Genomic DNA, 57,379 nt, shown 5'->3' on the forward strand with positions numbered 1-57,379 from the left:
GTTCAGGCGTGGAGCCATACAGCAGGTGCTCTGTGGTGATTCCGTCTGCTCCTGGAGCAGAATTACGCCTAAGGCGCAATATAAATCGGGAAACATCCGATGCGGTAACAGTACGAGGTTCGTCACCATTGCACCCAGCCTCTAAACGAGCAGATACAGCATCGCGGATCCAGTGCTGGTTTGGTGACAATTCAGCTACATTGTCCTGATGAATACGAGAAAAATGGGATCTGAAGCTGTCTGCGTCTACGGAGCATTCAGCAACCGTCACACCTCTCCGAGCTCTACTAACATGCATGTCGCCAAAAGGAGCCTAAACTTTCCCCACGGCGAAGCTTGTGTAACAGCCGTGCCTCATGATCAATTTTCGATCGAGACGCATTCTCTGATTCCTTGTCACATTCTCTGAAAATATTAAGTCCTAATGACCCCAGGCCGGGTCACTAAAAAAGATAATGTTGAAAATATTCTTGAAAATCCTCTCTTGAAGCAATTTTGGGAAGTTGGAAGCTCTCATGCTTCCATATCCGACAAAAACAGAGACATAAATGGCGCGTTTAAGACAACTGAAATTCGCGCTCTATTCTTGCGGGCGCGTCACAAATGACAAAACACGTCGGCCTCATGTGTTTTGTTGTGGTGGTTTATATAGCCTTGGTTGTGGTGATGCATGTGTCTTCATTCTTGTGTAATTTCAGCGTGTATTCCGTGTCACTGCTATTAGGTTATTCACCTCAGTGGCTTTGAATTTTATTGAAGATGCCTGATATTAAAATAAGCCAAGTAATGGCTTTCAGCAGTGAAGATCCGGTAAGCACTTATGGTTTTGCAGTTCAAGTTCAAGTTCAAGTTCATGACATTGACATCAAAACGAACCTTAACTGCTAGCTGTCGCTAATTAGCCCACAAATTTTCATTTTCATTTCAGTTTTGTTTTTTATTTCGGTTTTTATTTCAAGTTAAATGGACCTTGTTTAAGTGTCTGCGGCTGCCATGGCTCCCGTATTAAAAAAGGTGGATTACCCGCATTATTTGTATGCTACTTGCTCTTTACTACATACCTGTCCAATAAATCTACATTTGCTGCCTTTTGTTGCATACATTTATGTTTCAGTTAATGTTTCAGCAGCCCATTAAGTTTTATATACTGGAGTTTGTTTTTGTTCCAGCAAACACACCAGTCGGGGGAGGTTTGGTCAATCGTTGTCATTTTTAGCAACTGCTATTTTTGTCACACGTGCTAAAAATGACAACGATTCTGCTATTTTTGACAACGATGAGGCCGATCTCACTCCTCAGCGAGGAAATCAAGATTTTGGAAAGATAAACACTGATTTTGGAAAAGAAATGCTGCCACCTGGTGCAAGACGAAGAAGCAAGCTTTAATATGCCCGTTATTTGTATGGTAGTTTGTTTTGTGGCCTGAAGTTGGAACTTAAAATTGAAGCATCCGAAAATGATCGATATTGATCGAAAACATGATGTTGATGAAAAAAATAATATTTTAAGTTGAGAGAGGAGGCCATTTTATCCAGATGCAGTAGTTTACTTCTTGAAATTATTTTTGCTAATGACGGCTGCTAATTATCCCTCATTACATGGCAGTCGTCGTAAGCAAAAATAATTTCAAGAAGTAAACCACCGCATCTGGATAAAATGGCCTCCTCTCTCAACTTAACATATTATTTATTTCATCAACATCATGATTTCGATCAATATCGATCATTTTCGGATGCTTCAATTTAAAGTTCCAACTTCGGGCCACAAAAAAGGGTATACTTCAACGTTGGACTACCATACAAACAACGGCCATATTAAAGCTGGTTTCTTCTTCTTGCACCAGGTGGTAGCACTTCTTTTCCAAAATCAGTGCTTGTATTTCCAAAATCGTGATTTCCTCGCTGAGGAGTGAAATCGGCTTCATCGTTGCTAAAAATAGCTGATAGCGTTGTCATTTTTAGCACATGGTTGCCAAAAATGGCATGTGCTAAAAATGACAACGATTGACCAAACCTCCCCCGACTGACACATTGATTTAATTGCTCTTTCAGATCTTCTTTTTCTTGACCTACCAGTTTCAATCATAACCTGCAGCAGTGCACAGCACTTGTTCCATCAATATTTATTATTCATATTTTTTCTGTGAAGCTCATTTAGCCTTGAAAGTTGAAGCTGCCCCTGTATGACCATTCATGATTCACCTAGAAATTGTTTGATTGCAGGGTTTCCCAGCAAATAATTTGCTATGCACTGAGAGCTACAAGAAGTGGAAGAGCAAAAGTGCTGGTGAAAAGGAAGTTTCAGTGCTGCTAAAATTTGAGAAGAGTTCTGAAATAGATGCTGTTCATATTGGAAATGAAGGCTCTGCTTTTGTTGAAATTTTGGTTGGAAAACTGGGAGAGGATGTCAGAGATTTTCAGGCGAGTCTTTTTATCGAATTTGTACTTCTGAAAAAAATAATATATGCAACTGATATCATCTTACCTAATGAATACATCAAACCAGAAAACTAATTAGAAAAGATATGCTTATTCATATAACCCTGAACAAAGCTGTTGATGCTCCTAGAATTTGGTGTAAAAATCAGTGATGGAATCAGTGCAGCCCTTCTCCCCACTAACCCTCTACCAAGTGCTGACCCCCTCCCCTCCCCTCAGGTGCTGCTACCCACCTCCTCGTTCATGAGCCCGGCCGAGTCGCGCGGCGGAACCAACCCGGGCCGGGTACGTCTGTTCGACCGCGACAAACTGTCGGCGGCGGCGCTGGGCCGACCGTGGGACTGCGCGCGCGTCGTCTGCACCCAGCCGTTCTGCCGCACGTCTCCCTACGGACTGGCGTTCGTGCGGTTCCGGAGCGCCGAGCAGCCGGAGAAGCAGCCGCAGCAGACGGAGAAACAGCCGGCGCAGCAGACGGTGCGGCTCGGGGCGTTCACTCTGAAGCCGGAGTCGGAGGATACGATCCGCACCGGGGGCCTGTTTAACCGGCGGGCAGAGCTGGGCGCGGCCGCCGGTGAGTCGCTCGACCAAAGGAGAAAAAGGGGAGGATGAGTGCAAAATGACTGGAGTAGTTAGTGCCGCTAGGGAGTGGCGCCGTCGGGAGAAGAAAGGAGGGCTGGATTCGAAATACAATGTGATGGTCTGGAGTCTGGAGGAAGTCGAGCTCATATGAAGTCTTCGTCGTTTATTGGTGCTTAGCCGTACAGTGACCTGTTCTTTTAGTTGCCATTAAGTGATGCTGTTTTTCCTTTTTATGCCATTCGGATAAGTTTTATTTTCTCAAGCGGTATGCTTCCGTACGGGCGCCGAATGACAATGACATTCCGAGTAGCCTCCGATGAACTCTAACATGAACGCACCTCCATATGCACAGACCAGAGATAGCTTTGTTACTTCTGGCCGCAACAATGATGGCCCTTGACTTGTGTGTCCTTTCGCAGGTGGCGGGACTCTGAAGCGGGACGACCGCTCTGACCGTGTGGTGCCTCCGCGCCGTCCGCCGGCCGACGCTGTCGCGAGCTCCTCCTCTGAGCAGGCGCCCGAGCCAACCGGTCACTACCAGCTGAAACCGGAGACCAAGCAGAGAGCACGCCCCGAGAATACCCCCGTCCGCAACGGCGGTAAGTGCTGGAATGACACACTATAGTTCGTTTTTCTTAAGTTTGCCCCTCACTGTAAACGTCTTTTTGAACATAGCACGAGAATTGCTAGCTGGATTACTGAGAAAACTGGTTGGCGCACATTGATTTCACCATATTTCACAGACGATTAATTTTGTCAAATTTGTTTACTATTTCACAGACTCATAGCTCGTATTTACCCATACCTATACAGCTCCACAGTGAAAGACGACTTCTCAGGAATTATGTCTGAACTAATTAATAAATTGCACGGCGTTTAACATTAACGTTACATCGTCTGTGTTCAAAATTTATTTGGAAAATATTATTCATATCTCCAATACAATGTGCGCCAACCAGTTTTCTCAGTAATTCAGCTAGCAATTCTCGTGCTGTGTTCAAAAAGACGTTTACAGTGAGGGGCAAACTTAAGAAAAACGAACTATAGTAAATCATGAGCGATAAAATCGATAGTGATTAGTGGTCTTCTCCCTAGTGTGAAGACCGCTTGTTTGAGGCCGAATTGCAAGACGTCATTGTTGCTGTTAAGATAATGCCCATATTTGACGTGTTCGCATAAGGATGGGGCTTACCTCGTCGCCAAAGCTTCGTTGAAAAGCTCAAAAATTTGGTGCAATGATGTTTGACATGCTAGAGCTCCAGCTGAACTTACTCTACCGTTTGTTCTCCATTTCAGCGAAAGCTGGCACGTCGTCCCCCTCCGTCCCGGCCGCCGCGGCTCGGCCAAACGCTGCTCAGAACAAGGCGGAAGGCATCCCAAAGAGGCCAGCTTCAACTCCAAAGGGGCCAGATACCGCCCCAAAGAAGCCAGATACTACCCAGAAGCGTGATCAGAAGCCGGCTGCTCGCGGCGCCGGGACCGGTTCGTCCGCACCAACCAGTAACGGCGCGGCGGCCGGCTCCGGCGACGCCAGCGCCGCGCCGCGGCCGCCCGCAAACGCCATCTACCGTCCGTACAAGAAACTGCTGTCGGGCGTGGTGTTCGCGATGAGCGGCTACCAGAACCCCCGGCGTGGAGATCTCCGAGAGCAGGGCATCAAGCTGGGCGCCACGTACCGGCCCGACTGGGGGCCCGGATGCACACATCTTATGTGAGTCTCGCCTCTTTCCAGCCTCTTCCTCACATCTTAATCTTCCTCACATCGTAAGGTAGATATTTTTAGGTCTGGGCAAGTTCGTATTGTCCTGTAATCTAAAATTTCCAGCCTGATGTTAATTAAAACATTTCCAAGCAGTGCTATTTCATGGCGAATATGTGATGTCTGTGTCTAGAGAGCGGAAATTGGACTATCTGAATTGTGGTTTCGCGTTAGGTATTTCAGCTATCTGTTATCATCTGCTAGAATTATGTCCATTTGTAAATAGAATATGCTGGCTTTCCTCCCCCAATATGAAGACGATTGGTTTTGGAATTTCGAATCCAGGCCAGAACATGTTGACCACTTACGTATCCGCTAGCTTGATTTGCTTGTTACTTTGCTAACACTCCACCTTTTTTGCCCGTTCATCAGCTGCGCGTTCCGGAACACGCCCAAGTTCACGGCGGTGCGCGGGAAGGGTAAGATAGTGCGCGGCGAGTGGCTGACCGAGTGCGCCAAGCAGCGTCGCCGGCTGGGCTGGAGGAAGTTCGCCACGGACCCGTCCGACAGCCGGCAGCCGGACAGCGGTGACGAGCTGTGGGCCGAGGACCTGCGACCAGCGCCGCCGCCAGGTGAGGGGAGGGGTGCACGACGGGCTGGTGAGGGGATGGAATGGAGAGAGCCTCGCTTCGGTGATAGGAGAGAGGGATGGTCCAGTTAGAAGAGGAAGCGCTTCGATCCTGGGAGGAGAGAGGATAGTGCGAATTCTGGGGAAAATGGAGGATTGCCGTGGAGACAGCTGTTGGTCAACATGCTATTTGTCAGTGTACTAGGACAATATAACTAATTACAAAACATTATACTTGTCACTACGGAGATGACGGCACTGTTTTTCGACATTCAGTGACTGTGGCATAATGACCTTACAAAGTACTTTCGAGACTGAATCCCTTTCGAATGACAGTTTTGAACTAGATGATCTGACATTGAACGCGGCCACTCTGACAGTAGATATTTTATATCTGACCGATCAACTTACACGCCATACGCCGCAGGTGCGCCGCAATCGTCAACTACCGCGCCGTCCGCCGCGGGTGCGTCACAGACGTCATCGGCTGCGGCGGATGACGACGAGTACGGCGGCAGCACCGATGACGACATCGACACCGATGACGAGATCAGAATGTGAGTGTTGTGTCGCACTGCTGAAGGTGGATGTGTCGCTAACCAATAGGTACCATTGGTTTACATCTTTTTGCTGCATGGCGAGAGTCAGCTGCCTTGATAGACCCTACAACGCAGTCTAAGGCACCGTAGGACCTAAACTTTCAGCGTGCATGATGCCTCAACTTTCTTCATCTCCATTGTAACTAGTAAATTATCTAATTATCAAGCAAAAGGCTTCGCTCGTGCGCAAATGACATCCATTGACGACGCGTCTTTTAGCATATCTCACATTTAACTCGAACCATCTTCTCCACAGGTTCCACGAATCCAAAGCCAAGGAGTCGTCGGACGGTGCTGCTAAGCCGACCCCGTCCACTACCTCAGCACCATCCCGACAAGCATCATCACCCTCAGTACCCCGCAGCACCAGTCCTCAGTCCACAGCCACCAAACGACCGCCGCCATCACCGGAGGCCCCTTCCAAACGGGCCGCGTCGGGAGCCTACCGCGCGCCGGTGCAGGTCGACTCCGATGACGTCTATGATGCCGATACCGATGAAGACGAACCGAAAATGGAGGAGGGGAACGGTCGGCCAGACACGAGCGCGCTGGAGGTTCCCGATCTGCCCGATTTCCTCCGCGGGAGGACTTTCCTCCTGTACGGGGACGCGATGTCGACAGAGGAGCGACGCCAGGCAGCTCGAGCGATCACCGCGTTTGGAGGCAAGCTGGAGCAGTATTTCGGTGATACTGTGCAGTACGTTATCACGAAGGATGCGTGGGATGAGAACTTTGACGAGGCGGCGTCTGATCATCCTGAGCTGATGTTTGTGAGGCCGGGCTGGCTGGAGGCGTGCGCGCGGAAGGGGAAATTTGTGCCGCTGCAGCCCTACCTGGTTACCGCCGCAGTGTGAGGGGAGAAGAATGGCAGCTTCTTACGACAGATAAAAGCGATCGTTTGTCGGTATCGAGGACCATTGTGCGGCTCCTGATTCCCAGGGATGGTTTTATGCGCCCCTGCATTGTTGGCGCAAAGTGCACGAGTTCAGCCGTCATTGCACAAGTGATCCTTGTGAGTTTGCTGTGAACGTGTGATATTTATTTTCGATGCTACGACAATGTCGGTGCCAGTAGCTGGGATGGGGACCGGGCGTGGGGGCCGAGGCCTTTTCACAGGGCTCGAAGGAAACTAGGCACGCGGTACAAAGCTGCTTACTGATTAAGTGTTGCTGTAGCCGCGTGGTATTGGTGCTCGGCGAACTGTAAGCAACATCACGCCTCTTGTTTCTGCTGTTTTGCATCTTGGATTGCCATCGCTACACTATAGCCTTGTTTGTGCCTGACGAGTGTTCACGGTGTGGTATGTATTCCTAGTCTCAACTAGCCTTAGAGGATTGCAATCGCAATTGTGTGACTCATGTTCGGATCTGACGTGTTTCTCTGCGCGTTGTTATTCGTGTGTGCGCCTCTGCCATAGTCAATACCAGACTCACGCCAATGTACAAAGGAGCGTGTGTATTGTGAGGATGATCGAATCACTCCGCATCTTTAAATACATTCCACTCACATTGACTAATTCGAAAAACATCACATAATTCGAGGTCTTACCATGTACCGTCGATAATTACCCTTATGCTTTTAGCTGGACCCCGCCCCACGCCGACACCGCCTAGCACATCACAACAGCTGCCGCAGCAGACGCAGCTACCCTACACGACGCACGACATCACCGAATGCTTGGCACAAAATACAGCGAAACCGACAAAAATGCATCACAAAGATATGGTTTTCCGTTTCGCTACGAGCTCAGGGGCTGGAATGTGACCTATCCGCAGTCTCACCAGCGCTCTGCCGTCTCTCCGGCGCTCTCTCCTCTCTCCTCTCTCCCGCTCTACCCGGCGGCGGCCAGCACGGTCTGTTCGGCGATGGTGGTGGTTCGCCGTCGCTCGGCTACCCGCGCTAGCAGCGACGCCACGTGCGGGTACGTCTTGGCCGACCGGACCGGGCGCGTCAGGTAGCGGCCGCCGGCCCGGCTGTACGCCCGAATGTGCCTGCGATCGAACACGGGGGCATATCAGCACGGGGCATAGCGACATTATAAACATTAAAATTGTGGATGCTTCGTTAGGAAATAGCATAGAGCTCAGCTGAATGCTTGTTGAAAGCAGCGAATGAGCCTGCAGAAACGGAACGGAGTCACTCGGCCTAGCTAAGAGCCGACCAGCGCAGTGCGTAATGAACTCTTAAAAGCGACTGGAAGTTTTCATTAAAAATGAATCAATTTACGGAGAAGGAAAAATTGCAGCTAAGCAAGTTTTAAGAAACCATCCATGAACTCGCCAAAACAGGTACATTCAACAGCACAATAAAATGATGCGGCGAGACATCATGCACGGGTGAACCAGATCAGAAGGGCGGGGCAGCGGGTCTAGGTCGGGGCGGACGCATATCAGGGGCGCCACCTGGCCGTTGACGCCGTTGTGGCCGTTCTCCTGCTTGGACCGCTTCGCCTCGTCGTCGGCTGACGCATCCGAGGGACGCCGGGTCCGCTGTCGCCGCCGCAGCCGGCACCCGGCGGCGGCCGTCCGTCGTGGACCATCGGCAGTGCGCCGGCCGTCCGGCTCTGCCGCTCCCGTCGGAAAACGGCGTTGACTCGTTCCACGGCAGCTCGCAGCGGGCCAGGCAGGGCGGCCAGCGCCGACAAGCCGCCCGCCGCCCCCGCCACCGCTGCATCGGTCAGCCGGTACAGCAGCGTGTAGGCTGCCTCGGTGGAGCGGTGCGGCCGGCCCAGCGCGGTGGCCGCCGGCACCGGCACCGCTGACGCATCGTCCAGCCGCCACCAGCCGGTATCGTCCATCCCATCAATACCACCGCCACCGGAGGCGCGACAGAATGAGAAATAGTGGCCAGCGTACAGCGAATGGCCCGCGTGGACTATCACTGCATACAGCCGGTACTGGGCGGGCGGGCCGGTGGCTAGCGGCACTGTCAGCCACTCGGTGAGCTCCACAGGGGTGAGAACCTTGCGGCGTGCACCGGTGCGCCGGTCAACCGCGAACCTCATCAAGGAGACGACCAGGTTGGCTGGCGGAGAGAGCAGTCGCAGCTGGCGCTCGGCGTCCCGCAGGCCGGTGCACTTGGTACAGTAATACTGGTTATCACCGCACAGTCGTTCCGGCGTCAGCTGGTAGTCGAGCAGCAGCTGCGATACGGTTAGCTCGATCTCTGTCTCGATCCATGAACTCCTCCAGCGTCTCAGGCGGGGCTGTAGTAACTATTGGCAGTCTTGTTAATTGGTCTGAAGCCGAGACCGCGCCACCCGCGATAGTACAATCTACTCGCGGAGTAACCGGTCTCACCTGACGCCGTTGTCTCCGTTCCTGGCGTACGGTCTGCCCAGGTGGGCGCAGTAGTCGAGCACGGCCGCCCGCTTCCGCGCCACCAGCCTGCTCAGGCTGGAACCGGTAACAGGGGATGAGTCAAAACAGCCCGCGGCAGGAGTAGGAGGGGCGATGGGTGGAGAGCCTCTGCAATTTTAAAAGTATACCGTAAAGTGGGGCTATTTGAGACAGTGGGGCTATTTGAGACAGCATTTAAAATCGCTATAAAATGAAGATCGCTTGATTTTTGTGTGGTATTTTTGCTCAGGGAGGTGTGGAATCAATCAGTAAATCGCCTGAGCAAAAAATTAAGCATGAATTCTAAGTGGTTTTTATTTTATAGCCATTTTAAATACTGTCTCAAATAGCCCCACTGTCTCAAATAGCCCCACTGTCTCAAATAGCCCCACTGTCTCAAATAGCCCCACCTTACGGTACCTGTATTACATGCCTATAACTAACAGCACGTTCTGTGAACGTTGAACAAAATTTCTGGGAGCTCTGTGGACAATATTTCCCAGCATCAGCATCTCAAACTCGATTTTGAATACCTACTTTCCTGATCATTTACCGCGCCGGTGTCGTATTCACAGTCACGGGTTAAGTGTCAGCCGTCAGGGTTTCGTTGAGAATCTTGCATTATTTTTGGGTTTCGCCTACTCTCCACTCGGAGTATTTATCCCGGGAAAAGAGTAACATTTAATTGTGATTACGGGCACGGAGATTGTCTGTTCGAAGGGCTGGGTATAACGTCTATGATTGCGTGGAACCGCTCAGTGAGTCCAGCCCGGGGTTCGTTATGATGTTAACTCACGTGCAAGGCTCCTGTTTGGGTGTGTACTGCCGGTCCACGGCGCGCAGAATCTCCAGCCGGCTCTCGTGTCTGAAAACGGCAGACAGTCGGCGAGGGCCTCAGTAAACACTAACGACACCGTACCGACGCATGTCAGCAATGTTTATAAGAATAAACGTAAACAAAACAAAAAATAATAATAATAATCCATTATACATTAATTCGAATTCAACAGGCAGTCAGCAGCGATAGAAAGCTAAACGGCAGCATGAGCCCAGAGCCACGAAAAAAGTTTTGAATTTCCCGATCACCTACACGACTCAAAACGAGCAATATGAAATATCATTAGCATGCCCAGACTGCCCAGCCGCTGCCAGTGTGTTAATCTTCATTCTGCTCCTTCCAGTGGCTCTCACCTGAACGCGATGGCGTGTCGCGCCACGCGCATGGTCCGGTCGTCGTGCACCACTCTAAGGACGGCGGCGTGCGCCGGCGACCCGGGCTCCAGCCACGGCCGGCCCTCCTCAGCGTCCTCCATAGGGCCGTGGCTGCAGCTGTTGCCGTCGTCCCGCCTACAGTGGACGCCCACCACATGGTGCGCCGCTATCGTCCACAGCCGCTGAGGGTGGAGAGGTGGACTGGTCAGCGGGGCGCCACTAGCCGCCTTTACACAGGGATTGTTGCAAGCTCATTAGCTCCGCCCGTGATGTTGCAATAGATGCCAATGGTGCTTTACAATTTACAAAATGATGCTTTCTAAATCTAACAAGAGCACTGCATCGAAATAATCGCAAAATAAATGAGCTGAAGCTTCGTCAAAAATGCTATGTAACCACTAACCAGGCATACTGTGTCGTGGACTGTAGGATTGACAGGGGACGGGGCGCCGGAGGCGACTGTGAACCGAAAGGTGGATCGATCGACAAGGAACCGACTCCAAGGTACAGTAGACTAGGAAGAGGATAGGAGGAGCGCCAGAGTTGAGAAGGCGAACACGGAGACACTGTGGACCCAGTGGCAGATAAAGGAACGCGACGACACCATGGATTGAAAGGTGCGTGCAGCGACAATGGATCAGTGGACCCGAGAAATCAAAAGACAAATGAAGCGTGAGCGGGACTTCGGACAACCACATAACATACCCATCATCCTGCAAAACGCATTCACAGTTCACATACAGCTAGAAGCTAGCTTACCTCGAAAAGCTCGAAGTTGCCGTTTGCCGCCTTGGCACACGACCAGAAGTGGTTCTTCAGGTAGCTTATCCAGCACTTCAGCGGCTTGTAGCCCGGCCGGGAGGCGAAAGCCTCTAGCCGTTTTTCCACGTCGACTGCGGCGTCTCTGATATCGTACGAGTACTTCGCCGCCGGCAGACATCGTGCTGAAAGTAGGAGCAAAGGCTATGATTTACTATAAACAACCGATGTTCGAACAATAAAGCATAGATAATGAGACAATCATAAACCGCTATTGAAAGTGTGTGAAAACTACACTACGCTTATCAGTTTTTCCTTTAGCAATCACTACAAAGGTCAGGCACCTATTGGCAGCCGCCATTTTCCACCTCCGAACAAACAGTAGACGCCACCGCTCATATGTTGTGTCACTGTGACGTGTTGCCCACTAGACCCCGTATTATAGACATAACGCTAGGTTAGTCAGTAGTTACTGTTCCCTGCCCTGCACTGGTCGCAGTCACTCACCAACCACCCGCTGGGCGCCGACGTGCCTGTCGGAGATGAACTCTGTGACGAGCACCTCTGCGCGCCGCAGGTCGGCCAGACACCGCCTGACGGTCTCCAACTCCTCCCGTCGCGTGGGCGCGCCCGGACCGCGGTGCGGCACCGTGCTCTGCAGACACGATTAGAGGGTGATTCTGATGACGATATCTTTCATATTTGGGTGTTTGGGCGCCCCGAAAGTAGTAGAATCGGCGCCCAAAGGTCAACTCCCCACAGCCCTAAATGTGTCTCTGATTACAACCAGTGCACATAATTTGGCAACAATAACACTGAGAGCATAATATCGACTTATGTATCAATAGTATATATGTAGTATTGCAACTGTCTAGACTACTATCCATGCTGTCTTGATAGGCATGACAGCATGAAAAAGCAGCACGGAGAGATGACGCGAAGTGAGGAGGCGGCACGCGGTTCGCGGCGCAGGAATGCAGCCTACCTACCTGTGCTACCACTAGTCCGGTGACATTGTCAACGAGCGTGTACGTGCCGAACGACACAGAAAAGTCCGGAGTGTCCACCTGGTAACTGCCTGCGGAAAACACGGAAAGTGTCACCGATACTGAGAACGACTGGGGGTTAAAGAGCATCAACGTACCAAAACGGATTGAATTCCATTAGTTCTGGCGGACTAGAAAACTCATCAGGGCGTGGAAAACAGCCGAAAGAATTTTGGATAATGAAAAGGTACGCCAGACATACTTACACTTTCCGAAATTGAAAACGACCACAGAGTACAAAAATAATAAGCGATTAAGATGAGACCAAAACGACATGAACATCGAACAGCAATCATTACCAGCCCAAGTAATCTCCTGGTTCTCCCCTTCTCTCGTCTCCAGCCAGCGCCGACCCCACTCACCAGCCACCACCAGCCCCTTTGGTGATGCCGCCAGCGCCGCCGCGCGGTTCGCCTCCATCGCGTCCGCGAACTTATCCGCGATAGCGGGCGACACCACTGCATCCGTGAGCCGATTGAATACGCCACAGTTGAGGCGACCCATGTTGACGAAGTTGAGGAGCCGCTGGACACCGGTGGGCGAGCAGCCGCTCAGGGTGACGGCGGCGGCAAACACGGCGTCAAACGTGGTCACCTGGCCGCTGCCAGAGGTCGAGTGCCACGGCGGGCGGGCCGGGATGCCGCACAGCGGACACACCTGCAACGGAGGGAAAGGGGGAGGGTGTTAGAACAGCAGCTGTGGAAATTGACACAACGAGCGTAGGGCACATGAGACAAACGTATATCGCGGAATCACCCAAAGGCAGCTTCCAAATGATAAAAAAGCAACAAAAAAAAAAAACGACGGCAAAACTGTGTTCATGGCTTAGTACGAAACACGTTTAAAGGGACAGTATCACCATTTTGATGAAATTTGACATTGCATAGGCCCCACCTTTCTGGTCCGGGAACTGAAGACCGATCCTCGAAGCTCCACACCGTTATCCCGCTATCGCCGCTCAAAGTACGAAATGTGTACTACACTTTGAATCGTGCTTCACTATCTTCACTGTTTAAATGTTTGCGCCGTTTTGAATTGACCGCCAGTAATAAAACTTTTACCCTGGTCATTTCATCAAATTTTATACAGCCAAAACGTTTTTCGCACTTATTCATCACCGTTAAATTCATTAAATAGTCGTAGGCAATTTCCGCTGTTTCCTTCGGATTCTAGCGGCTCAACAAAGGAATTCCTCCAGCTTGAATCACAATCTCCCTCCAATGTATGACGTTTATCACGTGATTGTCACGTGATATTGTCTCCCATTGTCAATTGTCACGTCCAATTGTCACTCCCTCCAATTGTCACGTGATATTTTTATAGGCAATACCTAAGGCTACCTCTCCCTAAGGACAACTCAATCAGAAGAACGACCGCGTAAGCGTAGCGTCAATAATGTATTATCTGCGCCAGTTCTGTAGTAATTTTGCATGCTTCCAAACTGGCGGCCATGCTTGTATAGTGGTGGTTCGCTCATGAAAATGAATCATGAAAATGAAATGTGGTTGCAATATTTTTCACCGAGTTCGGTCCTCAAACTATGTTTTTCTGATTCAGAAAAATAAGAAATGCTAGTAAAAAAAATCAGCCCCATACATTGATTTTTTTTTCGATGATACTGTCCCTTTAACTAGTCACTGCTGCGACAACGGTCACTCGACTCTAACGTAAGCGAAACCTTGGGAGTCATCCCCTCTCTCAACCCGGCACCAACACCCACAATCACCCGCCGACACCTCACACAAACGCTCCCCCGGCGGCGCTCGCCTGTCTCACCCAGTTGACGCAGTAGGAGAGGCTGATGCGGTTGGTGGCCGGCGCCACGGGCTGCATGCAGCTGGGACAGCGGACGGGCGCTTCGACCAGCAGCTGGTGCAGCTGCGGCTCTGAGATCACCGCGCTGGGAGTGGCCCAGTGCGGGGAGGGCGCGGCGCCGTCACACAGCACGCCGCAGCCGGGCCGGCCGGCGCCGATCGCCGCCGGGTCGTCCTCCGACTCCAGCTGCACGTCCCTGCAGCGGGTAGATGGAGGGACGTGAGGTATGTAGCGACTCTTAGCGAAAGTGACGCAACTCAACAGACGGTGAATGCCAGTGAGTATTGGTGAAAAATAATCAAAATGACATTGGTGGTTACTGACAAAACAACACAATATTCATTTCAACGGAACGAATAGTTATAATATAAAGTGAAGCCAGACAACTGCAGAGTTCACATTCTTATTTCATAACAAGAACAAACAGTACATTGAGAATCAAAAGTGAGCCACTGTATATCCAGGAATTCAGTGATAGCATCAACGCGATGGCATCAAAAGCTCATGAAATTCTAAGAAAATGGGACAGCTAGTTCAGTTACAGTTAGAGGTGGCAAAAGATGAAAATTTTGGGAACCAGACTCGAACCAGACCCGACTGAACATTTCTGGAACCAGTCAGAGACTCAGACCCGGTGTAAGTTGGAAATCGGAACCAGTCGGACCCGTTCCCTAAAAGTCAATTGATACTAACTATTTGTAGGTATCATTAGTTGCATCATATCAGTCGGTGACACACCAGGGAAATAAGCTAAAATTAGAGCACTCTATTTATTGCTCCCGCTACTTCACCGTCTCCCATAGGGTCCTGTGTTGAGCTGGTGTCGAGGCTCTAAAAATGACGCCGATTTTTGCACCCTTCTCACGAAAACCGCTCGGACCGCCTGGAAACCAATTGTTCCGCTCTAAAAATTTCATGATCGACGGGAAAATGAATGAGGAAAAGATTGGTCCTGAAATAATTCTGAACTCCCTGTAGAACATATCGAAATATGGCTGCAAACTAGGAGCATGTCAAAATCGACAAAACAATACAAATAAACTTATCGGGATTTTTTTATTTTCCATGCATCTGTGTATGAAATCAGTCGTTTTTTCGGAAAGATCATCTTCTGTTTAATAAATAATTCCACAATTGCAATCGAGAAAAAAAACATTTCCGCTGTGACAGCAGTTTTGGCATTGTGCCAGTAGTGTGGCGTGCGCGGTGCTGCGTGGTCGTCGGGACGGAGTTGTGAGTATTTTCGGTGTTTTAAATGGTTGATGGCCATTTGAACCAGCTTCATATTATTTCCTACAAATTTTTGCATCAAATTATTGCTTTGAAAGACCATTGAAACCCCTTATCTCTTCATGAAACACGATCATATTCATCGTCGACGAAAATGGCGCGGGACTCCATGTGCATTCCGTCGAAATAAATCGTAAATTAAATAATATTCGATGATAAATATCATATTCTAGTGACACATTTTCATAAAATAAGGCATAAACTTTGCAAGGAATTCAACATTGGATAATTGGAATCTTATTTTGCTCACATATCCTTGTAGTAGTCAAATGGCTCAATTGTTAGATAGATGTAAGTATATGTTTTGGCTTGATGTTTGCTGTGAAACCACCCAGCCACTTGCTGGTTGAGTGGTTTTCTGATAATTACCTGATAATCATTTCTCCTTTTCCTTAAAAGAAACTAAAATTCCTTTCAAAGTAATCCATTTTAAGGAAAGGCGGCTTGCTCATTGGCATTTCATGTTCTTGTTTTGTTATTGCTGGCAGTATTTTGATACAATAATGCAATATGAATTTTTTGCAATAATAAAACCTAAGACAAACTTAGTTAATGCGTCAATCAAACACCCAACAGAAAGATTGTGAGTCCTTGTGACGTGAAGTAGAATATTCTATGAATGTGTTATATAGAATATGCCAAATATTAAATTATTATTTGATACTGATAGCTGAGCAGGTGAATTATGCAGCAATATAATTTCATTTTCTGGTTTTGAAATAGCCGGCAGTATTTTACTTCAACAAATGTAATATACATAGAATACATGTTGTTATGTTACCTATGTTAAAAGTTTAATAACAGCCAACAGAAGGAGCTGTTTCAGCAGATAAAGTTTGTACCTTATGCATTACCTTTCTTTTCTGCAGGACCATGCTTCCGCTGGGTGGTCGACATTTGCCTCCTGAAGAAGTTGAGCAACATGAAGACCACCAGATGAGGTGTCTGCAGTTCATGTGGAACTCTGCAGACTACAAGTGTTATGTCAACCACAACCAAAGTGATGTGATCATGGAGGCATGAACCTCATGACAACACTTCAGATTTGCAGTTGAACCAAAGTGTGATTCAAACCACCTGTGGCATCTCACTCAATGTGTGAACAGTGTGATTATTGTGCAGTGTTCAGCTGCAACTAAGACATTTATTAGTGACTTGTTTTGCAATTAGCCACCAAAAGCATTTTTTGGGCTGGCTGCTGTTATTTGGTTGTGCACTGCGCAATAGTGGTAGTGTTTTGTCACTTGTCAAGTTGTCAGTTGTGCATGTTGCATGTTTCTCTTCCCTCGGCCCTCATTATCAGTTAAGTGGTGAATTGGCATCACTCAGTCTCCCCAGATCTCCATTGACTGTCTGTCAACCACCTAACTTGACATGGTATTTGCTAATAGTGTCAGAAACGAAGTGATTGTAGACATTTTTAGGAATATGAGCTCCGTTTCATGCGTGTTCCAGTGGTCATTTTGTCACATGTCCCATAGTGTAATAAATGGAAACTGTTGTTCCCTTTTGAAGGTACTCGCGGATGCAGAAAGCATTGGGCCTAATTATTAAACGCACCCTCCTATCAGCGACGCACGAAATCGACAAATATCATCCTTTTTAGAACAGGAGGAAACGAAAACTTGTGAACATAGCTGTACCTACAACAGTGCATAAGGAATTGAAATTCTGGGAGTTTTTGAAATTCGGAGAAACTCAAGTTGTCGACAGGTATGCCCCCTTGCACGTCAAAGACCGCCTAAAAAACAAACGTCTACGAATGAAGGCAGTATTCGTATGTTCGTTGTAATTGCAGCAGCCTAGCAACATGTATTGCGGTCCGATGGCGAAATGCACTCGTGCTCTAAAACTGTGCCGGTAACTGCCAATGCACTTAGGTCATAGGTGAGGAGAGGAAGGGTTATGTCATATGTCAACATCATAGAAATGGCTTCATCTGAGCTGTGCCTATTGTACATAATTCAACCGATCTATGCATTTCGTTTCTTGCAATCTACTCATGCTTTCACTCCAGCTTCAGAGTAATCATCCCATATTGTACGTCTTAAGATATTGATTTCTATGGCGGTTTGCAATTACTAGCCACGTCTCACCTCAGTTGGTGGCCCCGCATCGGCCCACTCGGCCGCTCTAAAATTGACTTACGGAGGAGGATGGTGGCTTTTATTTTAGCTTCTCCGCCGACTGCGGGGAGCGCCGTCGCCGAGGTAGGAGCAATAATTAGCTTATGTTTGGGACTAATTTCCACGCTTAATTAACATTTTAACGTTATTTTAATTAATTCATGTTAATCCTTGACGCATTCTCTTTCTATTGATACCATCCACCGGTCTGAGAATTACTGCCTTGCTGCGTAAGGGCCGATAAAAGATCACGCTTTTAGGGGTATCTCTTCAACATGGGGCAGGAGCAATAAATAGAGTGCTCTAATTTTAGCTTATTTCCCTGGTATGTCACCAACTGATATAAAATAACCTACTTCCTACTGGCAGCTTCAGTGTGCAAAAAACATACTACATGAGCAAATGTTTTCTTGCCATTGAATTTACATTTTGCAATCATGTGTAGACGTGTGCAATAGTATGGTTTATAATTGGACCCGTCAGAAAATTTCCAGGAACCGGTCTGGACCCATATGGGTCCGGACTGGTTCTTTGGACCGGGTCCTCGGGTCCACATTTTGCCACCTCTGGTTACAGTAGCAATTCAACGCTCCACAGAAGTTCAGTACATACATCTCCTGGAGAAGCTCCGCCTCAGCCAGGTCGTGGCAGAGTTTCGGCAGGTTCGACACAGGGACTGGCGGCGACGCGCCCTCTGCCGGACCGTTCTCCGCCATACCGTCCTCCGGCGGGCCCACCAGCTCCCTGGTGGAGATAGTTGGGCAGCGATGACCACGGGAGGTCAATGTAAGGGTAGGACGGATTAGACAAAAATCGAAAAACGCAGGACGATGGACCACCAGTAGTGATAAACGTTGGATGTTCATGAAAGTATGTGTTAAGAGGAATAATGCCGAGTTTTGTTTCTTCTAGAGGTGTTAATTTGATTATTTGAAAATAAAGAAAATAAACAGTGATAGCCAGGCAGACACGTCATGTTCCCTTAAATGTCATCGTCGTGGTTCGAGACTGAGAATTAAAGAAAATGAGGCAATCTACTTAACTCTTATCGTAAGTCCTCAGAAAGGAATCTCAGTGCAAAAAAAAAAGAAATTGGCAACATTTGAGCAAAGTAATGTATGGCAAACACATCTCACCTGTCTACCTCCTCAGCCGAGATGTCGTCTTCCAAATGTCGCCGGGCCTCAATCCGCGACTCCTTTCTCAAAAACCTGAAAGAGTCAACACGTTCTGAAATCACATCTCACACGCCTTGATTATGTCTTGTCTAACAGTTTCTGTTTGAAGAGCATACGAAACAACTTCAAGGGAAGGCGTATGTGTTTCTCTCCCAGCAATGAGGAGGAAACAACATCGTGAGATTTGTGTAACATTAATCCAAGCCCTAGGTCAGTAAAAAATCCTCACCAGACGGCCAGTCGCTCGATGGTCTTCTCGACAGACGAAGACTTCATAACATTCTGAACGGCCAGTAGCCGACTGTAGGTCGCCGAAGGGATCTTCATCTTTTTGAACGTCTCGGGCATAGGCTGCATCAGCGGCTGAACGAACGGTTGCACGGCGGGCTTGCTGTAAAATGAGCACAACACAATATACTGTAGGAAACACATTTATTTGAAATTTTTTAAATCATTCCAAGGCCAGAACTTCAGGGGCATGCATGTACTAGTCTATGTAGAAAGAGAACAGCGTACACTTAATCAGATACATGGGTACCAAAAGACAGTTAACCCGCGCCCCGTAGGGCTACCGGCGGACCCTACCACCCGTAGGGGGGGGGGGCCGTTTCGGCCCCCCCCCCTAAGATCTCGGAAAGTTACCGTCCGATTTTCAAAATTTAAACGGCGTTCGATAGCCCCACCCGGGAACTACCTTGTGACCAAATTTCATTGACCTAGGTCAAACCGATGACGTCACAGGTCAGGTCAAAAGTCAGATTTTCACCGTTCACAGGCATTTCAAGAAATGTGTTGTGAAATCGAGTAAATTGGTAATTTATTGATAACCATCGATGGTACATTGTTCGTCAAACACATACTTTGCTATCTGAGGTCACTGATACCAGGTCAGGTCACAGCGAGGTCAGGTCACCGGGGGTCACAATATGAAAGTGTCGTGTGATACATGTTTTATGGTCCATTTTACATGACAAATGCGATTATGTGGGTTAGGCAGCCTTTGGGGCCAGCCTAGGTCACGTTTTGGTGAAGGTCAGGTCAAGGTCAGGTCAAATTAGGTCAAATTTCAAAGTTGATATTTTTGCATAAAATGGGTATCGATTCGATGCAGCTCGTCACGGGGAGTCTAAATGGTGGTCTTTGTTTTGCTCTACGAGGTCTAGAATTGCCAAAAATTGAGTTTGAAAATTTGACGTCATCATTTTTGAACAGTTTTTTCGCTATAACTTGGCCAAAAAACGAGGTATCGATCTGAAATTTGGTATGTAGATAGAAGACGGTAGGTACTATCACATATATTCCGGTTTTTTCGAAACTCAAAAAACTTTTTGGTTTTTTTGGCTAATATATAAAAAAAAAAATGCTTTTTTGATTTTTGGGGGTTAAAACTCCAAAATTTCAAAAATCCGAGATAGCAGTTTTGTAATTCTGTCAATTCTACACCTTTTATGTCTTGATCATTTTTCTGTATCTTCAAAGCTGTAGGCGTGACAGGTCTTCTCGCGAAGGTCTTTTTTCGGTCGAAAATGACAGAACATGACGTCACTCTGACGTCATTTGTGGCCAACCTATCATAGCCTTTGGAAAAATTTTTGGTCACAATGTGTAAAATTGATGCCCGGAGGGGTCCTGAAAGTTTGGTGGCGATATCTCCAGCCGTTTAGGAGATATCGACCGAAAAGGACAGGGGGGGCCGTTTCGGCCCCCCCCCCTACGGGGCGCGGGTTAACTCCAATGCAAATTCAAGGCTGACACTACACCATGAAATAATATCTGTACCAAAGCAACGCGTAACGAGGCGAGAGTGCGGATACGATCGCTCTCCTGTGCAAACTAGGATGCCGCTAATTTCGCCCCGAGCACAAACAGGCATTGCAGGAGTTGCAGACTGCCGATTATTTTTCACTAGTGCTCCTTCCACCTGATAGTGAGCTGCCTCTTTCATCGTTGTTTTACCTGTGTGTGTAAGCATGAGCGATGGGCATTGGGATTTCACTCGGAGGAGCCTGTCTCTCAGGAACCTCTCGAAGTGGTTTTGAGTTCGACTGAGGCGGCCCATGCTTTGGCGGACCAATGGTGCCTATCAGTCTGCCTTCGAACGGCCAGTTGGGCTGGAATAGAACAAACAAAAAATGGATGTCAGCGGTGCCACGTAGCATCCAAGGAATTCGCAAACATTTCATCTATTTTTCTTGATTACGTTGATGAACAAATGCATTTACATATCTTTTGTGTCTGGTGCACCACATCCGCTTAAATCAACAAATAAGTCAGATCGTGCCATTGCCAGTTACCTGGGCCTCGTTTCATAAAGCGAGTCCGTAACTTACGCCGGTTTTTGGGCTTGTATTACAAGTGCATGCGAAGCGATAAATTTATTTCCCCTTCTCCCTTCTGTTCTTGCTTGCAAGATAAATCAATTCGACGATTCAGACTATCGTCATCGCTTCACATGCACTTGCAATACAAGACCAAAAACCGGCGTAAGTTACGGACTCGCTTTATGAAACGAGGCCCTGGATATGAACAGAGCACATGATTGTTACAGCGGCTGGTGACCAACAAAGGAGTTGAAGGACAGTAAGCGATCGACAGGCCGGTGACTCTGATAAGGTCGGGAAAGTGGAAATCAGGTGGCATGTCGAGGAGATCACATCGTTCCAGGCACCATATAGCAATGGTGCCTGTCAATCCACTAATGGTAGCCTGAGGCCGTTCACAGCGGGTGTCAGGTAAAGACGAGGGTCGGTACGGGCCGGATTGGGCCACGGCTGGCAATGATTAGCCAGTGTCAAGCTTATCAGTTAAAAAGCCGAGCGACGGATGAACTCACGACCGTAATTACGGGACGAGCCATGGAAAGTACAAGTGATGATGATGATGATGAATTTGGGTTTTTGGGCGCCCGGACTACAGTGGTCATTGGCGCCCATGGAAAGTACGACAAAAGACTCAAAGAGTTACATGAATACGCGATCGGCAAATCAACGGTTGGCAGTGGTGACAAAGGAGAAAATTGTGTAACTTTTACCCCTGAAGCACACAATACTCACGTGCAGTGTAGGAACCGCTCCTGGGGAGAGCCTTGGCACTTTCATTGAGAGGTTGATTTCATTCCTCTCGAAGTGGCGGACACATACTCCCATAGATGGTCTCACCTCTTCTAGATTGCAAACTGTCATCCATTGTCTCTGGGAGAGAGTGTGTTTGGGAAACCTGCAATGAGAAACAGTTCAGTTTAATGCAAAAGCATTGTTCTTCTGTTCCTGAAAGCTGTAATGGCGTACCAGAGGCCTGTTTGTTACTTGGGGCTTTAGGACGCACCAACTCCTAAGGTCATTTTGCGCCCATAATGTTATGCTGGAGGAATGAACAATTCCTGTACACCTAACCATTTAAGAACCTATGAGTAGATGGAGAAAGGAACAACAAGAGCTAGAAAGAGGAGGGATGGAGGGAGGGAGGGAGGGAGGGAGGGAGGGAGGGAGGGAGAGGGAGAGGAAAAGAGAGAAATGCAGACAGAAACAAACACAGAAGCTGAGGTAGAAACACAAATGACGGGGCGCTTACATCAAATAATAACTGCAATATTCAGCACAATTTTTTATATAAATTTAGCTCGAATGTTTGAATGGACGGATTGACAGAGCCGGAGCCCACGCTAAGCAGAGCTTGTTGCGTAGACCCCGACCCCTACCGTCCGATCGCGCAATTCCGGGTAACGGGAGCATTTAGATGCCAAAGTTAAATGTGCCCTTCAAAGCCGGACACGGCCTGTCCCACTCAACTGACTTCAACTGGCTGCGGCTGTTCCCACCAGCCGCAGACCATCCCCGTCAGGAGTCTCATATATCGAGCGCCGGAGCGTCTCGAACCCGGGCTCTCACTACCGGGAGTCCGATGCTCTACCAGCTGAGCTACGGGACAGGCACAATATACACAGAAGGTACAGTGGAAGGTATGAGATAGGCACAATCATAACTAGGTTACTGTACTTACTGGAAAACCGTGTCCTGTGGTTGCTTTGCAGCGCAGAGAACACAACGAATTGTGGGCATAATTCTCTTGTGTCACAACCAGAGTATCACGTATCCAGATTATGTGCCTGCAACTCCCTGTAACAAATAAATTTCACATTACAAAGGGACTGCCACTGTAAATGGCAGGCACTGGGCAGAGTCTGATAGTGCACGAGCCCAATCTGCAAAGTATGGCACTTTCGACGAGATCTCGTCGGTGCGGGCTTGCTCGGCTGGTGCGGATTTGGTGTGGTGCGGCGCGGATTTAGTGTAGTGTCGTGCGGAATTGGCTTAGTGACGGACATGACAGACCAGACGAGATAAATAAGGAAAATCGAAAACAAAAACATTGTTGGAGCTTCGACATGTAATTCAGTGTGCTCTCGGATCTAAATGAGCGTGCAGTGGTCAGAACGGACTATGCTAGCGCTGGTGGCCCCATCAATCACGTGGGTCGCCTGGAAGTTCGCACTGTTACAATACGAAACGCACCGCTCGGCTCTGCGAGGTGCCGGCGGTAGACTGAGAGGGATGAGCACGGCCGATGTGAGGGCTTCGAGGAGTGCACGGCCGATGTGAGGGCTAGAAGATCACCGCTCCGCCGCTCCAGTCAGATGCGAACGATTTATCGGGTATGTTCGACGCAGCTAATAAGTTGCGTCGGAAGAATCTGAGTTTGTTGCATTCTGCACTCTGCAGCATTCAAATAGATGCTCTCGGGTCATGTGAGGGTTTGGCGTTGTTGCTCGGTGGTACCGCGAGATGCGCATGGCTGATGGCAGACCTTGAGGGCCGCTTCTCTTGCCGCGGCAAAGTACAAAGAAAGCAAATCTGCCGTGAATGAGGCACATCACACAATAATCACCCTGGAGTGAATCGCAAGGGGCAGGTACCTACTGGATGTGGTCTTCTATTGCCGTGACACGCTTTTTGTTTGAGTTGAATGGCCAGATTGGAAAACATCCATGCACTACGCTGGGCGACCGTAAGACCCTCTAGCGCCAACGGCGCAAGCAATTTTGCCCTGAAATTTCTGCATGATTTGCGCCGAAAGTTGGGAGCCTATATGTGTCAAAATTAAGCCACTTTTATATAAAGCACATGTGCACATCTATCGAACAAGGCTATATCAACCAGACAGAGTGTTGCGGAGCCTTGGACGCTCTCCCACATAAGTTTTTCATTTCCACGGAAACCCAATTGTACCTCAATTGGGTTTCCGTAATGGGCTTAGCGCCGTGCCGTAAAACAAGGCCGGAGCCGGAAGTTCCAGGTCCACACAAATCGGCGGAACGGTGTGTTCGAGGCTGGCGGGAGTCAGCGAGGGCCGGGCAGCGGAGCAGCACGTGCTCCGGCACATCAGCCTCTTCTCGGCGCAGAGCGCCGCGGGGCACCGCTTGTCCGGGCATTGCTGGCACGCCGCGGAGTGGAGACAGCCGATTCGGTGCACGTACTGGAGCGCTTGCGGCCCCAGTGGCCCGCATTTATCTGGTGCACCGAAACGACGTCCTCCCGGTCCTCTCCGGGAATAGGGAGCGCCGGCGTGCTCCCGAGGAGTGGCTTGAATAGTGACTCGGACCAGTTGTCGCGCCATTGATGCGAGGCCGCACAATGCACCGCCCTGGTCAGCGAGCGGGCGTTTGAGTTCAGGGCTGCCGCTTGTTTTGCCAGGTCGTCTGCGCTCTCATTCCCCTCGGTACTGCAGTGGGCAGGAACCCACTGCAGTATTACTTAACGACGCTCCTCGCTCGGCGATGTTCAACCAGGTCTTCCATAACCATCTCCATGCCGAGAGTTGAGGCCTCACCTGGGCGGCCGTTCCTCCGCTGAGAAGACTCAGGGCGGCTCGCCAGTTCGAGCACGCGACGACCGGGGCGGGGACGTCTCGTCCCGAAACCACTCCAGAGCCACGGCCAATCCCCCCCCCCCCTAAGATCTCGAGAACCACGCAACATAGCGACAAGCAGCAAATGGTGTTGGATAGCCCCAATAGCGAACTACCTTGTGACCAAATTTCATTGACCTAGGTCAAACCGATGACGTCACAGGTCAGGTCAAACGTGAGTTTTCACCGTTTACAGACATTTCAAGAAATGTGTTGTAAAATCGAGTAAAATGCATTTCATTGAAAATCATCGATGGGGAATTGTTTATCAAACATATTTATTTTGCTATTTGAGGTCACTGATACCAGGTCAGGTCACAGAGGTCAGGTCACTGAGGGTCACAATATGAAAATATCATGTGATGCACGTTTTATGGTCCATTTTATATGCCAAACGCGATTATGTGGGTCAGGCAGCCTTTGGTGCCAGTTAAGATTATGTTCTGGTGAAGGTCAGGTCAAGGTCAGGTCAAATTAGGTCAAATTTCAAACTTGATATTTTTGCATAAAATGGGTATCGATTCGATGCAGCTCATCACAGGGAGTTCAATTGTGGTCTTTGTTTTGAGCTATGTGGTCTAGACTTGCTAAAAATTGAGTTAAAAAATTTGGTGTCATCAATTTTGAAGTTTTTCGCTATAACTTGAACTTGGCCAAAAAAGGAGGTAACGATCTAAAACTTGGTATGGAGATAGAAGGGTGCAGGGATTATCACATATATTCCATTTTTTCGAAATTCGAAAAACTTTTGAGATTTCTCAGGTTTCGGTTAGCTGGCTTTGAATGCCACAAACAAATCAATTGAAATGTAATTCAACACAGTACCTAAGGTACAACAGCAATGCCCTAAATCATTGTTTGCACCCGAATATCATTTACAACTGGAACACACTTCAATATGCAGTATCACACAATGTGACACAACACAACACAACCAAACACAACACAACACAGCACACAGCACACACAACACACAAGATACGCACATACACCGGTGTGCGGCAAATGCGACCCGTTCGATAACTGCGGATCGCAAACTTCGCTCGCAAAACTCATCATACGTTGTGAAATTTTGATCAGTTTTCTTAGCTTTCCTTTGTATTTTTGACTTTTTTAGCTTGAAATTGAAACCTATATCATTTAAAGACTTTGTTTTACATTTCTAATACATGATAAAGAAAAGGGAAGGACATAACTATAAACTAGAAATCAAGAGAGAACTTAAATGACGTCAAAAGAATCCCGTCCTTTGATTCGGTTGTTTTTGCTGACGACTGATAACTTTGAATGCAATGTTGTGTGAGCCATGAACGGAGCGAAATTGAAATGGGAGTGCCTTGAAAGCGCCCGGTTCGTTTGAAAATATCGGTTGCGGAGAAGATGGAAGATGCTGGATTTTGTTAATTTCGATTCATCATAAGTGTGGCACGATTGATGGGAGTTGTTCATTTTTAATGTCACATTGCCGAGGGAAGGCTGCCTGATGCGAATAGGTAAATATGGGGGTCATTTTGGGCAAATCGGCGATTGAATTTGAAATTGAATTCACGTTGAATTGGAATAAAAATTGAAATGGGTCTTTCATTCTGTCTAAATCCTGACTCACAATAAAATTTTAACGGATTTTTATGATAATTATCATTTCCAAGTCTAGCTGAAGCCTGAATGTTTGAATTGACTGCTTTGTGGTGCTTGTTGCATAGGTAGGCCCCGACGCAGGACGCATAGGTAGGTTAAGGTACCTACCTCTTCAGTTGGGCAAACTGCAGGGAGGTAATCTAAATATAGATTAATCAAAATTTAGATTATTTTATGCCCATATTTGGGCATTTGAGCAGCCCTTTGCAGAAACAGCTGTGTAAAGGCCCAGGAGTGACAGAATCACATCACTCTTTCACAAAGCAAAGTTGACATAACAAACTTCCTCTGAAACACCAAAACAGCTCTTAGAAAATTTTTGGGGTTCCTGAATTATGATGGGAACATAATCTAAATTAAGATTAAAAAATCAGCCTCAATGAGGAAATAATCTATAATAAGATTATGTTGTCAGCTGACTAATCTGTTTTTAGATTACACAATCAGCTGAATAATCTTAAATTAGATTACATTCAGCTGGCCTAATCTAAATTAAGATTATAATATTTAGCATCTGAGGGGATATAAACCCCAATATTATGATACGACAATAAGAGACGCTGGAGTGCCACGTCGTGTGCAGGGAAATAGCCAGTCTAGCGCAGAAAAGAAAAATACAGCACATTACCAGGCTTTCTGTAAGTATATTTAACTTATTTTAGAGAATAAAACAACAGAAATTAGCAATAAATATTTGTTTTTTTAAGCTCAAAAGCCTTTTTAAGGTATATAAGGCAGCGTGAATGCAGGGTGGGAATTCTCTTTTTTTTTCTTGGTGTCTGAGTACAAATTTTCGGGGAAGTGAGTACAAAATTTCATGATGCAGTCACGGCATATCAAATATTAAAAGTGATGATTCAAAGTGATGTACCTAAGTATGATAAAAAAGGACAAATTCAGCACTGCAAACACTACTGACAACACTACTGAGAATTTGCCCATAAAAGACAAGTTGGTCAGCTGGATGAACATGATAGCGAAAACAAGGTATTTGATTAATAATAAAAATAGATATTCCTCAGTAGGCAGCAGTCAATCGTCCGCAAGTGAGCGAGCAGCGAGCACTCAGCAGGTGCCGAAGCCTCACGTGAATCAATTCAGAACAAGTTGCTCTTTGTTACACACACACACACAAAGAATACATTTCTGATCGTCGACGTTTCGCACGTAGCACTGCACCTACCGGCAATTACGTGCAGTGGTTGATTGATTTCACACGACCAATACGCCTTACGTGCCCGCGCCTCACACCAACACCACGCGCCTGCCTTTTGAAGAGCACTTTGCCTGTAGTTCCACCGCCTTCACTGAACAGCGGCCAATGCGCCATTGAGGAGCATGAGGGGTATGGGTTCTCTTTCACTGCGCGCTAGTAGCGCTCACTAACATAAAAAGCGCTTTCGGTTTCCATGGAAACTTGATAAACTTGTTTAGCTTTAATCACCGAACGCTTGACAGCCTTTGCCTCTCTTTCAGAAAAGAACATGGCATTGACTTCGGGCGACATCTATACTATTCCTCACGAGACTGCCGACCAGCGCCATCTAGCCAGGAAAACAAGAGAAGAGACTGAGAGCCACGAATGCGGACTTCTGACCAAGACGACCCTTTATAACATTTAATCCAGCTAATCAACGAACGCCGAGTTTTCGTAATACTCTATGGTTGATTTATGTAACTATGGCCGACATAAGATAGCTGCCGTCCAGTCGCGAGGCAGCGCTGCGCCAGTGCTCACGATCGCGTCGTACCCTGATGGATCCGTGTTTCAATCATTGCTTCTTTGCGTTGCTTCTGCTGGTATATATTGCGAATAATAATATATACTGAGACACGAACTCTTTTTTATCTTTATTAGCAAAAAAGGTCGCCATCGGGCAGCCAGCCACAGTGTACCTACTACAAAAACGGTCGCCGTCGGGCAGCTAAGCTCAATAAAAGCTGAAACAGACTCTTTCCGCAGTCAGGAAATCGCACGCGAGAGCCTATTCAAATGCATTAAAATCCTTCCCGCATCATTCGTATGCGGGAGGTGCGTACGATTGATGCGAGCGTGATTTAATGCATTTGAATAGGATCTCGCATGCGATTTCCTGACTGCGGAGAGTCTGTTTCAACCTTTACACCATAAAAAACAGCCACCGCCGGCTCACAAAGTCGCACAACACTACACAAACGGTCGTCACCGGGCGGTCAGCCATCAGCTGAACGAAAGGTCCCATCATAAATGCCACTGAGAATAAGAAGCCATGATGATGATGATGATGATGATGACGGCGATGGTTTGAGGTTTTTGGGCGTCCGGACTGCAGTGGTCATCGGCGCCCATAACACGACATTAGAAGATCACGTTATGATTATAAAAAAGAAAACGCAGGAGAAACTACTTAGATCCCAAATTAATACGCCTGAGCAGAAATATGTTTACCTACGCTCCTGGAGAAAATATGACGAACATCAACTACTCATCACAGCCTTCGCCTCATATGATTTGTACTTGTCATAAGGAACCAAGGACTAGCATGAAGACCATCTGTTCTAGAAGGTATCCCTGATAGTGATGTCAGTTACAGAAAATCTGAATACCGATACCAAACCAAATACCAACCAAAACCGTAGGAAAATACTGAGACCGAACCAACTAGGAAATATGATGGAAATACAACCTTTTAACCAAATTCACAGCCCCTTTCACATTAGCGAGGATCCATGATACAAACAAAAATACCAAACACATTTGGATTGAAATACCAAATACCAAGTCGGTATCGGTTGGTATCGTTATACCAAAAAATTGGTATCTGATTGACATCTCTAATCCCTGATATCAGCAGAATGGACCATATCTGGACTACATAAAGCTAGAGAAAGATTAAATAAACATAAAGCTAAACACTTGACACGTGGCTACAGGCCAGCACTGCGCTGGCCTACTCGCTGGTGAGGCACAGCCTCACCAGCTCGCGCCTGATGGCGCTGTATGCTGACGGCGTCAGGTGGACGCCGTCATCATCATACAACGCCGAGACCGGTGGAGCGGCGTTGGCGTCCGGCGGCGGCGGGCGTCCGGGAACCCACCCCGTGGCCCAGGCGACGTCCGGGACCGGCGCGCGCTGGGCCTCGGCGAGGGCAGCTCGGCACGCTGCCACCTCCCTCGCCGCCCTCTCCGCCTCCTCCAGGACCTCGGTGGCGACGGACGCCACGGCCCGCGAGGCCGTGAGTAGCCGGTTGGGTAGCAGGCCCTCCTCAGCCTCCTGGTGTAGATGACAGAACAGGGTTGGTTTTTAACTTGCAGAATACAGAAACTTTATGCACTCATGGAAAAGTCAAAAGCAATATCCCACTACGTTAATTTGCGGCCCACCGCCCACATAAACAGTGCTAAATCAAAACTTAAATATGTTATGGTAAGTGGAAAATATTGAACATTGTCAGCAAGCTTACTGATAAGTACGACAAGCACATACATTTCATGGCATACATACATTTACATAAATTACATTTCATACATACATAAATACATTTCATGCATACATTTCATACATTTCATCTATTCCGGTTTTTTTTTCAAATTTGTGTGACATTGCACTGCACATATTCGGTACATTATATTCCTTTCTTTTTTAATTCACAATGCATAAATGACTGAGACTTCATCACTTCTTCGACACTCACCAGCTGTAGGTGGCCTATGGCGGCTTGGAGGGCCGCTCGGCTGGTGCCGCGCCCCGGGGCCGTGTCGTCGGTGGCGGGGCGGGAGGAGGCGTGGCCGGGCGTGACACCCTGGAGCACGGCCGGGTCCGGGGTGGCGGTGGCGGAGCTTGGAGCCATGCCGGCGACATCCCGGCGCAGGACCGCCTCGACGTCCAGGAAGGCTGCCCCGCGCTGCCTGGCGACCTGCCAGAGGGTCAGGCTGAGGCCCCGGAACATGTCCAGGGCCTCCGCCGACAGGTCCCTCTCCGGCAGGACGCTTAGGATGACGGCGCGGGTGCCTGGGATCACCAGCTCCAGGGTGCTGAGCCAGTGCTCCATGCCGGAGACGACGCGAGCGGCGGCCCCGGCGGCGTCCTCGAGCAGAGGCACTGGTGCTCCCTGGACGCGGTCACCCCGCCTCGGGACGAGGGCCGGCCCGCCAACGCAGATGACTGCGAAGGAGGGCCAGACCCCGTCCAGAGCATGGGTGGCGGCGTCCAGACGACGCCAGTCCTCGCTGGAGCCGCCACCGAGGCCGCCGATCGTGCCGCCGTCCGGCCGCACCCACTTGACGTCGAGACGGTGCCGCCCGATGTGCCGGGAAGCGTCCTCGGCGATCGGGTGCACGAAGGCGCGGATGGCGTGTGAGTTACCAAACACGGCCACCCGCACCTCCGCGCACAGCGCCGGCTGCCGTGTTGGCCGGTGGCCTCCGCGCCGGCTCCGGTAGGGCTCTCTGCCGGTACGCAGAACCAGCGACCGATCCCGAGGCCGCCCCCCGTCCTGGAAACGTCAAAACAAGACACAAAGGTTGAAACCTCTGGAAAATAATCAGTTAGAAACACGTCGAGGAATATCGGGTCTGGTGTTAAGGTTCATGCTACATTGGGATGAGGGAATCGATAATCATACCATAGCACATGGTTAAGGTTTTACTCAGTATTCTTCGCCAAGTGCAGTAGAGTCAGTCATAGATCATACTTATCGCATTTGTTATTTTTTAGCCGTTGAAGGGGAGATGTCGGCGGATTGAGGCACATCAAAAACGTTTTCTCACATGTTTCCATCTCTCAGCGTGGCGGGCAAAATCAGCCACCCCAGGCAGCGGCGCGAGGAGCCGGATGGAATGATACATGAATGTACCTATCAAGGGCGATGAAAGCGGTATATCTGTGGAGGTTGCTCCAAGAGATACATTCATGTACCACGCTGCCCGCACTAGACGCAGCTTATTCTTATTCCGTAGAGAAATTATTGATGCCCATTTGCTGCACCGTTACTAAAAAAAAAAAATTAACGCAAAAGCTACGTCTAGAGCCCGTCCAAAAGACGGACAATACGAATGAACAATGACCAATGCAGTGAACAAGGGTAACACATTACGCCACACACATTCACACGAACAGGCAGACATGCTGAAAGTGACACAGCATCATGACCCTAACAAGTGAAGTACAGTAACGCACCTGCATGCATCACTCACATGCCCTCCTCCAATCTGCCACCGCCCTTTCCAGCATACAACACCAGCATGTACACAACACACACACAAACAAGACACACACACGAGTATGACAATGCACATCTTATTCGGATGTATTCTACGCCCGCAAGACGATAATACGTCATGGGTATTGTAGATACTGAAACTGTCATGATTATTCACGTCTGATCCAGACGTAGTCTACGCCCGCAAGACGATTATACGTCATGGGTATTGTGGAACTGGATACTGAAGCTGTTATGATTATTCACGTCCGATCCCGATGTATTCTACGCCCGCCAGACGATTATACGTCATGGGTATTGTAGACACTGAAGCTGTCATGATTATTCACGTCTGATCCAGACGTAGTCTACGCCCGCCAGACGATTATACGTCATGGGTATTGTAGACACTGAAGCTGTCATGATTATTCACGTCTGATCCAGACGTAGTCTACGCCCGCCAGACGATTATACGTCATGGGTATTGTAGACACTGAAGCTGTCATTATTATTCACGTCTGATCCCGATGTATTCTACACCCGCCAGACGATAATACGTCATGGGTATTGTAGAAAAATGCAGTCGTAAGTACTAACGTCCGATCCGGATGTAGTTACTTGACAGTAACGGCCATTTCTGCTGACTCGGATTCCGAATGACAAATACCGGTAATATGTCACTGCTAGGAGGTATGTTTGCACTTCCTGTCAGCGCCAAGACTGCATCATACGATAGATTAGGATGCATGCGTTATAAGAAAGTAGTTCCTTAACTGTTTCTTGATTAACATTGCTCACTTTTTCGTCATCACATTTGAAAAAAAACTCGCCTCTTCTTATCAGGCATTGGTAATGTCCATGCTCCCTCGTTCCCCAATGTAATATGGCACCTACCAAATGATAAGCTTTATTTCCGCCTGGTATACGAAGTCCCTCTAGAGGACAATCAAGTGCAATTTTTTGACGCCTGTCATAATCCGGACGTTGCATATTCAGTACCATGACTTCAGGCTCACAAGAGATGGATGTCGTGTGTGCCCCTCCACGCCCAGAACATTCATCGTTGCCACAACTGAAGTCGTCTAAAATTGTTGCTGAGCAGTAATCACTCAAACATTCATACACGGTACTTCTTTTATTGCACCAAAGATGTAACTGATGCTGATTTACATGTTTGTCTGATGAGTATGAGCAATGTCTGCACTTCAATGTTGTTGTTGTATCTATTCTAGCGCTGTCGATATTCATTCCGCCTTCTAGGAATACCTTAAAAATGCATTCTAGCGCCTCCGACGAGTCCTGTTGTTCGTCATTATGGAATATCTCAAACTTTTTTGCAAGGATACCCTTGATGGTTCCTGGATCGGAACATATTTCGGAATTATAGCAATCACGCAAATTGTTTATCAATAAATTTGCATAATGATCATGGCCCGAGCCACCTCTTTTTATCCTCAACAAAGGAAGAATTTGGAGAACAGTTATAAGATAGCAGTCGTTACGGCGGTTGATCATTCCCCTGGGAGTTTGTTGCGCATGAAAAAGAACGGCATCCGAAAAGGAATACTGTTCAGCATTATCATTGTCATCGCCACCTGGAGACATATTAGTAGTACTCATCTCGGAAAAACGTGTGTCGTCTTCAACAGCAAACATTTCCGATGGCCGGGCCTGGGAAGTCGGTGATCCAACACTACGTCCACTTTCATTGCGCTTATCACGAAGCTCTATTTCGTTGTGCTCCTTCTCATGCCTTAAATCAATCAGTGGTGATTTGGCAGCTTCAGGCTCTTTCGGGGGTTTAGAAACGTTCTGCTTGCTTTTTATAAACGTGAGGATCGAACTCTGCTTCCACTTTGTCACTGCTGCTAGTTCCACTGAATGCCCAGATGCAATTGGCGAATCTAAATCATCTGGGTCGTTATCTGAGTCATTAACATCTACCTGTCGTTGAGATCGTAGTTGCTGTGGTTCACTTTGTTCAAATGACACCTCTTTGTCAGTTTGCGCTCGAGCCTGAACAAAATCATCAACTTCCATAGCATTATCATCTGACGCAACATCAGCATGTTCAGAGGCAGTTTCACCAATGCTCTGCGACATATGATCTTCACCTGAAGAACTATGAGCGTGTACATCACTAGAAGCGTGGACAACATCTGTACGGAGATTCGAATCTGTGTTCACTGTACTATCACCCGCAAGACCTTCATTGTTATCTGATGTCAGCACGGGGGAGCCCACGCTACGATCCTCTTGCGTAACATCATCTGACGTGGTACCTGCTTCTCTGGGCTGTTGGTCCAAATGGTAAGATGTCATAAATTTCACTTTCGATGGTTGATGCTTACGAAGGTAAGCAGGGGTTTTCTTGCCTCGTTTTTTAAGTACACCATAATGAAACTTTGACCACTCCTCTTTAATGGCATCAATTGGTAGATCATGTAATTCAAGTCCTAGCTCACGGATGTAAACTTCTTTAGCACACCTGTCCTTCTCCAGCGGTTTCAGTTCATTAAACTTGCCACCGAATCTGTTTTCCGAAAGATCCTTGACTAATTTACCTGTTCTTTCCGTATCAGACTGTGATCGACATAGCAACACTGCTATTTCCATCAATTCAATAACATCTGGAATACTGACGTGCAGCTGACTCGAGGGCCTTAGAAAATCATGTAGAATGAATCCGACCGACAATATCTTTACACCATTGTCGTCTGCATACCATTCAGCACGTAACTGAATTTGACCAGATACGCGGTTCTTAAAAACGATATACTGGTCTTCAACGCACCTGCATTCTTTTTCGTGCCGGCACATGGAACTATGTTTCCCTGGAAAACGTATGTTACTGTGAGTACAGAAGAACTTGACTACTTCGCGAAGCTCCTTATTCCTGAATTGTTTCAAAGCCAACTTGTCGTGCAAAGGAAATGTGGGAATATCGAAAATTTTCATCATTTTATCTTCAACCTCTGTAACGTCCAAAAAGGCGTCAAGTTCATCAAGAAGAGCTTGGGCTAGCTGAGCCTGCCTTTCCATAGCTCGTTTGAGGGCGTCTTTGAGTGTTGAATGGTAACTGCTACCGATTCTAGTACTCCGTTTATGAGAAGTGACTAATAAGCTCACGTTTTCGAAGTCGAATCCGTTGAACCGTCCTTTACGGAACTCTTTACCGTGTTTCCGTATCAGAGGATTGGATTTGCCGTCGCAAGCTTCTTGGAGAGCAAGACGACACGCATCTATCGCTTTACGATCATCCCACAAAGAATAAGTAGCTTTCTGTGCAGCTTTACTGACTTTCTTGACAATATCTAAGACATATAACAGCACCAGGGCGGTAGGAATGAAATCGATATCGCACAAGACATCTAGGGCTTGAAGTTTATCTGGATCGTTATCACGGCGCCCATCATTCTCTATCGTCATAACTACATTCCCATACTGTTTGATAATTGAATTAATCGCTAGTACAGTGTACTCAATAAATCTCGTGTCAACATTTCTATAGAGAACAGTAAATGTGGGATCGATCCTTCGAGCCAATCGCATAAGTTTTGATGACCGATTAATTGCCCCTACCACTTTATCAACATTTGATCTGATGAAGACTCTTGCCCACTGAAATTCGTCTTTTCTAAAAACACTGTCAGTCCATAATTCTACCTTATGGGCTCTGTCAAGCAAATGCAGAAATGCGTTGTTATTGAATCTTTCACGCCATCTTACCGCTACACCGGACTGTTGTCCTGCATAAACAGCTTCTTTATCAGAGCTCATGGAGAAGCACATTGTACCGACACTCCGAGGCGAAAGATCTAGGACTGATTTTGTCAGGACATCACATATGTGTTCTAGACAGCCAACAGCGTCCGACTCGTGCGTGACACCTTCCGCTGCGTCAGCCTCCGAAGCCCTATTTCTGATAACATCGACTGACAAGTTTGTTACCTTGGGAGCACCATCCACGTCAATAAACCTTATATTAACTACCTGTCTTGACGTTCTTTCAGCCGTGACTTTGTCAGCACTAATGTGGAAGTGTCTTAGACGTCCTGTTGTCGGATTTACAGATTTTAAAAAACTGCAATGTGACTTTCGAAGCACTTCATATATAACGTCTATTGCAGAGGCAGCAGCCTTACGACTTGTGTTCCAATCAATGTGTGAGAATGTTTCTTTTGTAGACATCATATTTGAGAACAATCTATTCATAAGTGACTCAAATGCAGCATAAGAATGCCCCAATAGCAGGTTATGATATGCAGCCATCAGCATGTCCCTTGTCAGATTATCATCTAGCCGTTTATGCTTCTCGCACTGTAAACCAAACAGGCTTTGTATTCTGTCACGCTCTTCAGGCACCTGCATGCATGCCTTATGAACAGCAGTGGCTGCATGCCTAGCGATAATTTCAAGTCTATTCTTTTTTAGCGAAACGCCTTCCGTTGTCCAACGCAGTGCTTTATGCTGGCCTCGCATGGCCGAAACAGTTGCCTTATTAGCAATGCACGTTGAACAAAATCCTAATTCCTCTGAGCCTGTACCCCGAGTGAGAAGCCATGGAAACTGTTTGGCAGTGTCAGCACTTCGTGCCTTTGCTGCTCCTGGAGAAATTTTTTTCTCAAGCTCAGTCATCTCTTTCCTGAGAGAGGCGCGCGAAACAAATTCAGAGTCGTGACTATCGATTTTCCTAGATAGCATACGAATTTCACACAGTATGTCTCGTAACATCTGGGATTCAACCAAATCGTCACCCATGACACCTGGCTGCTGAGCACCACCTTCACTTATACACTCAGCCTGCTGCAGCCGTACGGTCGGTGTCGACGTGCTCTGCGCTGTGTCCCGTTCTTGTGTGGTATCTGTCACAGTTACGGGGGGGCTCGTGCGGCCGGGATAATTATCACAGACTTGATTAATTCGATCCGGAGATGGGTGCTCGTGGTATGATGATTGAACGGAGTCTCTCTCAGTTGTCATGACATCGTTTCTCTCACTTGCGATAGTATGTATCAGTACACTAGGGGATCCCTGTCCCAACGGTGTTTCGGCATTGGCAGTAATGTCAGGCTCGTTGTCAGTGATAATGACAGTGACTGGCTCATTGTCATCGTTTTCCCTTGTAGAACGAGATTTTACAATAGCCTTCTCTATGAGATAGCCAGTAACACCACGGGGATTTTTTCTCATAGCATCTAAGTAAGCTTCTCTATGTTTCGATTTCACATGACGTGGGAAATTCTTTGTTGAAATTGACTTAGGGCATAAATGACATGTTACTGTTCCTTTAACATGTGAGCGTGTAGCGAACCGTATTCGTTCAGAAGACTTCCTACTAGCCTTACTCTTGACGACAGGTCTCGGACGTTCATCGTCATGCACCTGAAAAGAAAAAGTACTTTGTTTTACTGCAAAAGAAAGTTAACACTTACCCCTTATCCACTAATGTTTTATATACACCTAATGGGGGGGGGGGGTCAACCAACTGCGTAAAGGTTTGGTGGTGGGGGGGGGGGGGGGGGCAGGGCACTGCAGGGGTGGTGTCTACTCAACAACCTCTGCTCAGCGTCGAATAAGCAGAGAACCACAACAATGCCCCTTAACCCTCGCCCGCACATGGGGGGTTGCCACCCCCCCCCCCCCCAGGTAGTTTTTCTGCTCTGCACTCAACATTTTTAGAGCTAGAAGCCTGTAGCTGCTCCCCTATCCTTTCTTGATGTCCACTGAAAATTTCAAGTTTCTGTGGTTTTTGGTTTCGGAGATATGACCTTGTTCTTCAGGTCATGTCATGACCCAAATGACAAATACCCAATATCTTGCGTTGGCTATGGGTCTTGTGAGCTTTTGACACCTTGATTTCGGCCTTTTTTGCCAGTCTTACCTCCCACCTATCATGAAACATGTTGTTCGACGATGTCAGATGTCAAGGTCAGGGTCAAGGTCAACCTAGGTCATCTAAGAATATTGCGTTTTAGGCAAGCTGAATTTACTTTTGTTAAGTTTCTTTGACTGTATTTTTGGTAAAAGCTTCTCATTTCATGATCTCATGTAATATGGACACCTAAACAATCGGTGCACACATCAGTATACACACAGACACACACAGACATACAACACATATAATTGACCTTGACCTAACTTGACCTGAAATGACCTCAGCAGCAAAAACCTGGTCGGATAGTGTGACAAAGAGGTTCTAGCTGGCCTGGCACCAGAAAACAGCATCGTCATCGGTATTTGATAAGCAGCGCACTTGATATCCAACGGTGACCCAAAACAGCAACATTTTTTAGTTTGACCTGACCTGGAAGGTCAATGACTGACCTGAGAAGGTAAAACTGGGTATCATTGGATTCGTCTCTTCCCAAAGAATCTTTTTGATCTTTACCGTGAAGCTCTATCTCCAACAGGAACGAAATGGCGCGGGGGGGGGGGGTGGCAACCACACCCCCCCATGTGCGTTCTAGGATGGGAAAATGGCATGTGCGGGCGAGGGTTAAAGCTAGTTTTCATATCAAAATATTTAAAGGGATAGGAAGTTAGAAATTCCTCTAAAAAAAACGGGGATGAGGGTGGAAAACCGCTGGTCAGATAGGCCCAAAAAGAATGAACAAATAATTAATATTGATAACATTCATTTCTATACAAATGTGTTAATGCAGGATAAACAGCGACCATCCACGCAAATACTTTTTTCTGTTTAATTGAGAGTGCAAAATTGTTCTTAAAAACTGTAGGTGAGAGTGCAAAATAATTTTCATTTGGATGTTGCTTCCCACCCAAATCAACAAATTTTGAAACACTGTCTCAACTCAAATCTTATGTTAAGGTGGGATGGTCACTTTAAGGAGTGAGTAAGCACATGCATCAAATAAATGTTTGCAGCCCAGCTATAAAGTAGAAACACAAACCTGACACCAGCTGTCAAATGTCAACCTGCCACCAACCATCATAAAAAGCCCAATTATCATGGCATCATTACCATCACATGCAATCACTTACAACTCAATGATGATTTCACATGGGATTCTCTGCAAGGGAAAAGTGAAGTAAAATCTTATTTATGTGAGACTAAACAACTTTCAAATTTCACATAAAACTGATAAAAGCATTAAGTGCACCTCAATTTCATACCGAGTGGTGCCCAGTGGTACCTATTTCATTATCGTCTACAAAAGCAGCACCAAAAGGTAGGTACCTACTGATTTTCACAACACAAACAATGACACTTGATCCAGTAGTCTATCTGGATAAACAAAAACACCAAGAAATTGAGAACATACAATTCCGGACATCCAAAGAGGAAAAAAATTTGAGACCCACATATTTGTATTTCATTTTGCTATGGAAATGTCTAATAGCATTCATAAAAGTCAATAATGCTTATCAGAATCATGGAAACAAACTTACGTTTTGACTCATTACTGCTGATGCTGAGGTTGTTGGGCTGCCACCTTGCCCTGCATCTGTAGCCCTATAAACACAGGGTGGGTGGGAGGGCGTAAGAGCACTGGTTGTGGTCCTGAATGTTTTGGTTTGGTAAGTCTGGCATAAAGTAACACAAAGATACTAGATAGCATGGCATGGGCATCACATCACTTTTCAAATTTGTACGCAAGATTAATTATTAATTTTAGGATAGCGTCTAGCAAAGCCATTCTTGCCAATTGCCATGCACTGTCATAAGATTAATGTCAATGTTAAAATTCTGAAATTATTGTTATTGGTAGCACTGGCGCCCTACCAAGCCTATAGAAAACGATGCCCATGGATCATGATGCCGATGTCCGTTCTGTGTTCACCATTACAGACAACAAACACAAAGACATGTCAGAATTAAAAATCATGCAAATCCTAGCCTTCTCAGGTCGCGAGGTTTACATGTAAGCACATTGCACACCAACCCGAACTGGATGAGATTGCAACTTTTCGATTTCATAAATCGTAGGTACCTATATCCTACATACTGCAAGGTAAGTTAGGTACTTACAACAATGAACAAATCACTCAGCAATGATCGTCGAGCGACGCCGGCAGCAAGACAAAGAACCCTCGCTGGCGGGGGTGTCCCTCCCCCGGCGCCGGCTTGTTTGCGTCGCTTCCATGCTTCCATATCCTCGGGCTTTGGCCTCGGGCCGAGCCTCAGGCTCCCCACCCTCTGTCCTCTCCCTTTACTTGTACTCGCCTCGCTCTTTCCCTGGCGGTCGCGGGCTCATGCCCTGATACAAGCTAGATGCGGCTGCTAAATTAAGGACTTCATTTGGAGAGGCGCAAAAATATTTGAAGATCCCATCTCAGTATACGTTTTCTCATCAACCATGCATACAATGACATCAAAACGCCGTGTGCTAAATCTACAAAGAATTTGCTTTGAATTTCAGTAAAAAAAATAAAAAAAACTAATTTCGTTTTCAAAATTTTTTTGGAGTTTGAATAAGTTGTGACCGTGAAAAAATAGATATTTTAAAACCGAAAATTTTGCTACAATTTCTTTTTCAAAGGGTATAAAATGCCAAAGATGATTAGTTAGGGCTTTGAAGATTTGATTTTTGACAATTTTGTTACATGTTACTGTCTAAACATTCATAATTTGTTGAATAAGATGAACTCTCAAAATTGCTCGGTTTTAGGCTCCGACCCCAAGAACGTCAATTTTGCCAACTAGGCGAAATCTCACCAAGGCATTTACGACGCAGATCTTAGGTATTTGTCTCGAAAGTTTTGTGGACGCGTGGTAATGGTAATTTTATAGTGTGTGGTAGGCTCCGTCTAATGCTAGTGATTGCAAGTTTTTACTTTTGGTAAGTTTTGATGGTTGCTAATGCTTATTCTTGTTTTAACCTACTAATTCAGTGGCTGGTACTACTGGTGATTTTATCTAACTTAGATATCGTCTGCCATTGCTCATTTGTGATTCAGATTGAGGTTCCTACCTACCAATTATAATTCATGGATTATTTGGCTGGTACCTACGCCATACTGAGTGATTACTTTTATGACCATTTAAAACCTCTTTATTCATGCAACGTAGCTTCCAGTTATGAATATATTTGTATTTGATTTCAATTAACATTTCACAAGTCAGAGTCACCAGTCACCACTCATTACAATGCATTCACACTTCAGCATCATACCGCTCAAAAAATGAAATATCAAGGAACGGTAAATCCTATTACTCTTCATATCGGTGCTAAGGCTTCTTTTCTTTGTTCTTTATATTAGGTATTACTGCTGTTTTCATTGGTGATGTCTTGTAGATTTCCTGAAAAGTGAGAACAAAATAATCATTATTTTCCAGTAATGAGTACTGAGTACAAAATTTCTCAGTGTCTGGAGACACCAATCAGCGGCAACTTTGCCAACCCTGCGTGAATGTGGAATAACAACTTAATGTACAACCACCTGGCCTAATAATGATTTCGTCCCAGGTCGTTGCCAGCAGCACCTCCGTAATCACAGAGGTAACTCAGCTTTGGTCTCCCTTGGGACCTATGGCCCTTAACAATTATTGGAAGGGTAGGTACCTAGGTACCTTGTTTGATTCCCCAGCAATGCCATATATTGCAGCCCTCTTGGGCACTGCCTTGGCCCCGGGCATGCAAATTTGAATAATTCAAACGTACTGTTGAGTTTCAGGTTAAAATACCCATACAGGGTGTTGCAGATAAATCCGACACTTGAGAGGCAAAATACGAAATCGGCAATGAAAGCATGAATATTGCACACACAGGCCAGGGATTTTATTCAGCACCAGTTCGAGTCATATGCTGCACTTCTACTCGATGTAACCGCCGTCGGCGGCGACGACCATCTCAAGCCGAGGGCGAAATGATTCGCACGCCTTGGCGATCGTGTCCTTGTCTACGGCGGCGAACTCTGCCACGATGGCGGCCTTGAGAGAGTCGACGGTATTGTGTGCGTGCTTGTTGGTCTTGGCCTCGATCACGCCCCAGAAGAAATAATCGAGGGGGTTGCAGTCAGGTGAGGAGGGCGGCCACAAGTCCGGCGACCAGTGGTGAGGGACGTTGTTGAGCAGCCACGCCTGCGTCGTCCTGGCCTTGTGCGCCGGGGCGGAGTCTTGCTGGAAGACGTGGGGGCGTCCGTTGGCGATCCTGTATTTAAGTTTTGGGGGAGGCAATTGATCATAGAGATGTAACATACTGCCCAATTTTTCATCGTGAGCATAGCACTCGAATAAACACATTTTTTCCAAGTGTCGGATTTATCTGCAACGCCCTGTATAACTTTCAAAGCATTGCAACTATAAGTAAAAACTGCACCCCACACCACACACATAGACTGACATTTCAAGAAAAAATATTAACAATCTAAATACATGATTATATCTGGAAATATGACAGCATAATCCAATGTTTACATTTTCAGAGAGGTGTCCGAGCAACTCATTTCTACTCACTCAGACAAAGGTATTTGATGAAATGGCACCAAAGACTCAGGATTTGTTGAATGATGTCTAAAGTTGTCAAAAATAACAAAAAATTGTCATGTCTTACAATATTTCGCGAAAAAACTAGGTTGAAATGACTGAGGGTAAAGCTGCGTCACTTTCGTATCAAACACACTCACCGGTTTTGTACGCTGATAGCGCGGCAACGCCACACTTCTACCTAACAAATTTAATTTTGTTGGGTGAATAAGACGTTACCATTATTTTGCTACCATTTAAGGACTATTCCATCGAAAAACACCGTCGGGAAAAAATTATTACCGAGGGGATACACCATGCCACGGACATAGCTAGATCGCGGCCGTAAATCGCCGTAGCAAAATTGCAATAAATGTGTTGTATTTGGCACATCTTTTCATAGTGGGATTGAATAATTGAATATTTCTTATCTCAGATATGCCGAAAAAATATTCTGAACATTTAATGAGTACGATAAAACAGGAGTAAAAACAGATGAATGCACTTGCCCATTCCTCGGTGACCTTGACTTTTCAAGTCATAACTCCCAAAGTCCAATCTCAAATGTTCTGGCCAGTTCACAATGTGTAGGATCGAGTTTTCTCTTGTCACTCAGCCAAAAATATCGCGGTTATGAGCAGTTCTTCTATGGTTATGAAGGGTTTGAATGTGGACATGTCGGAAATATAATCTAAATATTGATTATCACTCCTTATATGGTCATCGCTCCGCCCATTTTCGTGACGTCATAATCTGAAATTAGATTAATCTTATTTTAGATTGCCTCCCTGCAGTTTGCCCGACTGTCTTGCTTCCTATCATCCCAGATTCCGAGGGATCCCAGTATGAAGATGCAAATAGATATTGTATGAAATTGTTAGTGATGATTTTGACTGCAGAGTGCCAATCAGTGGGTATGTGTATCAGGCACCTTCTTATTCCGCGTCTTTGTTTTGGATGTCTATTGTTTATAAGGGTGTCCAGTCATTTTATTCAGTATATCTGGAGATACTTTCAAAACAACATATTTCTAGACAGTTTGTTGTTACCAGTGCAGTTAGACACATGCCATTCTAATGTTCCCTTTTCTATCTGATTTCAGGTGTACCCTAACCCATGTTTGACAATGGGCAATGTTGAACCAGAGGAATGTTCTGGGCTGCTCTCTGCAAGATCTTCAGACCAGTCATCCCTAGGGCTAATCAAACTAGACTCAGTTGCTGGTTGGTTCAGCTTGTTTTTCTTGCTTTGCTATCTCTATGTACTTTACTTTTCCACTCCTTTCAATACCAGTTGTATCCAGTTGCTTATCACTTCAATATTTCTAATATTTGCCTATGCCTCTTACATTTCATTTGGAATATATGGTCAATCATACACTTGAAAACGCATGTTTCTTGACCCCAGGCTTGTCAGGCTGTCTGCTGGAGGATGACTCGCTGCCCTCGACACGACCAGCACTCTCTCCTGTGAAGGAGACTGAGCCACGCACCTCTGCCGCGGCTCCTGGGCGGCCCAGTTACGGTAAGTAATACCCCTTCCCAGGGGTTGACGAGGTGGTTGGGGTCTGGGAGACACAATTATGGCAATTAATCGACCCTGGCAGATGAAGCGTGCATCTGATATTGCAAGGTTAAATGGTCTCATTGTGTTCAGCTCGTTAAATGCTCGCTGCTCGCTTTCCCCCTCCCCCGCGGTTGACGGCCGGACGGTTCCAGATGGCATTTCCCTTCGGTTTGACAGTTGCGCTCAGTCATGGACCATGGTAATACCCAACTCTCTGGGAGGGCAGCGGGTCGTGGGCAGGGGTACGGAGCCGGAGCAGGAGCAGGAGTCGTCGGAGCCGGCATATTTTACCCGGAGCCGGAGCCGTGAAACAATATAGCCCGGAGCCGGAGCCGGAACCGTCAAAAAAGGGGGCGACTCCGGCTCCTTTTTTTTGAAGAGGAGAAAATTATTGACCCAGTTCGATTTGACAGTTCAAGGCAGTAAAACATGCAGTATTCAAAACATAAAAATAGCCTTGTTATGCAAATACAGAAGCAACTTGCACCAATCCCATCGTATTTTTTCTTCCACCCCTATTTAATTGCATAGGGGATGTATAGAGCATTGGAGCTTGAGCCGGACCATTTTACTCGGAGCCGGAGCCGTCTGAAATTTCCACGGCTCCGCATCCCTGGTCGTGGGTCGCGCTACAACCAGAGCGGAACTTGAAAATACCATGAGCAGTGCAAATTTGTACGATGGGGACCACAATTGGCGGCTGGCGGGCAATAAGCAACCTTCGCCGGGCCGGTGCTAGGCGCAGCCAAGGCCATATAACCGGCGCAGCCTTCGCCGGGTCTAGGGGGAATATTCGAACATCCCCCGCCTTCCTTCTAACTCGGCTCCTGGGCCACGTAACGACGAGCGGTGGGAAAGTCACGTTCGAAGGAGCATCAATAGTCATGCGAAAGTACTTTAAGTTGACGGTTTAGCACCATTAGGCCATAAGCTCTTTAAATTAACTTCTTTATGGAAAGCATTTTTACGCAACAACTTTAACACCGAGTTTGTATTACGTGTATTTTACCGACATGGTGTTTCTCTCGTTGAGCAGCGTTCAATGCGCTATGATTGGGCCTTTTTAGGTTGGTCACGTGATGGGACCTGGGAACATGACTTGGGGACCCGGGTCTGAAATTTTCACATGCAGAGGAGATGCATCAGAAGGTGTGCCAGAGCGCCGGCGTTTTTACATATCTGCGAAAACCCGCCTGTTCAAACACCATCCTCTGGCCCTGGGCGGTTTGATCTCGCTGGATAATAATCGAATCACGATTCCCCGCCTCCTGGAAGTGTGTTGAAATCAAAATGTTCGGTGATTGAAAGAAATACTAAATGCTTGTCATTTGGGAGGCTAATATATTTACACTTATTTGGCTGTCAAATGTTTATTTTGTCAGCAGGCATGCTCAGCTTTGAAGAGGCCGTCTCCGAAAATGGACTGGACAACACGGGCTACGATGACGCTTTGGATGCCACATTCAGCGAGGGAGAGTGTACAGGTAAATGTCGTCCTACGAGTCATACACTAGTGCAAGATGAGTGGCCGTATCTGCACTCTCCCTATCATTGTCCCAAGTGGTGGAGCTTCCGATACTCTCACGAGGGAAATGGCAATATATTGGGCCCGGTTCGTCGGGGATGTTCTGGACTATGAGGCGAAGTCCGACGGATCAGGCCCGTGTATCTGCGGCCCGGGATCCGGTCGGCTTGGCGGGCGAATACTCACTAGTTGCTGCCATCCCCTGGTATGAGCAGATAAAGAAAAAGGCAACTGGAATTCATCTTTGATTCGGAAACCCCTCGTATCCATAGGTCACGGATTACGCATTACATTATTTGGCCTTGTGTACACCTACACAGCTGCGATACAAGGTCGCAATGTTTCCACACTTCCTCGCCGCTTTTCAGCGAATAAATGCGCCAGTAACCATCCTTGCATATGTCGATCCATGTACCATTTACGTCATCCGCTATCAATTTTATGCCGGTGTTGATGCGTTTTAACGAAACAACGCTTCTTATGGACGGTTAAGTTTACGCTTTTTTATTTTTCCTTGTTCCCACTCAACTTCTACAACAAGCGGATGATCTGTCTTTTATATTAGATTAGATAGCCACGCGATAACTTTGGTCACGCGTAACGGTGATATTCAATTATTGTCCCTAATCGTCAAGCTGCGCACCAGGCTTTCTCCTAGTCCTATTGGCTTCCGCATCTACACTACTCATTTCAGATTATTTTTGCCGTGCTTATTTTGAAAACGAGGAGTGTTTTGTGAAACAATAAATATTTGACTTTCACCATGCATCCGATATATCCGGATTACCAACTTTGAAAAAAATCAAACGCAATGATAGAAAATAAGAAACGAAGATAACAACTGAAAGCTTTCGCCGCTTATTCATTAATTCATATTGTCGTCATATTTGACGACTTCCCCACGTCACGATACCTGTATCTTAGAAGAAAAAGTCAAAAGCCTTGTTTACAAAAGCAGTTGTTCGGGCTTCCTGAACATCCATTCAAAATGTTGATATCGGTGCAAATCGTAAATTGAGTTTTAGTCAAATCATGACGTGTGTCGCACCATCTGCACTGTTTCCCGACATCAGCACAGTTGGTCGCTTCGATATCAGCTGACGGATCTCTCTCTCTCTCTCTCTCTCTCTCTCTCTCTCTCTCTCTCTCTCTCTCTCTCTCTCTCTCTCTCTCTCTCTCTCTCTCTCTCTCTCTCCTCTCTCTCTCTCTCCTCTCTCTCTCTCTCTCTCTCTCTCTCTCCCTCGCTCTCTCTCGCTCACAGATGGGTCTGAGGCGGAGGACGAGGCTGATGCTGACGGCGGTATAGACTCGCGCTACCTGCGCAGCGCTGCTCTGGATTCTGCCAGCCCCGCTGACAGGTAAACTAAGCGGCTCTCGGGCTCAGCCGCTCTTCCTACGAACTCAGTCGAGTTTACTTTATTACGGGCTCGCCCATGCCTCTCGTAAGCCCTGCCGTGCTTTCCTTAGACCCACCTGTCGTATCTACTGTTTAGCAGTAATTTTTACGGGTCTAGCCTTCCTAGCTAGCTAGCTGCTCCTAGCGGGCTCGAACGGACGGCTGTCTGAAAATCCTAGGGTGGTAGTGGCAGCGACTGAGTGGAAAAAGGGCCCAGAAACTTTGAGTACTTTAAAACTATCTAGTGGCTTTTCAGTGGTAGCTATTTTTATTACAACGCGAATGATATTCATTATCGTATCGTAATTTGTATCGATCGTAATCGCATCATAATTCAACACTATGGATCGCAGTTTAGCTAAAGCGGACAACTTTTCATCGCTGTTCGCCGTTCGGTCATCTATCATCATACCATGAGCCGTGGCGATACTACGCCACTATTACTCTGGTGACGCGTAGTAGTGGCTTAGCGCCAGCGGTCGTTATATGCTTCACGTAGATTGTCGATCGTAACTGCTTAGTGCTTAGGTACCCGATGTGCTGCTGATTCGTCCTAGCTTGTATGGCTAGTATGTAGTTTGTGGTAGATTGCCAGATACCTACGTTCTGTGCGCTGTTTTTTTGACACAACATCGGTTCCGTTTCAGGACGGAGGGCTCATCGCGCTGCGGTTTCGCCACTGACCAGAGCACGCTCTCGTTCCTAGACCCCAGCTCCCTGTGGCCGCCGACGGACGGTGCCCAGTCGCCCCTCCCCGTGACCCGCTCCTGTCCCGAGTCTCCCCTCTCCCCGGCGCTCCTCTCGCCTCCCGGTGTGAGCGCGCTCTGCCTCCCGGCCAGTCCTGGGTCGCCGGCGGCCGGCGGTGAGCCGCGCGCGGTCAGCCCCCTGGCGACGCTGTCGGCCGATGTACCGGCGCCGCGCGCGGTAGAGTCACAGGATATCAAACACCCCGACATACCTCCGCCGGCCGCGCTGTCCCCCGTGCTCCCTGCCCCCGTCCCCGCCTCCGCTGCCACCCCCGCCGATGAGCGCAGCCTCCTGCTGGCGTCCCGCTACCTGCGTCCGTCGCCGCCGCCGGCCGCTGTGCCCGGCGCCGCCGGCGGCGGCGGGTCGCTGATGAGCTCTCTCCACCTCAGTCTCCCGCTGGACTCCATCAGTGAGACGGGACTGGGCGCCGCCGACGGTACCCTGACCTCACGCGTACCGCGTCTCTTCGTCCCGGCGGCTGATGTGAGTAGATCGAGCTGAGGGAGATGAGATGAGGGAAGGCTGGGGTGGGGAGGGAGCGAAGGGGGTGTGTGAAACTTAATGAGTGCTGAATTTATATCGGGCGATTGGGTAGTATGCCTAAAATTTTGTGTTCAGAAGTGAGAGGAGTAACGATTTATTACGGATTATTATTACATTTACGGATGTATTATTTAAGCAGATTTCGAATGAACTTAAATAGTGTGAAATAGTTCGTCGATTCATCGACATAAATTAAATATGTTGGTAAATAACCGCTCTTTATTTTTTGCATCGTGCTGATGTCGGTATCGCTGGTGTGTGCAGCAGGCGGACATCAGCGGTCAGCAGATCTCGGCGCGATCCACCTCGATCGGAGCCGCTCGCAGCCCCGGATCACTGCCGGGCATCCAGGACGATACTGGTTTCGGGTAAGGCCAGACACGGGCCGATCCAGTCCAGATGACGCAAAGAATTACACCGATGGTATACTATGTATTATTGCACAATTTATTGTGCCGTTTACAGAAGCATACCCACAGAAGGAAAATGGGCGCAAAATGACCTCCGCAGTCGACGCGCCCTAAAGCCCAAATAAACATAAACCACAGAAGGAATTTAGTTGAGTGTGTTTTAATTAGTAAAAGGCTTTTTCACATTGTGGGTTGAATAAGCGCCGTATTTTTCGTGGTTTAGGTTGTATTTTGGCCTTCTTACTTTTCTCGATTTTTACCGTAAGAAGTGCTTTTGTTTGATTTTGCTCAAAGGAAGACCTTTGCGCGCGCTTTTATTTTAACAAATATCGACAGCTGTTTTGTCGCATTTGCTTCACTTTGAGCGATAATGACTACGATTAATACAAACAGCATTAAAATTAAAACGTCTCCATTTGCTTACGAAGATAATTTGTTTGGGGAATATTTTCTTGGCCAAATTGTTCTTGTGAGGCAACCGACGGTATAGATGTTACCTGTTAGGCAACTGCATCGTGATGATTGTTTGAGTGGGGATTGAAACGCATTAATTAAACGGCCTTTTCCAGATTTGGCAGTGGATGTTTTGATGGGCTGGAAGATTTTCAAAAGGAATTTGACGCCGGAGGATTCGCTAGTGGTGGTGAGTAATCAAGTCTTCTAAACCTTATTCATGTTATCTATGCATAACGGTTTCATTTTCACGTATCGATTCTTCTCACGTCAGTTAAACTTTTTGGGGGAGGGTGTTTCTAAGGACCATAAATGTCGCTAACTTAATCTTGAGCGCCTTTTTAATCATCTACATACATACTAGCTCCCCGACGAATGGGCTGCTCTGCGCTCTGTCAAACATCTCCGGTCACCTGTCTTGATCGGTGGCTCTGTTCTCGACAGGGGAGGCGTTCAAGGCGGAGCTGGATCAGGCGGAACAGAGTCTGGATAGAAACGGACTGCCCATGGTCGACTTCTCGCTGGCGTCAGGCACATACGACCCGCACACCAAATTCACGTACGATTGCTCGTCGCTCTCGCTTTGTTGCTTTGGATTTTGGTGAAACTTTGGCTTGAAGTGGTGATTGTTTTCGAGTGAGGATGGACAGACCTAGGCAGTACCTAACTAAACGTTATCACAGGAGCATTTGAAAAATGACCCAATTCCTATCCGACCATTGCACGTCTGGTTTTCAGGATTCGCACCTGTTTTGCGTATGTTGTGGGATTCTTTCGACATGTTCCTTTTATGTAAGTTGTGGACTTGCCTCATGTTTCCTTATTCACTTAGGTGTTTTCTTCACTGTCTATCGGTTACGCAACGGGGCAATATGCTCCCTTCAAACTGTAAATGTATCATTCAATCGAACAAATGACTTCCGTTTGATTTTACAGGCCCTCTGGCTGCGATGAGAGTGTAAACATTTCGCAGTATTTGAAGGCCGGCAGTTACCCGATGGGAGTTCTGGGTGACGCTTCAAACGTTGAGCCGGTATGTGTGAACTAAGTGTCAGTGAATTGATGTGTTTTTGACAACATTTTCAACATTATTGACATGATCTATTGGACAGAGCAAAGTTACATGACAATATAGGTGAATTTTTAGTTATATTGGGTGCTGCTTTTCCATAGTCCAGAGCAAAGAAACGCCTAGTTGCATTTTTATCTTGCCTTCCAGCGAATTCTTCTCTCGTTAGCCGTTATAACGCAAGCTGACTTTGCGGAATCGATGACATCGGTTATTTGAACCATCGCCCGATGTTTTACCGCTTGTTCTTTCGTTTCCGCCAGCCTCCCCGGTTCAGCATGAGCACGGTGCAGACCACGTGGCAATCCAACAGCGGACGGTTTCCGGACGAGGACTTCAATTCAACCAGCTCCAGTACGTTTCCAGCTGGGGAGTATGAAATCATGAGAACGGGATTTGTGTGTCTGTGGTTTTTTCAAGTCGCACCTGCATTGGCTACCTATTGAAATGCTATTTTCTTTCAGGTCGCTGAATGTTTTGCGCTGTGTAATTTTGACGTATTCCGTAATTAAGTTTTGAAGTCATGAGCATATGAAGCATATTTATTGCTAAGAATTGCAAATTAAAAGTTGCAACCGTGTTAACCCTCGCCCATGTTGGTGCAACCCCCCCCCCCCCCCCCCTGAGGTTTTTCTTAGCTACACGCCGAACCGTTTCAGATAGCCTGTTCAAATTCTCAGTACCCTTTGGGGCATCCTTTGCGCAACTTTTGGTATTTTTTTGTCAAGGTCATGTCAGGTCACGGAGTTATGACGTCATAAAGGGAACAACCTCCGGCCAGATTTACGCTAAATTGGAGATTGCTTCACATTGGTATAAATGCCGACTGACCTGACACACTGATGGATTGTTTTAGAATCACAACTGGCTGATTTGACATTGGCACAATGTCCGTTGACATTTTGAAGGTTACTAAAGGTCAAGGTAAGGTCAGTGACCTCGGTTGACCTGTAATGACTGTTTGCACTTGTATGCCTTTTCGGGGTATTTTGATGCCCTGAATTCGAATTTGCTATCCATTTCAGGCATCGTCGGTTGTTTCTTGTAGTTCATTTTGGGTCAGGGTCAGGTCAGTGACGTCACACGCCTGACGTGACCCAATGCACAAATGGCCTTGCAGACTTCCGATGCTCCCAACGCATCATTTTTAGAGTTATGACATCGAAATATACACCAAACGATAGAGAATTGATCAAGGATCACGATAGTGAAGGTTTCAAGTCGATATCTCTTACCGTTTTGCCGCAATCGGCGCGGAAATCTGAAAAAGTTAGATTTTTCCGAAAATTTGACCTTTGACCGGTCATAAGTAGGTCAAATGTTGACTTAGGACCAAAAATATACCGCCAATCGCGAGATCTCGTTGAGAGCAATCCGTTGGTCTTTTCCGCTAAGCTCTACGACGCTCTGTTTTCAAACGCCAGGGGGGTCGCACCAACCCCCCCCCCCCCCCTGCATGGGCGAAGGTGGCAAAACACCGTTTACGGGCGAGGGTTAAATTATCTACCGAGCATGAACACTTCCTCTGTTTCGTTAGCACGCGTGCCATATTTTCCCGATGACAAAATGCAGACCGGGCGCCACTCAGCCGCCTGACTCGTCTCCCGCTCTCTCTGTCCCGCAGCTCTGCCGCGGTCCCGTGAAACGTTCAGCGTGTCCCACGGCTCTGGCTACAGTCAAATCCACGGCACCGGTGGCCCTGCCCGAGTCGGAACGTACACTGTGCTGACTGCCGTCGGCTCAGCACCGGACACGACCTTTTCGACCGGCACCGGCGTCTCCCCCGGTCCGGCCCCCAACAAACGGGGTGGTAAGGACGGAGCAGCAGAGAAGAGTGATACCGAGCGGACCCAGGGGATTCACGAAAATGCAGAGAGTCGGCTGGAAAAGGCGAGCTCGTCGACAGCGAGCAGCCGAGGTTTCTCGGTGGCGAGAACGGCCAGCGCTGAGGAGCGGTATTCGCGGGGCGGGCGGTCAACAGAGGGCAGTACAGGTTTGCATCATGCGAAGAAGTCGGTGAATGGAACTCAAAGCGAGACATTGAAGGAAGCTTCGAAGGCCACGGAGCGGAGTCGAGCTTCACAGGACTCTCAGGACGCGAGCGTGACTCTGGTGAACGCCAGTCGTCCGTCGCAGGACTCGCGTGACATGACTCTGACTCCCGAGCGGAGTCGGGCCGGCAGCTGTGATACGGCCACGCCGACCACGGTCCGTCCGCGGCCGCCGCCGAGACATAGCGCCGCCCTGGGTGACAGCCTGCGCCGCAAGATAGTGGACGTGCTGAACCGTACGGAGGAGGCGCGGCTGCAGCTGCTGATGCCCGGTCGGAGGACACCGGACGGTGTGGTGCAGGCGACGGAGGCGGCAGCGGCGGCGGTGACTGTCAGCCAGCAGCTCACCGTCACTGAGATGATATCGCTATCCGAGCAGCCGCTAGATGACTCTGAGGACGGACAGACTGCGGATGCGCAGCCGTCCCCCGCAGGCCGCGACACGTCCGCGCCGCTCTCAGAAGACCTCAGCGCGTTCGGGAGCTGGCCGGACGGCGGTGAGTGGCCCCAGGCGTACTCGCAGGCGCGCAGCGACGAGCTGAAGCGGAGACAAGAGAAGGAGATGGCCGAGCACAAACAGCGGCAGGAGGAGCGCATTCAGACGGCCCGCGCTCAGCAGGCGGCGCTGCGAAAACAGTGGGAGATGGAACAGGAGCTGAAGGAGAAAGTAGCGCGACAGAGGAAGCTTCAAAAGAAACGCGATGCCAAGGCGAGACGCGATAGCGCCGCGTCGACGCTAGACCGGTCCCACGACACATTGAGTGTGACGGTGCACCATGACGTCCCTTCGTCGCCAAAGCCGAAGCAGTCTTCACCGAGGCGTACGGCAACTCCACGGCGTCCTGTATCGCCGCGGCGGTCGTTTTCAAAGCCAAAACAGCAACAACAGACTCCGGAGAAAAAAGGACAGCAGCCGCCACCAGAACAGAAGCAGCAGGCACACCAGCCGAAGCAGTCACAGCGTCCGTCACAGTTGGCTGCCGACAAGCCAGCTCCAGAGGATATACCCTCCGACCCACCGTCTGCCGCTCCGACAATACCGACTCCGGCTGTGGCACCGCCGCCACCTCCTACTAGTGCACCTTCCCCGGCGCCTACAGCGGGAGCCGTGGACCCGGAGAGGGTGTCACGTATTCTCCAGGAACTGAATGCAGCCACGGCGTCCGCTCATACCCCGGCTCTCAGCATGCAGCAGGTGGTGGAGGCGGTGATGCGGCAGCTAGCCATGCCAGACATGTCTCTGGACGAGTCGTGCCGCAGCCGTACCGAACTAAACGTCACGGACATCCTGCAGGAGCTGCGTGGCGAGAGTGAGGAGCTGAGCAACCAGATGGCCCGTGCTGTGCCTCCAACTGGCTCCAGCGCTCCGGCAGAGACGCAGACCGCCATCAGTGGCACAGGCGGCGGGCCGGGGGACGACGCTGGCGGCGCTGCTACTGGCAGCGGCAAGACCGGTCCCAAAGAGGCGACGCGTTTGGCCGAGTCAGTGTCGCGCCTGCACCGCGGCGTGCCGGCGCGTCCGCGCGGAGAACAGCCGCGACGCCGCTCGCCGGTCAAACGATCGGCATCCATACCGGTACAGCCGGCCGGACCCAAACGCGGCACTGAGGGTGGTTTCCGTGGAGCGGCGGCCCGGCGCCGACCGGTCTCCACTTACGCTACTGATCGGGGACCGGAAGATGCTTCCCGACAGCGTCCCAACTCTGCCCAGTCGGATCTGGCGGTGAGAGGGCGGAGGGTGCCGCGCATGGGCATCCGTCGCCAAGTGGATGAGCTCACCACGGACGACAGTGATCGCGCCGTCACAGCCAGGAGCGTGCGAGGCTCGCCCGGGAAGCCAGGAAAGAAGGCGCCGACCCGCCAGTCGGCCGCCGCTGCCATCGCCGCCACGGCCGCGGCCGCTGCCCGGGCGGCGGCCGTCTCAACGTGTCCCGACTCTGCCAGTTCTGACGGGTCGGCCAGGACGTACTCGATCGCGTCCGACCGCGCTCCCGGCTCCCTCCCGGCAGCGGTAACTGAGGAGGCTCCGGAGTCGGAGCCGGAGCGGCCGGAGCCTGCCGCCGCTACCGCCCCCGCCCCCGCCCCCGCCCACAGTGCGCCGGTCTCCGCCGCCGCCGGCGCCGCGCTGCCCGCCACCACCAGCTCGGCACTGGCCGACATCGGGATGGACTACGACTCTCCAGAGTTTCTTGTGGCTCTGGCGGCGCGGCGCTATCCGAGCTCGACACCGTCGCTGGCCCGCTCAGTGGCTGCGTTTGTGGCGAGTGAGTCCCTGGATCACGTATCTCCTATTGTACCGGCTGATGCAGACACCAGTGAACCAAGCAAAGAGGCGGACAGCGCGCGGGGTGAAGGAATTAATGATGATGATTCAGGGGCAGAGACGGGTACGGAGGCTCGCTCAGAGGTCTGTGGGGATGTCGGAAAATCAGCAGCGGTGACAGCTAGTGGTACAGCTACGGCTACGGCACCAGCGGGGACCGCAGGACAGGAGACCCATGTGGAGGTGCTGGTGCCACCGCCGGCTGTCTGGCCTGAGGAGAGCGCCTTGGAGATGCGTCCTACGACGGGTACGTCGAGCGGCTCTATGGCGACTACAGCGGCCAGCGCGGCGGCTCGGCCCTCTCTGTCGAGCGCCGCCCCGCTGCAGACTCAGCCGGAGGAGCAGCCGCGAGCGGTGGCGGTGACCGGCTCCACGTCAGCAGAGGTGACCGGCGCCGCCGCGCGACCCCGCCGCAGTCGGATCCCGACTCCTGTGCGGCGACACGTAAGCGATATGGTGGCGGCCACCTGCCAGAGCGCCCCGTGTCTCCTACAAAGTGAGGCGGCCATGCCCCCGCCCCCGCCTCCACCCCCGCCCGCGCTGCCGTCGGCGGTGCCCGCGGCGGCGGCGGGTCGGCGGCCGGCCGCTGCGCTCAGCGGCGGTGACCGACAGACCGGACCACGCCCGGCGCTTCGTGCCTGCAACAGCGTGGGCTCGACGCGCGACTCTGGGGCGCAGACCGGCCTGTCGGCGACCTCCGCCAGCCAGCGACACAACCGACTGGTGCGCTCGGCCAGCGCCCAGGCGCGGCCCGGCGAGCCGCCCGCCGGGAGTACGGTGACTAGTGAACAGATTCAGACCGAACGCGGACAGAGAGGATCCAAGGCGTCCGTGGTGACAGCGGCGGCGGCCCGATCGGCTCAGATTCAGACGAGCACGGCTGCGGTGGCGCCGGCTCAGAAGAAGCCCGAGAATGATAAACCGGGGAAGGAGAACACCGCCCCGCGAAAACGAACGTCCTCTGTGAGTACCGGAGTGCAAACTGCCGACCTGACGTTCACGAAGCCCTCCAAAGAGAAGCTCCCACCAGAACCTACGAAAGAATCAGATGCTGTTCCATCGGATCATGCCAAGATAATCTCTGAGCTACCGGCTCTGGCCACTGCCGAGGTACAGACAGAGACTGATCAATCTTGGGTGGAGCTATCCGCCAAGCAACGAGACGGCTCGCGCATAGCGGAGCGGCCTATGGTCACTCAGCACGGAGACGCGACGCGCGATCAGCCAGCACAGGCGAACAACCGAACTCAACTCACCAATGGAGTCAGTGTAGCGATCGCGGAGACTGCACAACACGCCCCGCCGCCGGCGCCGATTCAGCGAGCGGAGAGGGAGACCGAACAGACTGTCCATCCTCTGTCGGTTGGCCCGGCAGAAGACACGCCGGCGACAGAAACCAGCTCTGACGGTGACGAGCTAGTGATGGCCCCCACCGAGGTTTCCCACCCTGAGATTCTGTGCACGGACATACGCTCGGAGCTGTGTGTGCCGGTGGTGAACCGCACTGCACACTGGGTGCAGCTGATACCCAGTGTGTCCAGCGTGGAGCTGAACGACAGCCTGCTGCCAGCGGAGAAGGTCTCCGATCCGCTCACAGTCAGCCTTCGGACGCGCACCCTACTGGATGGCCACCAGGAGGGCGCCGTGCATGTTACCCTGATCCCCCGCGTGGCCGGGCGAATCACTGTCTACCTCACCCTGTGTGTGGAATCCATTGAGCGGCGGACGAGCGGCCCGGCCGGCCGGCACACCTGTCGGGTGCGGCTGCGGATGGTGTCCGAACGCCCAGCCGTCGAGCTGCTGCTGCAGGAGCCCGGGCTGCTGGACTTTGGCACGCTGCCCGAGAACTGCAGGAAGGTGGTGCCGCTGACTCTGGTCAACCTGAGCCGCGCGCCCGTGCCGGTCACACTGTCGGTGAGTGGCAGAGATTGAGGGCACGCTAGTAGTTGTAGCACAGCACTCTGCTGTGAGGCGTAATCACTGATTTAGTATTGAAAGCCGTGCCATATGTGAGGTGTCTAATTGTCTTTTGTTCAGAAACATGACTCAGCAGGATTATTGCTTATGTACTGCAGCCGATTAAAGTGTCTCTTTGCTCGTAATCATCACATCTACCGCGCTTCATCTCATGGTTCTAACGTCTGGCTGTCGTTGCTGCAGGTGATGTCGGCGGGCCGGGTGTTCCACCTTCCGGACGGAGAGCTGACGGAGACCCCAGTCCTGCCGGCTGCGGCCGCCCCCACCCGTCTAACGTCTACCCTGGCCCAGTTCACACTGCCGCCCGTGGACCCCAGCTCACAGGGCATCTCACCGGTCACACTGAGCGTGGCGCTTCTCACACCGGCACTGGACGGCGAGCAGGGTGAGTGAGTGAGAGAGAGAGAGTGAGAGAGAGAGTGAGAGAGAGAGAGTGAGAGAGAGAGTGAGAGAGAGTGAGAGAGAGAGTGAGAGAGAGAGAGTGAGAGAGAGAGTGAGAGAGAGAGTGAGAGAGAGAGTGAGAGAGAGAGTGAGAGAGAGAGTGAGAGAGAGAGTGAGAGAGAGAGTGAGAGAGAGAGAGTGAGAGAGAGAGAGTTAGAGAGAGAGTGAGAGAGAGTGAGAGAGAGAGAGAGTGAGAGAGAGAGTGAGAGAGTGAGAGAGAGAGTGAGAGAGAGAGAGTGAGAGAGAGAGTGAGAGAGAGAGAGTGAGAGAGAGAGTGAGAGAGAGAGAGTGAGAGAGAGAGAGAGTGAGAGAGAGAGTGAGAGAGAGAGTGAGAGAGAGAGAGAGAGAGTGAGAGAGAGAGAGAGAGAGAGAGAGAGAGAGAGAGAGAGAGAGAGAGAGAGAGAGAGAGAGAGAGAGAGAGATTCGTAAAAAAGGATGGTTACTAGCGTATTCATTCGCTGAAAAAAATGGCAAATCATTGTGAAAACATTGCAAACTATATCGGAGCTGTGTAATGCGCAATCCGTTAACTATGGTTATGAGAAGTCTCCGGATCAAAGCCGACTTCTAGTAGCCTTTTTTATTCTGCTCATACCCAGGGGATGGCAGTAACTCGGGAGTATTCGCCCGCCAAGCCGACCGGATCCCGGACCGCAGATACACGGGCTTGATCCGTCGGCTTTTGCTTCATAGCGGATAACTGTACATGTAAAACAAATCGTAGGACGAAATTTACCTGTGCATTCTCCCTCGCTGAATGTGGCGTCCAAAGCGTCATCGTAGCCCGTGTTGTCCAGTCCATTTTCGGAGACGGCTTCTTCAAAGCTGAGCATGCCTGCTGACAAAATAAACATTTAACAGCCAAGTAAGCGTAAATATATTAGCCTCCCAAATGACAAGCATTTAGCATGAGAGAGAGAGAGTTAGAGAGAGAGTGAGAGAGAGTGAGAGAGAGAGAGAGTGAGAGAGAGAGTGAGAGAGAGAGTGAGAGAGTGAGAGAGGGAGTGAGAGAGAGAGAG

The 57,379-nt window shown here is 48.8% G+C and overlaps 5 protein-coding genes and 1 long non-coding RNA gene across 14 annotated transcripts; 4 read left to right on the plus strand and 2 right to left on the minus strand.

The window, feature by feature from the left end:
* Positions 1-590: 590 nt before the first annotated feature.
* On the plus strand, positions 591-7,389 carry LOC122365594 (DNA repair protein XRCC1-like). 2 transcript variants are annotated; one of them, XM_043336941.1, is made up of 8 exons: positions 591-810; positions 2,223-2,420; positions 2,658-3,009; positions 3,437-3,616; positions 4,314-4,728; positions 5,149-5,348; positions 5,772-5,901; positions 6,200-7,389. In XM_043336941.1, exons 1-8 carry the CDS (start codon positions 760-762, stop codon positions 6,795-6,797), a joined length of 2,124 nt encoding a protein of 707 aa, XP_043192876.1. In that variant the 5' UTR covers positions 591-759; the 3' UTR covers positions 6,798-7,389. The 2 variants fall into 2 exon arrangements, with proteins under 2 accessions (XP_043192876.1, XP_043192877.1); XM_043336942.1 differs by lacking the exon at positions 591-810 and adding an exon at positions 883-1,014.
* On the minus strand, positions 7,384-27,714 carry LOC122365593. 5 transcript variants are annotated; one of them, XM_043336934.1, is made up of 16 exons: positions 27,694-27,714; positions 22,707-22,822; positions 21,761-21,923; positions 20,664-20,818; positions 18,937-19,098; positions 18,666-18,740; positions 18,142-18,273; positions 14,075-14,309; positions 12,661-12,955; positions 12,242-12,330; positions 11,760-11,907; positions 11,253-11,437; positions 10,473-10,675; positions 10,078-10,146; positions 9,243-9,338; positions 7,384-7,934 (listed from the first exon to the last, which is right to left on the minus strand). In XM_043336934.1, exons 2-16 carry the CDS (start codon positions 22,763-22,765, stop codon positions 7,775-7,777), a joined length of 2,226 nt encoding a protein of 741 aa, XP_043192869.1. In that variant the 5' UTR covers positions 22,766-22,822; positions 27,694-27,714; the 3' UTR covers positions 7,384-7,774. The 5 variants fall into 5 exon arrangements, with proteins under 5 accessions (XP_043192869.1, XP_043192870.1, XP_043192872.1 ...); XM_043336935.1 differs by lacking the exon at positions 27,694-27,714 and adding an exon at positions 27,433-27,677; XM_043336937.1 differs by lacking the exon at positions 27,694-27,714 and adding an exon at positions 25,602-25,636.
* On the plus strand, positions 25,923-28,087 carry LOC122365595. The gene is made up of 2 exons (XR_006253772.1): positions 25,923-26,104; positions 27,726-28,087. It is a non-coding gene; the product is annotated as an uncharacterized LOC122365595 (long non-coding RNA).
* Positions 28,088-28,400: 313 nt separating this feature from the next.
* On the minus strand, positions 28,401-40,067 carry LOC122365592. 4 transcript variants are annotated; one of them, XM_043336933.1, is made up of 4 exons: positions 39,424-40,067; positions 38,844-38,907; positions 29,925-30,725; positions 28,401-29,503 (listed from the first exon to the last, which is right to left on the minus strand). In XM_043336933.1, the coding sequence occupies exons 2-4, from the start codon at positions 38,853-38,855 to the stop codon at positions 29,180-29,182; spliced, it is 1,137 nt and encodes a 378-aa protein (XP_043192868.1). In that variant the 5' UTR covers positions 38,856-38,907; positions 39,424-40,067; the 3' UTR covers positions 28,401-29,179. The 4 variants fall into 4 exon arrangements, with proteins under 4 accessions (XP_043192868.1, XP_043192865.1, XP_043192867.1 ...); XM_043336930.1 differs by lacking the exons at positions 28,401-29,503; positions 29,925-30,725 and adding exons at positions 31,353-36,815; positions 38,345-38,464 and having other exon boundaries at positions 39,424-39,854; XM_043336932.1 differs by lacking the exons at positions 28,401-29,503; positions 29,925-30,725 and adding exons at positions 31,353-36,815; positions 38,436-38,464 and having other exon boundaries at positions 39,424-39,853.
* A 2,898-nt stretch (positions 40,068-42,965) lies between these two features.
* On the plus strand, positions 42,966-46,312 carry LOC122365597. Its single transcript, XM_043336944.1, has 4 exons — positions 42,966-43,082; positions 43,267-43,383; positions 44,811-44,909; positions 46,212-46,312. Exons 1-4 carry the CDS (start codon positions 42,986-42,988, stop codon positions 46,310-46,312), a joined length of 414 nt encoding a protein of 137 aa, XP_043192879.1. The 5' UTR covers positions 42,966-42,985.
* A 188-nt stretch (positions 46,313-46,500) lies between these two features.
* LOC122365598 (proline-rich protein 36-like) lies at positions 46,501-56,384 on the plus strand. The gene is made up of 10 exons (XM_043336945.1): positions 46,501-47,576; positions 47,901-48,004; positions 48,616-48,689; positions 48,944-49,058; positions 49,436-49,532; positions 49,832-49,922; positions 51,193-53,662; positions 53,762-53,883; positions 54,106-55,856; positions 56,103-56,384. The coding sequence occupies exons 1-10, from the start codon at positions 47,463-47,465 to the stop codon at positions 56,310-56,312; spliced, it is 5,148 nt and encodes a 1,715-aa protein (XP_043192880.1). The 5' UTR covers positions 46,501-47,462; the 3' UTR covers positions 56,313-56,384.
* Positions 56,385-57,379: the final 995 nt, after the last annotated feature.

The sequence above is a fragment of the Amphibalanus amphitrite genome, unplaced genomic scaffold, assembly GCF_019059575.1.
Source record: "Amphibalanus amphitrite isolate SeventyFive unplaced genomic scaffold, NRLGWU_Aamphi_draft 000750F_arrow, whole genome shotgun sequence".
NCBI classification, from domain to species: domain Eukaryota; kingdom Metazoa; phylum Arthropoda; class Thecostraca; order Balanomorpha; family Balanidae; genus Amphibalanus; species Amphibalanus amphitrite.

Bases quoted from the DNA above. Each gene is read 5' to 3' on its own strand.
- LOC122365594 (XM_043336941.1), top strand. From the start codon at position 760: ATGCCTGATATTAAAATAAGCCAAGTAATGGCTTTCAGCAGTGAAGAT. The intron at 811-2,222 runs GTAAGCACTTAT...GTTTGATTGCAG, and splicing joins CTTTCAGCAGTGAAGATCCG to GGTTTCCCAGCAAATAATTT. The intron at 5,902-6,199 runs GTGAGTGTTGTG...TCTTCTCCACAG, and splicing joins ACCGATGACGAGATCAGAAT to GTTCCACGAATCCAAAGCCA.
- LOC122365593 (XM_043336934.1), bottom strand. From the start codon at position 22,765: ATGCCCACAATTCGTTGTGTTCTCTGCGCTGCAAAGCAACCACAGGAC. The intron at 21,924-22,706 runs GTAAGTACAGTA...TTCTCATTGCAG, and splicing joins CCACAGGACACGGTTTTCCA to GTTTCCCAAACACACTCTCT. The intron at 7,935-9,242 runs GTGAGACCGGTT...GTTCGATCGCAG, and splicing joins AACGGAGACAACGGCGTCAG to GCACATTCGGGCGTACAGCC.
- LOC122365592 (XM_043336930.1), bottom strand. From the start codon at position 38,404: ATGATAATTGGGCTTTTTATGATGGTTGGTGGCAGGTTGACATTTGAC. The intron at 36,816-38,344 runs GTTTGTGTTTCT...TTTTCTTTTCAG, and splicing joins CATTTGACAGCTGGTGTCAG to GTGCATGACGATGAACGTCC.
- LOC122365597 (XM_043336944.1), top strand. From the start codon at position 42,986: ATGGGCAATGTTGAACCAGAGGAATGTTCTGGGCTGCTCTCTGCAAGA. The intron at 43,384-44,810 runs GTAAGTAATACC...TTTTGTCAGCAG, and splicing joins TCCTGGGCGGCCCAGTTACG to GCATGCTCAGCTTTGAAGAG. The intron at 44,910-46,211 runs GTAAATGTCGTC...TCTCGCTCACAG, and splicing joins CAGCGAGGGAGAGTGTACAG to ATGGGTCTGAGGCGGAGGAC.
- LOC122365598 (XM_043336945.1), top strand. From the start codon at position 47,463: ATGAGCTCTCTCCACCTCAGTCTCCCGCTGGACTCCATCAGTGAGACG. The intron at 48,690-48,943 runs GTGAGTAATCAA...TGTTCTCGACAG, and splicing joins CGGAGGATTCGCTAGTGGTG to GGGAGGCGTTCAAGGCGGAG. The intron at 49,059-49,435 runs GTACGATTGCTC...TTGATTTTACAG, and splicing joins GACCCGCACACCAAATTCAC to GCCCTCTGGCTGCGATGAGA.